This window comes from Cupressus sempervirens, chromosome 11 (genome assembly GCF_028749045.1).
Source record: "Cupressus sempervirens isolate cs-2001-9-10 chromosome 11, ASM2874904v1, whole genome shotgun sequence".
Lineage (NCBI taxonomy): Eukaryota > Viridiplantae > Streptophyta > Pinopsida > Cupressales > Cupressaceae > Cupressus > Cupressus sempervirens.
This window is the reverse complement of record NC_143128.1, coordinates 740,035,825-740,107,913: the sequence shown is the minus strand read 5'-3', so window position 1 is coordinate 740,107,913 and position 72,089 is coordinate 740,035,825. Positions and strand designations below refer to the sequence as shown.

Below are 72,089 nucleotides of genomic sequence, written 5' to 3'. Positions count from 1 at the left end.
GTCTAAGGTAGGTGAATATCCTTACGATTTTAGCATGGTCAACTAGGCACTTTAGTAAGTCACACATGTATAAACGAATTGAGAGGGCATTATGGATCTTATTAAAAATCAATTCTAATAAGCCACCCTTTTATCCTCGGTATGTTATTCAAGCTTCAAAAGAATATAAAGCTTCTCTGAAGATAGTCACCATATGTTTTATCCCTAGTATAGGCATAAGGCTACTTGAGCTTCATCTCCAAGAGTCATTAACCCCATAGAAAATGGGCTTCTATTTTTCAGACTTTGAAGGTTCAATGATGTGTAATTTTGTCGATCAACTCTTGTATCAATGCACCTCTTAGATTGAGAGGGACACAATGTACTAAAACCATAAAACATCAAGCTTGGGATCCTCCCTGTGGACCTATTGAATAACATATTGATGCCAAAATGACCATAGGGATAGTGTGTGCATGAATTGTCTTTATTATGAATTGATCTTATGAAAAATATCTATTGAACATCACGATATTGGTTCTATTGAAATATTTTTTTCCAAAAGAGATTAGTTGCTTGTCTCTCTTGAAGTTGCTTTTTCCTTTGAGGGATTATTTTTTCTCTTGACCTATATTATAAACTTTTTTGCATGTTAAAGAAAATTAGGGTATACTTATCATAGTTAGTACCAGAATCTAGAAGTTGTTTTCCAAAAATAATCAAGTTGTGTCTTCATGATTGATCAAAAGAAACCAAATTTCAAGAAAATCAAACTTAAGCCATCACTACCCTACAAAGGAAGAGAGAAAAGCATAACTGAAAATATTAGAACATGGAAACAAACTTATGAAAGAGCTCCAAATAAAGAAATAGGGCATTGAGGTGGCCTTACAAATAGAGTGGGACTATAGAGTCCAAAACATGACCCTTAGACATAGAGTCAATCACAGGTTTATCAACTACACGAGCTACAACCACTACAATTAGATTCACTTTCTTCCTCACACACTTTTTACTTGTCTCATCATAGAGTCAATTAGGAGTTATCATATAGATCATCATCCTTTTAGAATTTTTAAGATATCTCATCCTGAGGGCATATTTTAGGAATCCTTAGTCAAATCCTCATCCAATCAAAACCTGAATCAATCCTCCATCATATCCTATCATTAGTATCATTATCCTAGAAGTCAACTATCCCACATCGTACATCCACTATATTTATGTGATTGTCTCTTGTACTATGCATCTATCTAGAGTAGTTTATCCCATCATTTGTATCCCTCATCACCTTCTTCTATAGGTCAGGCTCCACATTTGATTATCTCACATCTTCCAAAATTTCATTAGTCTACCCCAAGTTGACACATCTACCATCATCTTGAAGCTTTCACATAGAACAAATCTCATCCATCCTTGATACCAAGATAATCATTTTGGTCCTATAGGCATCATGTCCTTAGAACTAATCTTCCACTATCATCCTTTACATCATCCTTGCATCCTATCTATTTTTGCATTAGTCACCATCTTCATATTCTTACACCAAAGGTCTTACATCACCCCCATTATCCCTAGAAAGTCTTCAAATTCACCTTATAGTTTTCATCCACCATCATATCATTTGCATCCCATACCTAGGTATACTATCATTTCGTGTCACCAACCACACGTCTCAACATAAACAAAAGGAAGAAAATAGACTGGATCCAAATCTAAGTAGTAGTTCATCTAGTTCACGTCTTGGCCCTAAGAATACTATGGTCATGCATGACTCGACCCCTCAAAATCCAAGAATAATTATTGACAACATCAAAAGTTCAAGGCCACAACATTTGTCAATGTCATCATTGATAGAAACAAAGACATCATCATCTTATAGCTTACAAGGTAGGTACTTATAGTAACTTGTGTGTATACCATTTGTTATAATGTTCTTATTTGAAGAGAAGATCACAACTTTTAGTTTAGATTGTGTTCTTATGATCATTAATGATTAATAAACATTTAAGTAAATATCCAATATATTAAGTGATGTGAGGTTGACCCTATAATCTTCAATATAATCATATTTTCAACTTTAAGCTTAGTAATAAACTTTACATAACCTTAAACATAATCCTAACCAACCCATATTTTTATCTTTAACAAAAATATAAAATGTTCCATATTATAGTTTCCTAAATATATATTTAATCTCTATATTGCTTGTGACTACTACATGGTTACATATTAAAATATTAATAGTAGCTAAATATTTTGTGAAGTATGTATCATGAAATTAATATTCATATTAAAAGAATAGTATTATTATATAATACATGTATGTTAATTCAGGCATTCAAAACTAATGTAAAATATGATCATTTTAATTATTATTAGTTTTTTTTTAGCTATTTTAACATTAAAAGTTTATTATTTAATATTAAATGTATTACATCTAAAATAAATAGCTAAATTATTATAAAAAATCGTGATTGCAATTTGTCATCATTAATTTCTTATTAGTTTTTAATGAATTCTTACTCTATTAATGAATCACTATTTGTTGGATTTTTAAAACCACTCGTAAGTCTCTCAATTCAATAATGTTCCTACTATAATTCTATATCTAATAATAATTTTAATCATTATTTTATTTTCAACTTTAAACTAAATCTAAACTTATCCATAATTACAACCCTTAAAATAAATTTAACCTTTACCAAAACCATATTTCTATCTCTAACCATATTCTAAAATTTTAATAGAATGTTATGCTAAAGTTATATTTCATTGTCGGATGGACACTCCTACTACCTTTGCATCTATTAAATATTAATATTTAATACTAGATACATATTTTATCAAATGTAGATATTAAAAAACTAATATATAAAATGTCATATAATTTGTTGTTAAAATAAACATAACCTTAACCATTACCATAACCATAACCAATTTTTTATTTTTGTCATATATATATATATATAATTACAAAACAATAGTTTTAATTAAAAAAAGTTTGAGATCCTTGGAGCACAAGGATAAAACATGCACTTTTTTTTTCTTAATATAAGTTACTTAACAACAACATAAAGTAACCAAGTGCAAGAATGAAACATCTATTTAACATAATAAAATAGGGAACATGCCTAAACTCACATGTCCATCTACAACAGTGGAAGTCTTACAAACACTTCCAAAGATCCCCAAGCACTAAATCATAACTAAGAATCAAAGATCACATGAATCATGAGAATACACAAGGGAGATCCAGATAACATCCACAAATCTCAAGAGAGAATATTGAACTAACAATCCCAAACAAGATGCTCTTTTTAAGCCCAAAGTAAAAGTTCCAAGTATGGTTAAACATACAAGTCCATTTCCAACTAACCATAACATAATCAAGAATAGTAAGATAAAGGTTACAACCACTCATATATAATTTAACTCATATAATATTGTGATATTTATTATAAAATATTTTGACATAAATATTATAAATTACTTAAAATAAAATATTTAGTATAAATGTAATGTTTAGATTTTTGAAATAGTTAATTTTTATTTATTCATCTATTTTATGTTAATAACAGAGAAAGCAAAAAAAAGAGAGAAATACACAATACAAAGATACCTCATGAGGCGAGGCCTCACACCTAACCTATCAACGTACCACCAAAGTTCACATAATATCAATTACTACAGAGTTTTAAATACATCACAAGAATAGAAGATACAATAGATGAAGGCAAAGCTAGTGCATCAGGTGTGAGTATGATTGAGCCCACATGGTCCACCCTTTCAGGCCTTCCATCCAAACAATACCAGTTTTGTCCTGAATCTGATCAAGCCTAAGGATCTTATCAAAAGCCTTCTTATTCTTTTTTATCTCCTGGTTAAGCTTCTTGACCACAGCTTCAAAGGCATCAAGGTTGTCAATGGTTCTAATTTTTATTTATTAGAATAATTACTTTCATTTATAACTAGCATCTTTGAAGTGTGTGAGGATTATGCCAATAGTATTATGTGTGTGTGTGTGTGTGTGTGTGTGTGTGTGTGTGTGTGTGTGTGTGTGTGTGTGTGTGTGTGTGTGTGTGTGTGTGTGTGTGTGTGTGTGTGTGTTGGTGATATGAAAAGTTTGATCATAATTCTAGTCTTTCAAAGACATGTAAATTTCAGATAGATTCACTCCAACCTTGAATTCTCCATCATTGAATGTTCATTGCATGGAGTATAAGTGACCACAACCAACCTTTCAATGCTTCATTTGGTTATCACACTGTCATTATTGTTTATATTTAATGAGAAAATATTTATTTTTTATTTAAAATAATAATAAATTATAATATTATAAATAGTGTGATTTTTTTGCATAGATATATGTTTTAATATTAAAAAAAAATTTAAAATATGTACTAGAGTTAATTAGTTAGATAATTTTTAGGTAAATATCTAGTTAGGTAAATTTATTTTATTTTTTAATACTACAATTTTAAAAAAATAACAAAATTCAGATTTAAAAAAGTGACTACAAAAATGACAATTCTAGAGTTTATGGAAATAACCATTTCATTACTAAAGATATACAAAGTCTATAAAACCTATACTTTTGTCTACAATTATACCAAAAATGTTGACGACACATTTTGAGCTCTCTTTTCTTCCCTTCCAAATGAGATATATAGTTAGATATTCATTTCTTGGCTTCCAAATGAAATTCTAACATAGATATTCATTTTTTTAGTCCATCAATTACTTCAGCCTTCAGATGGGGTCCTTCACTCTTGCACTTACTTCATACCAAATTATTTGTTGCATGCACTCTTTTCTTACTTTCCGGACTCTAAATAACATTACATAAATATATGAGCCTCACAATCAAATTAATATATTCTTATTTAGACATATATGAGGCTCACAATCAAATTAGTATATTCTAATTTAGACATCTATTCCATAGCATTTTACATATATTTTTATAGAATTCAAAATAATTCCCTAAAATTTATAATAGTCCTCCAATAGAATAGAATAATACAATGGTACACTCTTGTGGAGGAATCTTAAAAGTGAAGTTTTTAAAAGTATTTGGTGAATTATTATCTTGGAACAAATAAAATTGATATAATGTGAAATCAAATTATCAACATATGTATAAAGGTTAATAAATTTGGTTGGACTTTTTGGGGTTAATCCAACTTCTAAGAGGGCAAAGGCATTATGGACACTTCTAGAGGATGGTTGGATTAAAATTAACTTTGATGAGGCAGCTGAGGGAAACCCAAGTGTTTCAGGGTGTGGGTGTATGGCAAGAGACCATAAGGGCAACATACTTGCATTTGCAACCAAACGCTTGTAGGATGGAACAAATAATATTGCAAAATGTTTGGCAGTTAGGGAGGCTCTAGGCTTAGGAGCAAAATTTGGCTGAAAATGAATACATCTAGAAGGTGACTCAAAGTTCATCATAAATGGCATTGAGAGAGGAAAGATGGAGACATGACGCCTAGATCAAAGTATATAGAAAATCAAGGAATTGTTTTTGGATTTCAATGATTTTAAGGTTTCACATTCATTTTGGGAAGAGAACATAGTGGCAGATTTGCTAGCCAATTTAGGTGTCAATTCAGCATTAGGTCCACAATATGAAATCTTTGACTTTTGTCATCTTTGATTTGAATAAAGAGAGCACTATTGTTAGGCCTTTAGACACATAATTCACTCATGATAATTAAAATTGGAAGTTTTAAGGGACAGGCATTATGAGTCTGACTTCTAGTGATATTAATCATTCCACAGTAAGAAGAGACTTCCATGCTACTGATGTATCCCTCGTGCGTGTCAAATGGAGTGGTGGCTCGCTTTGGTACTTCATTCCAAAGAGTTTCGAGGTAGGTATATTCAGGTTGAAGGTAGGGAAATTTCATTTATTTTTTCACTAAGATAAAAATGGAGACGAACTTCACTCTTGGCTCAGACTCTCAAATTCAAACCTACAAAGGCCAAATTTCCATGTGGCATCTTAAACATATTTTTGTTTTGACGACCCGGTCTTTCTGAAGGGCATTCAATAGATGCTAGGGCTAGAATATTTGGAGGCATTCCAAAAGAGGAGATCAAATTTGTATGTGGCATCATTGTTTGTTGTGCTCGCATTGATGGTGCAAGAATTGAAAGAAGAGTTCTATCGGGCGGTGGCTGCATGTGTGGAAAGGCAATGACTTCTAGGGGTGGAGGACATAATTGAGAGTTGTTCTGGGTGTTGGAATTGAGATGGGTACTAAGCCTTGGAGGCTAATTGGTGGAGGGGACTCTTCTATTCAGCCATTAGTGGTGTGGCTTTTCTCAAATCCACAAGGCATTCATATCCCCACAGCAAAACAAGGGTGGAAATTGATAGTGGAATTCCTGACTAAGAAAATTTGGGTGCCGAAGGAGCAGGAACGAGGCTTTATGAAGGCCACACTGAGGAAGAGCATGCTTGCTCCTGGACAACAAATTTGCCACTAGATTGTGAAGAAACGTCACCTTAAGGAGGGTGTAGCCACATCACAAGGAGTTTGGGTTGATGCCTCTTTGATAGTCGAAGAGGGTGAGGGAAGTGGTAACTATCATCAAGGGAGAGAGGGGATTTTAGTGATGGATGACCATGCAACTCCAACTTTCACTCGTGAGGAAGCAGCATGATGGTTCGAGGAATAGAAAAAGCAAATAGCGGAGATGGCGGTGGCTCTTTTTTTTTTTGGTTGACTGGTTTAGTGGTTGGGCTGGGTGGTTTTGTCTTTGTCAGAGTTTTCATATTTTGAAATTTTGTTTTTCGAATGGCATATGTATGGGAAGGGAAAGGGTAGTATAGGTTGAAAGGCTTCTAGCCATACCATGACAATGTCTCTCTCTTATCAATATAATACAAATATTACCTATCAAAAACAAAGGTTAATAAATTTGGTATTATTTTCTTATCTATTTCATTTGATTACTAGTCCAAATATTTTTAAGTATTTTTGATGGACTAATATGTTTCCTTCTGTAATATGTACATGTAATTAGCCGATAGGCTTTTAATGTGGGATTGCCCTTATACTTTCTGCTCGCAAAAAGTGTCTCACAACATGAAACTATTTTTAAAGTCACAAAACAACCTTAGAAACTTGTAAAACCATTTTGTGATGGTCAAAAAAAATTTTCACGTTAAGAAAACGATGTCCAACATTATATATTTTTTATTTTATTTGAAAAACTCTTATCTATTTTTTAATGAGTAAAATAATTATTTATAATTATCTTTTTTATTAATCAATTTGAACATTAAAATAAACAAATACATTGTATAAAATAATAGTAGAATGAATAAGGTATGGAAGTCCAAGCCAAAAAATTGCTATATACGAAAATGAAGCCTGTGGGAATATCAGGCACGAAATGGAGGAAACAAAATCAAAGACTACAACCCAGAGGTTTAGCACAATGTAATAACTCTGGGAAATCAGATGACAGATTTATGGTCTCGATGACCAACAGGTTTGTGGCCCTAGAAGAACATGCAGGAAGAAACCCAATGCATTCATATGTAAATCGACAGCAAGGATCTCTGAACTATCCAACAACCCCCACTAAAGCCTCAGGTAGCTGTGAAAACCTAGCCCATCTCCCTTTCTCTACTGTGGAACAACTAGACAACCAAATCAAAATTTTCAATCTAACAAGATATGCCCAAACCACATTTTCAATGTCATCATCCCAATCGAAGAATATATCCCATTTGAATGTGGTCTCATTGGTGGAGCCTCTCTATAAGCCCAATTCCCCTCCATCATACATTCCTCCACATCGCACGATAACTAAAACCACTACGCAAGCTAACCCTAAGGTATCTTCAGGATCACACCCTATTAAACCCCAAGATAGGTCCATTAGTATTGCCATGAAAGCCATCAACGAAACTTGTTGTGATTGCCTTAAGAAAGGGGTTTTTTCCATCTGGAACGGTCCTATTAAAGATATCCCTATGTTAATAGACTGGTTAAAGGATAACTGTCAGGAACAGGTAAGTATCTTCCATCATTCGGATAATATTTTGTTTTTAAAATGTGAGGAAGAATTTATTAAAGAAGAGTTAATCTCTATTTGTGAATGTTTCTTTAAAGGTCTGTTAGAAGTTGTAATCTTTCCTTGGTGTATTTATAAACCAAGGTTAGACCTCCTTTATTTATTGTTATAATATATTAGGATATAAGCCAAGGTATCCTAATATATTTCTTTTTTGTCCTTTTTCCACTACATCTTATTTTGTCATCTAGTGGAATATGTGAGGACAAATATATATTGTAATTTCTAATTTTAGATTATTCCTCCTTAAGAGGAATCTCACACTTGGCCTCACACACTTATGAATGGTGGCATTCATAGACATGGGAGTTACATTCTAACTCCTTTCTCTCATCTCTATGTAAGAGATGACCCTCTTCTCTCATTTAACAATGAGGTTTCTTCCTCTTCTCAATTATTGTATGAGCATTGCTCTCTATCTCTCTCTCTCTCTCTCTTCCTTCTTAGGCTTTTCATGCCTCATTCATAATGTCACAAGGGGTTTTCTTTGCTTTCCCCTTTCCAAATATCTTGTCTCATGGTGTTGGAGCTTGAAGCTTTCTCTCTCCTATTTTATGGTAATATATTTTCATGCATTTACTCACTTAGATTCTTTCCTAGTATTGCTTATTTACAGATTTCTTTTTCCATTTCTAACATGGTATCAGAGCAGTTTAATCTTTGTTTTGAGTGTTTGCATGAAGGTACGATTCGAAGGAGACTCTTGAGAGAGATTTCGCTTATTTCTTTTTTCTTCTTAAGTTGGAAGAAATTGAATATTTTTTTTGAGTTTGCTTGGTTTACCGCCAAACTTGTTTAACTTCTGTTTGCTCTAATTTGTGCAGGTTACTTCTTATTTTCTATTAGTTTTCATCTAACCCCCTTTGGAAGGCTTGCTGCCAAAGGGTTTTCCTTATTAACAACTCTGTGCTCTTTTAATATCTGTCTTGCCTATCCTCCCTAGCAGAAGCATCATACTGGTTTCCTGCATAAGTTTGGCTCGCACTTGGATTTTTTTATTTTTTTGGCCTTAAGTTTTTGTGTCTCTGTAGCCGTCGGCTCCAAAAATTGGAATAGGCAATGCCTCTGTGCTTGCTTCTTTAGGAATTCCAACATCAAGGTTTGCATCTTGATACAATAGTGAGGCTCTCATTTGCTCCTCCTGGGGAGCAGGTGGTATTGCACCCCTGAATGGAGCCTGCCCGGAAGCAAATTCTTGAGGTGCAAATGTTATGTAGCTTATCCGATGGGCATAGCTGATAATCTCAGACACTTTCAATCACCAAGACCCACCAAGACCCATAGAGACTCTAATTACCAAATTCTATCGGCTCTTTCAACGGCTCCACAAAAATTTCATCAACATTGCATCCTAATATATTTCTGTTGTCTCTTGGTCATGGGTTCTCCTGGTTTCGTTCACAGAGAACTTTACCTCTGTACCTTTTCCATTTCTTTTCCGAGCTCTTTAAATCCCCCTATATTCAAAATGATTATTAGTCCTTTCGAAATCCATATGGTAATGTAAAAATTACTTTAAAAAAATTTGGAGCTTCAATTTGATTTGTTGGACTTTGTCCAAAACAAACCCACACAATACCTTCACATCTTTAAGAGACACAAATCACTGTACAATTAGCTTATACTCATCCATTAATCATCAAATACAGATGATGTTCTAGAAGAAAGGTGGCCAGAATAATCAACAGATTATTTTTACCTCCTGTAGACATAGCCTGTCCGTAGTATGGAAGATATGCCAGTCGTGTTCTTTCAGAATGAACAGTAGATTGGATGTGAAAACCACCTTTCAGAGTCGTAAGAATTGAGAATGATTTTGTTTGAAATGAATAATAAATGCTAAAGAATTCATTATCTCCTATCCAATCTAGAAATTGTGAATTGTGAAAATTGAACATGCACAGTAAACGACCAAAGTCATGGATACAGATTTGATGTATACGAAACAACTAGTTGCCTTTCTGTGACATTGCCATCAACTCTAGTCCTGTAATGTCTCCCGCATTTGTCTCCCCATCTTGGACATATTCAGGTGGATGGAATTCATTTTGGCTATCTAGTTCTGAGTTCAAAGATTGCTGATAAAGTCGCAAAGCAACCGTCAAAATGAAAGCCCCCAATACACGAGATGCAACTGACGATAAGTTCCAGGCAAGAGCAGCCAGAGTAGCCAGCACTCCTTATGAGGATAAAACAACAGATCCAATGTTGCTTCCACTTTGTTCTCCTACAATTATATTAGTGCCATGTCCTGTTGAGCTTGTCAGTGCCAATGTTCGAAATTATAACTGGACTCCTAGTTGGTATAGCTTCATTTTTTTTTTTTCCCTCAATCTGCAGTTGCTGGTCTTTTATTTTTCAGGTTCTTTTTTTAGATAATTGCTTATTATGGTGAGAATTTTAAAAGCAGAATCAGACTGATTGCTGCTTTCTCACCTTTTGTCAGTCTGCTATAACATATCTCTACTATTCCTAGTAACGTTTTCTTGTCTTTTCATGCAAGATTCTTTTCCTTTTTTTAGCTCTTGACAAAAGCATCATTTACTTTTATTATTGCCTCTTGTAAACCTATTTTTGGCAGGTAATCTTTCATTTTCAGACAAGTGCAATATTCTATTTTAAATCTCTCTTACTCATTACAAGCTTTTATTCAAACTTTTTTTAGAAAAGTTTCTTAACTCTTTTTAGTATATTCTTATCTGCCAGATCTGACCTCTATCATTAATTACTAAGTTTTTAGTTATATCTTTCTTAATGTTTTATTTCAAAAAAAATTCTTTTTGAATCACTTCCAATCTTGAAGGCATAGTATGAGAAAAATGGGGAGATCTTTTCTTGCCCCATGACTTTATGTTCTTATTACTTTGAGGTTATATTTTTTGAACCAAGGTAAATATTGTGACTTTCCAAAATATTAAGTATGGAAGGGTGATTATTTTCTTTAACCAATCTATTTTCCTATATTTATTTGAGTATATATGGGGGCCCACATATATGCCCAGATAAATATATAATTTATGACTATAATGATTTAGAAATTAATATATACCTTTGCAAAATGAATTAAGTACTCATGTTTACCCTTAATGGAGTTTTATACCTGATATCTATATTTAATTGATCTTCCTTAAATATTTACTTAATTGGATTATGAGTAATCTTACACATTTGCCTTCATTTTGATATTTTGATGTGCCCATAGGTGCACTTTTATGCTTTTATAGCATTGTTCTATGCCCATGTTGGCACTTTCTAGTTTTATACCAATGATATACATGATTTATATGATTTTTTTTTTAGTTGCATAGGGAGCCAATTTTTTCAAGGATAACTATGTAGGTCCCCTCAGTATAACTGATACATAGTTTCCTTATCTGGCCCATGGAGTATCCCTCCATCCTATATTGGTATGCACTCATTTTATATGGAGTTTCCCTCCATTTGATCCTATCTGTTCCATTTTGATAGGATAATATTTTTATGGAGTTTTCCTCCATGTTGTTCCATTTTTGTTCCTCCATGAAGAGGATGTTATTATTGGAGTTTTCCCTCCAAATTCAGATGAGTTAATACAATTTGAAGGCAATATGTTGTTATATCCTCATAATCCATTCTTTTGATTATCCTAACAAATCATGATAATTCTACTTTGATCAGCATGTCTCTCCTTTATGTTATTTTCATATATTAATGTGATAATGATCTGCATACATTATTGCTTAGATCATGAGCCATGCATGTTATGGATTGATCACCCATTAGCTTGCAGTGGGATGATTCATTAAGTGGACTGTCTATATCCACATGATTGATGCAATGTTGATGCACGTTTCATTAGTTGGCCTTGTCTGTGGTTATTTGTGCATTAGTATCATATACTTTTCCTGAGAGCATTGATCAAGCTTTTTACTCAATTTGTCCTTGTTGACAATTTTTTGAGCATATACTTTATCTCGATATCAGGTTATCTCCATTGTTTTGTGGTAACATGTTTTACTCATTGTTTCTCTATGAGAGTCTTATTATCCTTATTCAAAAGGAATTCGAATTTGCATATATGATGGCATTCTACTTGTGGATATTTGTCTTGTTGTTCTTTTTTTCAGGTGATCCATCAAGGAACCTTCTTGGTTTTTCACATATGAAGAGGTGTCTATGCTTTCACATTCAAAGGACTCATGTACTTCTCTTGGATCTACAAATGTTCCATATGGCTTGAAGACAATCAAATTATTTCATATTGAAGATTAAGTTGCAGATTTTTGTAAAAATTATGGGTTTAATACCCTTTAATGTAATTTCCCCAAGTAAAGATTAAAGGGGGGTGTTAGAAGTTGTAATCTTTCCTTGGTGTATTTATAAACCAAGGTTAGACCTCCTTTATTTATTGTTATAATATACTAGGATATAAGCCAAGGTATCCTAATATATTTCTTTTTTGTCCTTTTTCCACTACATCTTATTTTGTCATCTAGTGGAATATGTGAGGACAAATATATATTGTAATTTCTAATTTTAGATTATTCCTCCTTAAGAGGAATCTCACACTTGGCCTCACACACTTATGAATGGTGGCGTTCATAGACATGGGAGTTACATTCTAACTCCTCTCTCTCATCTCTATTTAAGAGATGACCCTCTTCTCTCATTTAACAATGAGGTTTCTTCCTCTTCTCAATTATTGTATGAGCATTGCTCTCTATCTCTCTCTCTCTCTCTCTTCCTTCTTAGGCTTTTCATGCCTCATTCATAATGTCACAAGGGGTTTTCTTTGCTTTCCCCTTTCCAAATATCTTGTCTCATGGTGTTGGAGCTTGAAGCTTTCTCTCTCCTATTTTATGGTAATATCTTTTCATGCATTTACTCACTTAGATTCTTTCCTGGTATTGCTTATTTATAGATTTCTTTTTCCATTTCTAACAAGGTCATTATGTTAAATTTATAGAATGGTTTCATAACTTTAACATAGAAATGGTTGATTGTATGATTCCCTTATGGTTTACCTTGACTTCTCTTCCCTCAGAACTGTGCAATGTAGATATTATTTATTCCTTAGGTTCTATAATTGGGGAAGTAATTGCAATAGATGCATCCTTTTTCTACTGTAATAGTATCAAAATTCTTATTAATGTCAACATTAAACATCCATCAGTAATCCAAAAGAAAATTGAAACTAGTCAAGCCTCTTATGATATTAAATTCCAACTCTATAAAGGGAAAATCATTGATATCTTGAGATTTGATGAATTACATCAAATTAGACCCAAGATCCTTCCCCTTACTATGAATTTTAAAAGAAAATTTCTAAAATTGAGCTCTGTGTTAAACCAAAGGAAGCAAGAACAGGGTAGAGAGTACTGCCATCCAAAGTAGCAAAATGGGCAAGATAGCCAGAATAATCCAAGGATATCCTTAAATAGCATCATAGTGGTTAAGGCAAAATATTTTGCAGATGCACCAATGTTAGACCCCATGGAGAAATCAAAAGGAGGGAAGGCTGGGAGCTTCTCAAAAAAAGTAAAAAAACATAAGAAGAAAGGAACATACATTTCCAAAAAGAACACTAACAGAAGTAGAAATGTTTTGAGTAAAGCACAACAGAAAAATACCAAGGAAAACAATACTAAGATTAGAGAGGAATTTTCTCCTAAACACTTCAAAGATACTAGCATTGTTGAAAACCAAGGAATTTTCCTAGATATTGCTTCATCAGTCATGGGAAATGAGAAGATTAGGACCAACAAAGAGGCAGGGGATGATCTGGACTAGCTCAACACAAATTTTGACCCACCTATGAGACACACAGTGCAGGGCGAACAGGAAGAACCCACAAGCAATGATAAGGAAGACACAGTTACAGCTACTCCTATGTTGGAGTTTGCAAATATATTAGAAGCAAAAAATGCTCTGCTACTTTTGACACCAAAGATGGGAAGGAAGAACATTTCATTCTCTTCAAAGGAGCAAGTTCGAGACAGATCACACACTTAGAGAGAGACTGAAATAGAGCATCTTAGTCACAACATTAAAGGAAATAGAGAATGCTTCATCCCCCTTTACTCTAGAAAAGGATCAAAAAGAACCCTATACATCACATCAAATAGGACAATTAAAGGACAACCAATTAACTCTGTCTCTGGCTCTAGATATCTTGAAGAAACTGCCCGGAGTGCTCAATATATGTGGGCAGAATCCCATTACAATTAATAGCTCACTTCATACTCCTTACGACATGACCCAACAGATGCATGAAGGAGAGACTCAAGCAGAGGATTCTCTAATAATGGTATTCCAAGAATTTTTAAATGAAGAAGGACTCTCAGATCCTTCAAACACTATAATAAATATGACAGAGGAAGAAGAAGTAAAGATTGACTAGCTTGCCAAAGAGATGGCCCAATTTTTTTGTCCAGACAATCTTGATAAGACATTGGAAATACAGAAGAAGGAACTTGTTTTGAGGGTCCTTAAATTGGGTGACGAGAATTATTCTTGTGAAAATCTTAGAAGAGACATATTGAACATCCAAATGGAAGAAAAGGCAGCAGTATCTTTCAAACAATCGGAAATAGCTAAGCAGATTATTGAAGAAAGCAACTTAAAGGATCAAGAACATTTATCAGAAAAGAAGATTGACATAGTTCAGACTGCAGAGGGCAATATCAAACTACTTGGAATCTGCATGACACAAGTAGGGCCCAAGGTTCCATGCTACGGTAAGCCAAAAGGCAAAAGAGGAAGAAAGTCATTAAAGGAACTTAGAGAATTAGAGAGCCTCAGCAAGGACCAATAGAAGATTGACCAACTATTCCACAATGGGAAGGGGAAATACCTTCCCGCTCAGGTATGAAGCTTACTTCTTGGAATGCTAGGGGTCTTAATGCCCCTAGCAAAAAGAGGTTATTAAAACATAACCTCAAAGCGTTCAATTCTGATATTATTTTTATTCAGGAATCCAAATTAAATTTTGTAGAAATAGATAAATTTAGCAAAATGCTCGGAGTATGGTGCTCTGTGTTTCAAGAGTCTATAGGGGCCTCAGGGGGTTTGGGCATTCTTTGGGATCCTAGGAAGGTTAACATTAATATTCTTAAATGTGAAAAAAATTGGATAAGTGGGAAGGTACATAGTTTAAAATCGGATCTTAATTTTATTGTCATAAATGTGTATGGACCAATCAACAACTCAGATAACTCGTAGTATGGAAAGAAATTGGGCATTTCTTGGAAAATATAGATAATGAACTTTGTATTTTAGGGGGTGACTTTAATACAATCTTAGATATTAATGAGAAAATAAGAGGTTCCTAGGTGCTTTCACAAGCATCTAGAGACTTTAAAGATTGGTGTGCCCTACATAACTGATGGGGACATGACCCAAGCACAAAATGGACACAATAGGAAAGGGAAAATTGTATTAACTGTGTAAATATGCTATTACATTCAGTACAGAGAAAATAGAGTTCAAAACATGCCCTAAGGGCTTACAACAGTATACGTCTAGAGATAATTTCTCCTTTTATACCTCCTCTCAAACTCCACTATGAACTGCCTTTTACAATGCTAGAAATGTTCTTAAATAGATCTCGGAGGGTTAAGGATTAGGAATACATTCTAGAAAGTGCTAGTTGGCATCCACCGACCAAATAGAAGGCTCTAGAAGTCGCATTAGAAGTCGGCACAAAATTAGAAGAATCTAGAAACGGTAACCAAACTTTCGAGAGGCATAACTTTTGAACCGTAGCTCCGATTGACAAACCGTTTACATTTTCGAAAAGCTCTCGAAGCACTCTATAGCCCTATGGACTCTGGCTGAGTCATTTTTGTATGCCACTTTAGGAATAGGGAAAAAAATTGGCTGCCTAACTTCATTAGACACTATTTGTACTTCAAACGATTCTTTTCTTAGGGTTTTCTTGGAACTCAAAGCCATTTATGTAAACTAGGGTTTTTTTACATAGAAATACGAAATTGCGTAGCTCGGCACAAATGAAAATACCTCAAGATCGATGAAAACGTGTTGTAGGAGGTTACAATCTGCTTGGAATACTGGATTCTCTGTTGTGAAGTTGCTTTGTGCTCCTTATCTCCTTTGCTTCTTGATCGCGATGGGGAAAAATGATTGAAATAGTGATAATATAACCTATTTCCATCGCATTAAATGCTCAACTACAAACTCGGCTTATGAAGAATTTTTAACATTACTCGGCTTGCACTACATTTTTATTTTACTCAGCTTCCATAGGAGTTTCTTAACTCGACATCAGTCATCAACTTGGTCTCTATTAGGAACTCAGCTTCCACTAGGATTTTACTCGACATCCAGAGACAGCTCAACATCATCGTTTAAAATTTTGTCTTGGCATCTTGTTTCATGCAGATTTATACTTTGCATTGCTTCTTCATGATTTAGGGCTAATGTATGATACTTCCTTGTATGTATCAACCCCATAGACTCATCTTGAGATTAATTGGATGAGAAATGATCACTTGACCTTGTGGGTGAAGTGACCCTTTCATTGGACGTACTTGATTCATTCTTTTTCTGCCATGACTTCTTCATGTTTTTTATGATGTATTCCTCATCAATCTTTTCTTTTCCCTTGTTTGATTCAATTTTTGGTGCTTTTGACCTTGTAGGATAGTTTCTGCTGATGTGACTAGTTTTTAGGCAACTGAAACATGTGGTTTGGCTTAGCCACCTACTATAATTCCCTCTAAAATGTGTTCTTATGCAATTCTGGGTTATATGTCCATATTCCTAACAATAATGACAGCTATACCTGGTGTTGTAATCCCAATGATACTGACTTTCATTTCCTTTTGTTTTTGTTTGTTGATTTGATGTCCACATAGGCTTTGATCTGCATTCAAATGCTTTGTGTCCAAACTTCTTACAATTATGACAATGTCCATCAAATCTTTGTGTCCTTATAACTCTGGATCTGCAATCTTGTGTCTTATTTCCTTGCATGTTGCACTTGTGATAGTAACTTTTGTTTGTGTTTTTCTGATTGATTCTTCTACTCCTACAAACATTAGCAGTATGCCCCCTTTTATTACAGTAATGACAAGTAGGTTTAGAATTCTTACCTTTGTCACTTCTTTGTTCAACGCTCTTTGATGATTCTCCAATTTCAGTGTTGTTGTGTCCAAGTCCTAATGTATCATGGGCTGATCTTGGAAATTTCATCAATTGTTCAAAGTACTTGATGGCTTCACTTGATTTGTTGAGATTCTCTGCTGTCTCTTTTTCTCTGTTCAATTTATTTTGCAATTGTTCATTCTGCATCTTCAAAGTAGAGATCTCAATATTTTTCATATTGAGTTCATGATGAAGATTCATCATTTGGGCGAGTGTATCCATCTGCATGTTTAAGATCCTTGTTAATTCAGTACATTTTTCTTCAAGTCTGTTTGCAAGATTTCTTTTGTCATCTTCCATCATGACTTTATCCTCAACTGCTCTTTTCTTTTGTTCATTGACTTCACATAACATTATAGCTTGAGATTCATGTTCCATCTTGAGAGATCTTATCTCATCTATTTGAACTTTGTTTTTCTCCATCAGTTCTACTATTGCTACATCAAACTCTTTAGTATCTCCATTGGTACACAATTTTGTGGTATCAATCTCCTTATAGTTTATATCATTTTCAGCTATAGCTATATCCTTCCTTCTCTTTAAGGATTTTTTTTAATTCCTCCCTTGCTTCCTCTACTTTGTGTAGAGCCAATTGCACATCAATCACTTGATTGTCAATAATCTTCCCAAGTTTGAAGACTTCCATCTTTAGATCTTTTTCTCCAAGTTGTTAGACTTCTTGTGAGAACCTAGATGCTCTCATACCAATTGTTGGAATATTTAAATAGGAATAATACTTTTCAGAGGGGGGGGGGGGGGGGGGGGTGAATCAGAAGTACTGTACTTTGACCATTAAAACTTTTTCTTAACTGAAAGAAAATTGTATGCATATAAACATATCAAATAGTTATGAAAAACACATAAACATCACCACATAACACTTGAGATTTTGGTAACCCAGAAACCCTCCAGGAATAAGAAGGTAAAACTGGGGTGGGGATGATACCCACAAAAATTACTGCAACAATAAGGTTTAACCACTTCTGATGGTATGCCCTGTTAAAAGCTTTACATTGTATCAGTAGTGACCTGGTTAAAGGATTTCAAACACTTTACAAGAAGTGTTACCTTGCTAAAGGATTTTGTCACCTATTTATAGGATTTACAAAATACATAATAAGCTAACCTATTACCGTAGGATTTTCTTTCTAATACAATTGCTGGAGAGTATTAGGTATAATAAACCTGATAACGTTCAATCCTTCGATTGCTGAATACAAGCACTTGATCTACTTTTTCTAATCTTGATCCTCTATGATCTGATACTCTTCACTCTGAGAATTAGTTTTCCTTGCACACCCTCGTCCATCCACCATAGGGTTCAATGTGATTTTGTCTTCCTTATAAAGACATTCAAAGACTTAGGGTTAGGTATGGATCTATGATCCATATTGAATCTCTATTTCCCGCTTATTCTTTGCACATTTACAATTGGCTGCATGCCTTCTCCATTTTTCTTATTGGTTGCATGTTGATTGCATGGAAAATACAAAAGATTTGATCTTATCTTTTAATCCTTCGAGATTCATTATATGTCGGCCATAAAAATGATTTACATTTGAATTTGTAATGTTACAAACTCATATGTGCATTCTATGTTGCTCGGCACTTACTAATCTCTGATGCTCAGCACTTATATTAAACTGGCTTACTCGGCACTTGTTGTATTTCTATATTTCTCGGCATCGTCTATGACTCGGCACTCAAATGTCACTCGACACTTGTATCATGCTCGACACCTGATCTTCACTCGGCACTTGAAGACTGTTTGGCACCTGAAGATCACTCGGCATCTGAAGGCTTCCCTGACTCGGCTCATGTTGTGGCTCGGCATACATGGTGTACTCGGCTCCAATGTAAAAAGTGATTAAGTATGTTGGCACTCAAGTGTCAAAAACCATTTTGAGACTAACATCACTATCACCAAAAACCTACCTAATATTACTCATCAGCAATTCGTCGATGACACCATTCTTCCAGGAAAGAGTGAGATCTCTGAAGCTTGCTCCCTCAAGAGCATCTTAAATACATATATGGAGGCTTCAGGACAGAAGGTTAATGCTCTCAAATCAGAGATTTTCTTCATTAACACCCCGTCAGAGATGGAGTCACAAATATGTAGGATTATGGGCTTCAAGAAAGGATTCTTCCCTTGTAAATATCTGGGTATAACCTTGGAGAAGGGCCCAAAATTAGGCAAGGTGTGGGACAATACCCTTGAAAAATTGGACTCTAAATTATGGTCTTGGAAGGACAGATGGCTCACCAAGGTTGGCAAATGCACTAAGATCCATGCAGTTCTTTCAGCCATTCCGATTTATCCTCTCTCATGTCTTCCTCTCTCCAAACAGAATCTCAAAAAAATTGATTCCAAGATAAGGAATTTTCTTTGGAACGATCGCAACAAAGACAATAAGATAGCTCTCATTAAGTAGGAAAATATATGCAAACCTAAAGCCCTTGGGGGCTTAGGGATTAAAAACTTACAATGGCAAAATGAAGCCTTAGGGGCAAAACTCATTTGGCGGCTATACCACGAATATAACCATAAGTGGGCCAAAATCCTCTATAATAAATACATTATCGTCGAAGATCCACTTTCCATTTTTCGTATTAAATCTCTTCCTAAAGGATCAGAATGTTGGAATTTTATGGTTAAGTGTCACCCTTTGGTCAACAAATTTCTAACTTGGGATGTTGGATCTGGGGATGAAGCACTGTTTTGGGAAGATTCATGGGAAGGCAAACCCCCACTATCTTCACACATAGTTCATATTACCCTTAGATCTAAACTAACTAATCTTTGGGGTAATAAAGTAAAGGACTATTGTGTCAGGACAGACTCTAAAGGTTCTCCAACTTGGCAGTGGAAATTCCTTAGAAGCTTAGATTTTGATGAAGCAGCGATTACCTAGCTTGAGAACAATTTGGAACGTAGAAAACCTTTGCAACCAAATAAAAGAGACACACTCATTTGGGCTGCAGCTAATAATGGTAAATACAATGTTAAAGATGGCTATAAGGCCATTTTAGCAACAAATAGACCGACAGTTGTGGATATCCCTCTAAAGTTGTGTTGGGATCCTTCCTGTCTCCCGAAAGCTGGATTCTTTTTATGGCTTTCCATTCAAAATAGGATTCTTACTATGGACAGATTGAATAGTGTTGGCTTTCAAGGCCCCTAAAAATGTGTCCTTTGCCAACACAGCAATGAGAATGTGGAACATCTTCTATTTCTTTGCCCATACTCCCAAAAATGTTAGGAAAGGCTCAGACAGATGTTAGGTTGGTCCTCCCCCTTTCCTAAATCCTTAGTTGATTTACTCTGGGGATGGCCATCAAGCATGGGCAAAAGCGTCTATAGCAAGCTTTGGAACATCTCCCCTTCTATCTTGATGTGGGAAATTTGGAAGGAAAGAAATCATCGCATCTTTCGCAATATGGAACTCAAACCTGAGAATCTTATATCCAAAATAGAAGTCTGTATAGTAGAAACCATCAATTCATATTTAAAGAAGGTGAATCTAGAAGAAGGACCATTTTCCATGTGGGATGGCCTCATGAAGAAACTCTGGACTAACTTGATCAATCCCCCTCTATACTATACTAAGGTTAATAAAGAGGCAAGGAAAAATTGCAAATGGGAGCCACCTTCCCCGGGATGGGTCAAACTGAACTTTGATGGGGTTGCTCAGGGTAACCTGGGTACAGCTGGTATTGGTTGCATCATTCATAATGAGAATGGTGATTGGATCGCCAAAAAAGCCTCGTCTATTCAGCCCACTTCTAACAATCTAACGGAACTCGAGGCCCTCCATCAAGGCATCAAGCTTTGTCATAAGCTCAACTTATCTAAAGTTTATATCAAAGGTGACTCTCAAATTATTGTTAATGTTGTTAGGAAACGGTCCACTCCAAATTGGGTCCTCCACTCCCATCTTGAAGTGATCTTGTCTTTTATAGATAAACTTGATGATTATAGGATTAGCCATATTTTCAGAGAAGGCAATCAACTTGCTGATCAATTAGCCAATTCAGGAGCAGACGGTATTAATTCCTTGCTTATAAATGAGAGCTTTTCCCTTATTCATTAAATTCTACTTCCTTAATGTGATCTTTTTATTTTAGTTCCTGCAACTTGTTTTTCGAATACATGTACAATGAAAATTAATCCATTTAAATTTAAATTATTTTTAAAAAATTTATTTATTCGACTTCTATGTTTAGCTAAGATGACCCATCTTCTCTAGCTTTTTAGTGTCCTTACATCATTTTCGATCTAGTTATAAATATGACCTCATCTCCGTTCATCATTAACTATTAATTGTTTATGGCTAAGGTACTACACTCTTCATTCTGATGGCAGCGTCTTATGTGAAATCACCAGGAATATCTAGTAATCATCATCCATCATGGTCTCTCACGAGTGCAGGCATTTTGCACTTATTTATCACAATTTTCCTGCATTCATGTATTTACCTTTTAAGCTCTCTTGCCTTTCTCCACCAGTTCCTCTGTGTCATTCCAGGGGATGCAGTTTTGGGTGTATCCATCTTCTATTACCCTTAGTTATGGAATCCAACATATCCCTCTTTCATGCTTCTGAAAATCGCACTATGGCCTTTTGTGGAATGGTGAAACCGAAAAGATGGAATCGGATTCTACTCCCGGTGGACGACATGTCGAGGTTTGCAATAAATAAATCCTTGGGTGAAGGGATTTTTGACTATCGTTTCACTTGGAGAACCAATAGTGATATTATAGGGTCATTAATAGGTTGTCTGGTTAGAGCCAAAATTCAAGCTGACGACATAGTTAGGCTATGTCGTGACCTGTTTGTCCCTGCTTGGAGAAAGGGGCTCGAACAAGCAATCTACAACATAAATTCCAAATTTTGGATTCCATTCCTAGAAAAGTATATGAACCTTCCTGTTGACCATCCGAATTTAGTTACAGCCCCCCGCCGTCAGTCTTTGGTTATTCGTGAGAACTTGACCTTTTATCGTGAATGGACGAAGATGGAGGCTAGCCTAAAATTTATTCTCCATTGGAGGGGCATCATTCTGGAAGATAATGTGGAATGGCTTGTCAATTATCTACATCTTTTTAACGCCCATATTCAGGCTGGGGTGACTTTTGAGAATCTAGGCGAGTTGGACTTTTTTACTCCTAATGCAGAGAAAATAAGCAAAAGGAAGCGCGTAGCTGAGTTCCCCCCGAATTTCTAGGTAGAGCATTCCAGTGACACCATGGACGTGATCAGGGTTCTGTGGAAGGAAGGCAAAGGTATGGCTAAAATGTAACTATCTATTAGGTATAGAAGTATTATATAAGATCTCTGTTGCATAGATTAAGCAATTTTGTTAAGTACGCCTAAGTTTCATCGACTCTAGTGCTATAGCTTGTTATGTTTATATAGTAAGTCGAGCAATCTGCTCTTTAATTGTGTATTCGAACTTTTTGGGTCAGAAATATCATGTGGCTAATGGTAAGGTAGTTTCACACTTATCCATATGTATATTTGAACTTTCGAATTATATATATATATATATATATATATATATATATATATATACCATATGACTACTATTAAGTAAAACTTCGATCTTAAGCTTGCTTGATGTGGATCATTTCTGCTTCTAGGCTGGATGATTGTTTGATAGAAACATGTGTAGGTTGTGATTTAAATTATGCCTTCATTTAAATAGGTATCACTCTGGTTTGGGAAGATATCTTAATTATGTCTTTAATATGGTGTCTTATGCGCCCTATGAACAATCGTTTGTCTTCAGCTTATTGCAACCATGTTTAGATTTATTAATTTAATGGTGTACCTGCCAATTCTTTAGATCATAGATTGTAATAATGACATGAAGGATTCTGATTAGTTGTTGAAGTAATATATAGGCTGTTGGATCCTTAGTGAGAATTTGATAGAGGGCCACACCACCCTTACTCACTCACAATCAAGAAAGCAACAATATGGAGACCAAAAAAATGCTTCACAAGAAATTTTATTATACTTTAAGATCCTTACAACACCCACAAGATGATATCAAGCTTCTCCTTGAGCTTCCACTCCTCGAGCTTCTCCTTGAACTTCTACTCCTCAAGGTTCCCCCTTGAGCTTCTACTCCTCAAGCTTCCCTCTTGAGCTTGATTAGAAATGCTCATATGCCTTGCTTAAATAGGCACTTACCACCCCTTGCATGACTTATCCACAACCTTCTAGAATTCCTCCACAACCTTCTACATCTTCCACAACCTTCTACAACTTTCAAAACTTTCTACAATATTCATAACTTTCTAGAATTCTTCCCACACACCTCGATAAATGGAATGACAACTTTTTATTTTTTTATTTTTTTCCTATTATGCCACTTATGCACCTCGAAAATAGAAATCCTCTTTTTCTTTCTTTTCTCCTTTTTCCCCTTTTTTATTTTTTTTATTATTTTTCCTTTAATTTTCGTCACTTTCTCTCTCCTCCACAATTTTTTTTTTTTTTTTTAAATTTTTTTTTTTAATTTTTTTTTTTTCCCCAATAATTTTCCCATGCAAGATGCTCCTGCATCAGAATTCTTGAATTGGATGTTAGTTAGTGGATAAACAAGGTATCAAATTCAGTTACAACATATTGATTTTCTATTGATATGGTCTCTTTGTGATTTTATGATATCCAAAAGGCTTGAATTTTTGATATTTGGAACAATGCATATAATTGACGGCAAATTTACCTTTTAAATACTGTATGCATTGTTTATAACATCTGCTCTAACTCTTCTTGGAATGATACAACTAGTTAGGGTCTCATTCTGTGAAAAGAGGGATTTGGAAGGGATTCATGGCCATTCATCTAGCAGAAACCCTTCCTGGGGTGACTTTTTGAGGTTCTATAAGGATTAATCTTCTTTGGACCATGCTCTCTTTTAGTGATCTACTTTGGTCTATCAAATAGTTGATTAAATAGGATCTCTTCATGCTCTGTTTTGATTTCTTGTTTTATTTTGGATTGATCTATTCAAAATGGATCTATTAATAGTTTAGCTTATAGATCTATTAATAGTTTAGCTTTAGTTTGATTTTTCAAGGTAATCCTCTCATGGTCTCATTTAGTGTCCTCTAACCTTTCATGTTTGATTGTTCGTTTGACCCCCTTTGGAAGGATGTTCCCTTTCTCTCCCCTTTTGTTGATATATTATTAGTTTTACTAACGTTTTAACATTCTTAGCTGGCTGGTTGTTTTCAAACTTCAGATGCACTCACTGATGGATATTTGGTACTATACCTCGAAAAGCAGTTTTGAGTTTCAAATGAAAATGATGTATTTAGGGGCATTACCATATTTTGACGATATTTTGTATTAATTATTTTTTTGGTTTTAGTTCACTGGGGTATGCCCCTTTCATTTTGTAATAAGAAAGGACATTTGTCCCGGGCAACACTGGAGGTTTTCTTCTCCGTTCTTTCCTACCAGTGCCCGTTTGAACGAAGAATGCTACTGTAAATTATTCTTTTCATATAATAAAATTATTATGGCCTAGGCCATTTACCAATAAAAATAGTAGAATGAATAAAATTAATTGTATAAAACTTGAGAATTATATTTTTAGGTAAAAAAGATATGTATTTTTTTTTATAAATTATAGTAGAATAAATTTATTTCTTCTTTAATTTAATTGTTCTTTTAGCAATAAAATTAATAATTTATTTTTATTAATTAAAATAGTTAATACATTTTTTTATTAATTAAAAACAAATAATATTCTTGAGTAAATAAAATAATATATATATGTGTGCAATATTAACATTTAAAGAAAACAAATTTTATTAATATCTTCAAAACTTTAAATAGTAAATTTAAGATTATTTTTTATATTAAGAATTAAATAAATATTTTTTCTAAATTTTTATTCCTATTAAAAATAACTATCATCTATTTAATTTAATTAAATAAACTTAGTTTATTAAAGACAAGATTACTTTTTTATCAAAAATTAAATGACAAAAAAATCTATATTTTTATTATCATTAAAAACAAATATTGTGTATTTAATTAATTAAAAAACTCCTTAAAATTTTCATTAATAGAAAATGTGTGTTGATGTTTTTAGTTTTTTTATTAATAATTTTGAAAATTAAAATAAATACCAATATTATATAAAATAATAATAGAATAGATCAAATGATTGTATAAAATTTAAAACATGTTTTTTTTCGATAAAAAGATGTGTTAATTAAATAAAGTATTAAAATTGTAAATAATTATAATTGCAAAAAGAAATTTCATTCTAATTAAAATAATATTTTTGAATGAATAAAATGTAAATGCAATGATAATATCTTCATATTTATAAAAATATATTTTAATAGTATTTTAAAAACTTTATACTAAATTTAAAATTACTTTGTATGTAAACAATTAAATAAATAATTTCTCAATATTTTATTTTCATAAAAAAAATTATTATCATCTATTTAATTAATTTAAACAAACTTAAATTTAAGATTTTTTTTATTAAAATTTAATAGATATTTTCTCAATATAGATTTTTTTAATCTATTTTTTAATAAATAAAATAATCAAAATAAACTATCCTTTTATTAAATAAAAATATTAAAATTAAAATAAACAATAATAAGATATCTAAATTTCTAAAATACTAAATAAAATATATTTGTATTAATTGAAAAGAAAAAAAATTAATTTTAGAAATATTTTTTTCAAAATCAATCATTTAAATAATCAATATAAATTATCTATTTTATTAAATAAAAATATAAAAATTAGAATAAATAATATAATACTCATAAATCTCCAAAATAATAAATAAAACAAAATCATCGATTTTTTATTATTTTAATTTTTTCAAAAAATTGTGCATAAATCTTGTCACATGTTTAACTTTTGTTTATAGATATAGGGTCAAAGTATTTCAAATAATTACAAATTTGAGAAGACTCGCATACTGAAAGGTATTTGATATATTTGTAGAAATGAAGTTCAAATTGGATTTTTAATTGTCAATATTTTGGTAGTTGTCTATTTTATATAGTGTTAAGTATCAATTGTTCATTCAATATGTTGATTACTACTAAAATGGAATAATTATTGGAAGCACTGATATCCAAGACTTGTGAGTTTATGTTTCAAGGCCCATTGAATAGAACTAAGATATTTTGTTAGAGACAACTTGTCACCTAAAAATATATACCTATGTTTTACATTGTAATTATTTTTTGGTTTACTATGTGGTATGAATTTAAGTTCAAATTAGTCCTCTGAAGAATCTTGCAATTGTTTTGAATTCAATTTTAGTAAGTAATTATTACATGGATGACTATTTTTTTGGGTGTACTAACATTTACTTTCCTTGCTTTTCGAACCTTTTGATCCAGATTTAATGGATTTGTATACATAGTGTTTCATTAGCATCTCTATGGTTTATATCAAAGGTAGATTGTGATAAACACTTTGTTTATTTGAGCTAACTTCAATAAGAATTATTTTCCTGCAAATGAGAGCCTTTAAGCAGTGTTACTCTAATTTTCTCTTCTTATTACATCTATAGTTTGCAATTATGTAGAGAGATTCTAGCAATTGGTCATCAAAATGTTTTTCAAACCTCCTTTGGGATGAAGGGGAGACCTATGTCTAAGATTGGATAGCAACATGTGAGAAGGGTTCACTCAACAATTCTCAAAATATTAAACCATCAAGTGGGCAACTGAAAAACATGAAAGGACACTTGGGGTTATGCTCTTAAAAAAAAAAGACACGCTAATAGTTTGTCACATCCAATCGTTAGGTTTCTTATGAACAAAGTAAAGGGGGTTGAAGCTTTAAACGTTAAGTCACTCTTGCCTCAATATAGCCATGACAAACAACAAGGGAGACAAGAAGACTTTGTCTTAAAGGCATCATTCAATGTCACAATGAAGGAGAATGGACTTGATGCTCCCCCTATACATTTGAGAAGCAAGATAGTGCATGGTGGTTTACCGTGAAATTTTCACCAGTCGAGCAGGTTGAGATATCTTTCACTTTCTTGTTTCTTGAGTTATTTGGTCCATCTACTACGACAAGAATTTGTGGCAGAGTAACCTATCTATTGGGCACCTTTGTTTTGCATGTCATCACTACAAAAGCCAAGAAAGCTCTTTGATTGGGACAAATGATGCAGGTGGTAGTAATTTCCTGGATAATCAGCTCAATTTTACACAGTTGGACATATAGGTAGTTAAGTTAAAACATGTACAAAATTATCTATCACCTATTTTGTTGCACCTTTTATGACACAAGTGCTAGTTATTATCTATTTTGATATGTTCATGGCCTTTCTTTGTGATACTCTGAATCACAACCATGGTTTCTATCCTAATTAGAATTAAAAACATTAATAGTTTTCCTTCACTAAAACTAGTGATCTAAAAGCCCATATCACAGTAGTTTTCATAGATTGAATCTTTTAAATGAAGATTAAACTCCAGTTATGCAAACTCAGATATTGAGTCCTAATCTTATTGATTCCAATTTTGTATCATACGATTCGTATACCAAGAATCAAAACATATGCATAACATGGAAACCATAACAGACAAACTCACATTTAAAAAAATGAGCAAGTCTCTCCAAAGAATCAATTAAGTGGTTGTTAAGCACTTACGAAGCTTGCATACCATTTAATCTTAATTAACAGCCAAAGAAATAAATTTTACACAAAAGATGACTGTGTTCCACACAAGGAACTAAAACCCATTTAAGAGAGAATAAAATTGAGCTCATGGTTAAAACTTTCTCGAAGAATTTTGATAACATAGTTGGCTCCAAACACATTTTGTACGACCGTGAACTTCATGTCAAAGATTATCTGGAGGAAAATGAGGAGCCTAAATACATCCTTCTGAACATTTCTTGTGCGCGTTGCAGTATACAAACGGTGGAGGATACAATCACTCTTTTTCCCATTGCTGACGTTACTAAAAATTCTAACCCAAGGAGTTCATTTGTAATTATTTATTGTGGAAATTTTGATCAAGCAACGAATGTCTTTTTATTCATATTAAGCATAAATAACCACGAGCAAAAAGAAATACCTGCATGTTTAATGGTAAATTATATTTGGAGTGTTCAACAAAAAAAAATCACAAAACAACACTACATTGTCAAATCCTCCCTTTGCAACTGTAAAATATTGAATGATTAGAGCCATATGAAACATCTCAAATTTGATATAAATTCTAAAGAGAAAGACAGTAGAGAAGAAACATGTGGGTGAAAGGTAGTAAAGGAAGATTACATTTCACTACAAAAATATTTAATTAAAAATCATAAAATGAAATATAATTTAATATTATTAAATTAATAAAATAGTGCATAAATTTTATACAATATTTGAAGAGTGTCTCCCAGATATCTTAAATTCTAAATTGTAATATTAAAAATCGAAAAACAATCATCAGAAGATACTTTTCCTAGCCATAGCTTGATATATATCAATTGAAGAAAGAATTCAAAAACTTGATTGTGTTCCAATAGTTGTTATAGCAGTTATTGACTTACATTTGTTGATTTAATGTCTAATATTTTTGACAATAGAGTACCAATAGTTGCAACTTAAAAATTGTTATTGGGAATATGTCTCTTATATCTAAACGAACGCCAATCATGTAATAGCGCATCAGATGTGAAGTATGAGTCTCCCTTTTACACAACCATTAGCCTCTTTAGGATTGTTTTGGACACCTTGTCAAAAAGAAATGACAGTATATTTGATAATATCGTCTCCGAACCTTAATTATAAGTAAGAGACTTGCCAAATAAACTACTGTTGAAATATTCATTTAAGATTTTAAGAAACACAAAGTTAAAATGCTCAAATATTAATACATGAAATGCACATTGTAGGTCGAAAGTACTCATGATTTTCCCCGTCAAAACTTTTTTAGGAATAACACAAAACAAAATACATCAACATATAATATGCTCTAGATGACAATAACGGTCTGCTGCCCTATTAAACTGTTTGTGGGAAAAGAAGTCAAGGCACACTTCACATACATTAATCCTCTCCAGCAACAAGTTCCTGATTTTCCAAATGCAGAAGCCCTGTTTGTCAGTGCAAAAGTTCAGTGGTGTTCTGGAGAAGATGATTATCATGACTTTTTCTTCACATAGAATACAGTATACGGCATAATTAGGCCAAAGACAGAACCATTGACACTGAAGTTTTTGTAAGGACAAGAACAATGGCTCAAAAGTAACGTTATACAATAAACTAAGCAAATGAGATGATGCAATAATTGACCATTATTACTTCTCACAAACCATGACTCAAAAATACTTCACCTAGCTGCTAACAATTTTAAATGGCGCCATCAATGTAGGGAAATGTCTCCATACTCGCACACATTAGGAGATAGCTGCTGGAAACTGCAAGCAACACATTTTAAGATAAGACTACTCAAAAAAGAAATAAGCAAGAATTTATGTTCATTTTATTTAAGACCGTCAGACAGCATCGCTCATAGATGTTACATACTTTGCTTTCAACAAGGGAAAGTATCAATCCAATAACACAAACTTCTATACATACACATTATTGTCACGATTCTAGACAATGACGTGATGCAGGATACAAAACATCCTTCTGATACAGGATGCAAGAAGCCAATCTGCCATCAGAATAGGTACATTTAATTCAGGACTTTCAGCAATTTGCTGAAAGTATAACATGAGTACAGATTTGACATCATTTGCAGCCTAGAATTATCTCCTGATATGGATCTACTATACTTTTCCTCACCCTTCACCGCAACAAAGCTCTGAGTCGAGAAAATATCCCTCTCTAGTTGAACAATAAACATGTTCCTCCAACCAATTCTGTTGAAGTTCTGGACACAGATCTACTGTAGTGTTCCTCACCTTTCATTTAATTTCAGACTCCAAGTGAACCAAATCACCGTCTAGCTTAATGAATCAAAATATAATTTCCATCAGGGCTTGAGCAAAACAAATTCTTCCGAACTGCTCTATTGAAACTGTGCCAATATATCCTCTCTACTGCTCATCACCTTTCATTGCTTTCAAGCTCTGAGTTAACCAAATAGCTGTCTCTCTTGACGAAACAATATCCTTTCCAAAAGGCTTGAGCACAACAGCAAGTTCTTCCAACCTATTCTGCTGAAGGAGCTGTGCTGACAGTTCTAACAGACCTTCAAGAGCATCTGCCCTTTGACGATAAGATCGTACATCAAGTCTCTTTAATTGAGACTCATCATCTCTGCGGGGAGCATTCTGTGAATGCTGTGAAAGGGAATGATTGGACACATTATTAACAGGATGAATATTCTTTCCTTCCATGGCATCCCTTCTCATATCTTGAAATGAACTGGGCACATCCATCTCTACAGACTCTACTGTCTTTTGTTCTCCACCAATCCTATAGGTGCTGTGCCTGATTACATGTATCACATCATTGAAGGATGGCTGTACATTTACAGGCAACTTCTCACTAATCTGAATGGTTCCTTTCTCCTGGGTTTTGTATTCATCATCATTTTCTTGGTATGATGATCTTGCCAATTTATCATGACTCATAGAAGTTGAGGATGTACCACAGTCAGAATATTGTCTGCTAAAACATGATGAGCATGACTCGTTGTCTCTTTCACTAGCAGCTTGAGAAAATCTGGGAAATTCTATGTGATTATCCAGCTTTGACCCAGGAACTTCCTTGACTGGAAATTCTTCATGATCCAGTGGTCTGGATCCACAAGACGATGATGTAGAGAGTTTGAATTCCGGCATTATATCCAACCTTGGAGCATTTACAGATACATCAGGTGACTGGGCATCTCCCACAACAGGCATTCGATCTTGCTTATGGGATGATATATATGATGTTTCTGTATCTGGTGTTACACAAGCACCATTGCTTGCACACATTTTCTGTTCCGTTTGAAGACCCATGGCATTAGACAGCACCCATATATCAGGATATACTTTTCCATTATCATTACTACAAACTGCAGGAAATTTTTCATTTTGAGATTCAAAAACATGTAGATCAGATAGTTGGCCATGTTTGGTAGACACAGTGCCTGCTATCTCCTGTGTATCATGAATTTCACTACCCTTTTGAACATTTAAAGGCAGCAGAGATTGCAATGGAAGAGTTGTAATGTCAGAAGACCTTAGACTTTGTTTCTGGATACCTTCGTCAAGGATATCAGAACATGCTTTCACATTCCCAGTTGAAGGAACCACAGAAGCTTTTGAGTTATGTAGCTCATTCACAGATTGATTCGTTTCTTGTTCTTTCATAGTAGATGTAGTCCCAGGTATCTCATTCTGTAAATAAAAATTTCCTAGAGAATCCTTAACAGTAGAAGAAGGGCAAAATTGGGATGAAAGATCTGTAATTTCAAAAGGGCTTGAACTATCTTTATGCATGTCCTTTGATATGTATCCTTGAGTATAATGAGTAACAACTGAATCTGTACATGTATCAAGAGGACATTGTCCGTATGACTCCCAAGTTTCAGGTTGTGGTTTACTCCCTTCCCTCACTGGTATAGGTGGATCTTTATTGTGTTCTGTGTCAGAGACTGTTTGTGCTGTTGCATGATTTCCCATGGAAGAAAATCGTTTCAGAATATTCTTCGATGCCGGAGCGATGTCATTTATCTCCATTTGTGCTAGAACATCTTCGGACGTCATTACTGAACCAGGAACTGCTTTGGTACTTTCAGAGTCCAAAGTACCCCAATATTGCCTAGCAATTTGCATTTGACGAGATTGACCATTGAGTTTTTCCTGATCTTCAATAGGTTTTACTGTTGTAGGCTCTGAAACAAATTGAAGCTTTCCAATAGCAAGTTCAGAAAATGGAGAACATGATATTTCCTGACTTTCAGAACTGACATTTTCTTTTTCTGTTGCAGTGAAGACATCGTTATATGATAGCTTTTGTACATCAGGTTGGTTATTTTCACTACAAACAGGAGAGTATGATTCTACAGTTTCCGTCTGAGTTTGTACACAACAACTCAATGCAGAAGTTGCAGGGATAGCAGAACTGCCTGAACTGATAGACACTGCCTGAGATTCAAAAGGATGCAAAGATATTTCATTTCTTGTTTTCCAAGAGACATCTGTAGAAGTCATTTGATGTGAATCAGGCATATCATGGGGAATAATTTTGGTAGATGCAATGTAAGGCTCCCCCAATGGTTTCTGATCTACAGAAAGATGTATATCAGTGCCTGTTCTTCTGGACTCAAAGGTCTCCTTGGGTAATGACCTTTGAACTGAAATAGCCTGAGATTTTGCCATTTGATAATCATTCGTTTCACAGGCAACTGCAGTATTAACAAGAGGATCAATGCGTCTTGGCATCATTCTCTGAGACTCAAGTGAACGAAAGTTTTCTGCTGGATCTTGTTGCATAGTCCTGTCTACATATGGCACCTCTTGAACATCTGACAATTCTTCAGAATCTAAACTTGGAGATTGCGGAGGTGATTCCGTCCATACCATTTGAGCTTTAGGATATGGAACATGAACTCTAGCTTCAGTACAGACTCCATCTTTGTTAGATGCTTTAATTTCATTCACAGGACGTGATCTACGACCATTCAGTGGGGATGAGCTCCTTACAGGACCCAATGGTTTTGAGGGAATTGACAGTGGTAACCTTCGATGAGCTGTAGATGAGGATGGCAAGCGCTGCTTTGTGTTTCCAGAACCATGTCTATCTTGTGCAGTTGGCTCCAAAGGCACTGTGATTTCATGTTTAAATTTACTCCTTGGGGATGATTCGATGTTGGGTGACTGCATCAAAAGTTGAAAAGGAGGTATAATTTAAAATATATGTATAAATTGAGTTCTAGACAAAAATATTGCATTTTTTAGGCCTTTCATCTAGAAACAATAATTGCATACTAACAGCTCACCAAATGCTTTGGAGATAGTGTTGGCTGGGTCTTTTTAGTGGAATCTGCATTTAATTTTGATGGAGTCCCAATCTTGTCTACATTGTCCCTCGGGATATTGGTGGGTACAGCTCGGCTCATGCGATTGCTTCTCAGAGGAGAGGAGTTTACAGGAATTTTTGCATCATCTTTAAGATTAAATAATGGGCGTTTCTCTGGTTTTGGTTGTTTATCATCAAACTTATGTCCATTTTCTCTATGTGGCAGCTGAAACAGTTTAGTCTCATCTTCTTCCTTCAATGTTTGGTTTTCTGAAGTGATAAATGCCCATGATTGATCCTCAGCCTCCTTGCAATCACTCACATTATCACTGTGATTGGTATTTCCATTACTTCCTTCACAGTCATCAGAAATGACTGCACTGCTTTTCCCATTTGAACTGAAGCTTTCCCTGTTACCAGTGGCATGGATATGTGGACTTTCCTCGATGCTTTCCCGAACACGATGTGCCTTCCAAATTGGTTTATTGGGAGAAGTACAAGCCATAAATCCAGATTCAGCACGGCATTGAGCAACACAATTCTGAAGGTGAGGATGCCTCAAGATTTCAGCTGCCTACATGAACTACCAAGATCAGTTTGAAATTACAACAATAGAATGCTAGCATTTTAAGTCTAATGCATTTCCCTGGAAGTAAGGGATTACCGTGGGTCTATGTTCTGGATTTTTTCTGAGCATACTTTTGATAAGACCTTTTCTGCAAACATTACAAATCCAACATCAAAGGCTATTATAATTATCACTCCCCAGAATTGAGAAACTCAGAAAATTTATTCTTTGATCTTTTTTCTACACCTAAAACAGTTGTTCCGCTAGTCAGTACCCCTTCAACTATCTAACCTTTTAGAACGAAATTTCAACTCTCATGCTGTTCAATATAAACTCTAGTACTTATTCCACTTGTGGAATTTGAAATTATATCTTTGACATGCAAGCACATTTCTAACATATCTGCAAATACAAACAAGTTTACTAATATGTTTGTGGGGTTACAAATTCGACTCAACCTTACAAATTTGGGCTTAAACTATTAGTAAAATTTCATCAACGAATACTTTTTTTCATTTTTTGGGAATTTTGTCCAAACACTGATAAAACAGCAAATTATACAAGACTTAATGCTGACTGGTTGCACCCAATATACAGATTCGACTTCTTAACACTCCTGTTGTTAAGAGACTTTTCCCCTAAAGAGAAAAGAAAGTTATTTTTCCATGACAAAAACCTTTGAAATGACCCTTTGGCTGAAATGAGGATTAGTAAATAATATTCGTAAAAATTCTTTTAAATGGAAGGAATGATTGTGTTCATTGAAAAATATAAATGGACACCTTTTTGAAAGGGTGGGATGGTTTAGAAACCACCCCTCAAAAGGAAATATAAAGCATTTTGTGAGACTTGGAAAGGGCATAAATATGACTCAAGGAAGAAGGCGGTTTTCATCGGTTAAAGAGGCACACTAGTGAATCCAACTTGGGATAGAAAATACACTCCAGACTGGCCCTGGCCTGGGCTTGTTAAGCAATTGCTTTGTTGTGCATGTTTTACATGTTGTGTTCTGAATGAGAACTGTTTCCTGCTAGAGTATGCTATGCCCTTAACTACGAGCGACATGACCATTAAAATATTCCTAGAGCGAGTTGGCATTTCCAAATGCTCTGATTCAAATGAAGTATTGAACTTTTTTTAATAGATATTCACAATTATAAATAAATGGGATGGAGTAAATTTAGTTTAATTCTCAGAACTTATTTGTTTCCTTTTGTAATATTCATATTGTTCGATATATACTTTAAGGGTGTTGATATTAATGTACTAGAATCTTAAACTAGTTAATCTTGAGAAAACTTTAAGTCTTTAAACTTAGATAATGACAATAATAAGTTCACTGCCATACAGAATTAACTCCGATATATTAAATTTATCTAATTTTATAGAGAAAAGAAGAATTACACTATTGATACTCAACAACAACCAAATCTGACACCTAGCTAATGCTCATGATAATTTGCTCCTCTGCACCACAAACTGCCAATGTTACACCTGAGATTTTCACCCCAAGTGCCAAAGCTGTTGTAAGCATCGAAGTGACTTTTAGTCTTAATTTTCCAAAAAAATCTCCTTTTCCTCCCCAGCATTTCCTCTACTCCCAAGTAAAATACCAAGATCTTAGGTAGTTTCAATCAGTTAACTATTCAGCCCTCTCCTTGATTGATGGCAATCCTAATCAATTAACTAACCATACATCGACCTTTGTTCCAAATCTAACTTAAAAAACCCAACCACAGTTCAATTGGAAGACAGAAAGAAGCATTTGTTGTCTGATTAAAAACTAAACCACCTTAATTCAATCATAAACGTTCCTAACTAAATACTCAATCCTAACTGACTGCTGACAGGGGCATTACAAATCTGTTTTTCTTGGAATTGCTTGCCCACGGGCAATGTACTGCCCACATGATAAAAAATGTCTAGCCCCTCCCAAGTAGCATCCTCAATGGGTAGATTATTCCAATAGACCAAGTAATTTGGGACAATGTTGTCCCTCAATTTCTTCTCCTATATGTCAACAATAGTCCCTAGAACCAAAATCAGTTTTCCCTCATCATCCAAATGTGGCAAATCAGTTGATTGTGCAATATGCTGACCAAGTGCCTTTTTAAGGAATGCTCCGGGTTAAAGAGGTTAGACGGCTAGCGGGCGGAGGATCTCACCCGGGGGGACCTAGTCCCACCCTTGCTCACACAGGTTGCTGGACAGTGGACAAGGTTGAGGGGATACATCCTCATAAAAAAAGAGTGCCTTTTTAAGGTACAATACATGGAAAACATTGTGAATATCCCTTAGAACTCCAACTCATAGTCCAGTTGAGCAATTCTCCACAACTTTGTATGGTCCATAGAAGCATGGTAAAAGAGTTTCAAACCCACTTTTCTTAAAAAGAGTTTGCCTATAAGTCTGCAACCATAGAAAGATCATATCTCCAACCACAAGAGATATCTTGGTGCAAAATTGAAGTTCGTAAAATTTCTATTGATATTGGACCCACATCAAATGATATTTAAGTGACTTGAAAATGTCTTGACTATGCTCCACCAAATCACTACCAATGGGTATCCTATTGTTAGTGAACATGACTGGAGGTAAGTGCATCATATCTAATATAGCGCCACAAAGGGTGCCATGCTAATATTCTCCAAGATGCAACTACTTAATTGTCTAAATTGTCCTTTGGGATAGTGGTGGCTTCTGCTAGGTTTATATGATTGCTTCTCAGTGGAGGGGAGTTTCCTAGGACTTTTGCATCATCTTATAAATTAAATAATGGATATTTCTCTGGTTTCTGGCATGTTCCCAAACTAAAACAGATCATACACCACAATATTAATGCTTGGGTGACTTCACAAATCACTAATATTATTTAAAAACAAACAAATTGTACATGAGTGCCCAAGTTAAAGAATTAGAAAAGAAGTTAAAGCCTCAATTATTAAATAACAAGGCAGAGATTAAAGCAGTAACTAGAGGCATTTTTTACAGTTGTGGAGTCTGATGAGCCTCCAAATGGGAGATTAAGGTTATATGGTACCTAATTAGACTCGGATGTTAATTTTTTCCCCACTTTTTTTAGTGCAGTTTCCCCCCATTTTTTCGATGGGAGGTTTGGGAGTGGCACATCCAAGATGGGGTCAAGAAGCAGTGACCCTTGCCGGATCTTCACGATATAGGGTGGGGTTGACAGGCAGGGCCCCCCGAGGCCAAAAATGACTTTTATTATTCTACAAAGGCGCCAGGAGTTGTTTTCCCTATTGGAGAACATATTCTAACCCTATTCTTGCAACCGATATAAATCTTGTTAAATGGCTTAGGGTTAGGGCTTTTCACATGAGAATTTGGTAGCTTCTTGCAGCGATATTGAATTGCAAGGGATTGCAAGTTGTAATCAAGTTGATGTACTAGATAATGTTCTTAATCAGAGATGTGACTATCCATCCTCTTTGAGGGCTACAAAGGAAGAACTACATTTGGAGAAATAGCATTAAAGAGAGCAGATCAGATAGAAACATCTGAAATCAATAATCAGCAAAGTGGTAATCAATTAAGGAGATAAAACAGGAGAAAGGAATTCAGAGCAGATTATCTCTATTATAATAACCTGCATTGTTATTTGGCAATTTGGATGATATAGTAAAAATTTTCATAATATATTTAAAAATTAATACACATTCTGTATAGGCAAAAATATGAAATGCTATTCCTTATTTTACTCATTTGCCCACAAACAATCATATGGAGCTGAGTAAAGAAAATACAGGGAGGGAGGGAGAGCACATTCAAAATTCCCTTCTAAGTAGACCACCCCATGATGGAGGATGACGTCCTGCCACATGTGGACCAAAGTGGGGCAATGTATCCTGCCCTTGGGTGTGGATAAGAGGAATATTCTGGGCGCCCTATTCCAGTTTCCACTTTCACCTTTACAAAGGTTGATTGTTGGAATTGAATTAAGAGTAGTCACAATCATATGCAGGTGAATAATGTGACCCGAATTGGGAGGGCAGAGACAAGCTCCCCCACTAGGTAGAACACTTCGTGATGGACTGATGGCATCCTGCCACATGTGGGCCAATGGAGGTGTTGTATACACCCTTGGGCTTAGTGTGAGGGATGCTTTGAGCACCCTATTGTGCTTCCCTCATTCTACCCCTATTATTGTTGAATTCTAAAATGAACTAAAGATATTACGTGATTCATCTAAATGGATTAACATGATTCTTAATATATATGCACTTCTGTGTTATTTGATCCCCAACCCTTCTAGAAATATTTCGTCTTATGATTTATATTTAATATTGTCTAACATGATTGGAGGACCTAAACCAAGATTTATTTTGCTTGAAACATTTTAATTGGTAGAGTTATAATTCTAACTATACTAAACTTCTTGCTTTCATTGAATTTGGGATTTTAGAGCAAGATTTAGGGCAATTCAGAAAGGGGACATTCTAAAATGAACTAAAGATATCACATGATTCATCTAAATGGATTAAGATGATTCTTAATATATATGCATTTATGTGTTATTTGATCCCCAACCCTTCTAGAAATATTTGGTGTTATGAATTATATTTAATATTGTCTAACATGATTGGAGGACCTAAACCAAGATTTATTTTGCTTGAAACATTTTAATTGGTAAAGTTATAATTCTGACTATACTAAACTTCTTGCTTTCATTGAATTTGGGATTCTAGAGCAAGATTTAGGGCAATTCCGAAAGGGGACATTACAGATTTGGTTGTTTCCCATCAAACTTAAATATCCTCCAAGAAGGAACCACTTAATCCACGTCATTCATATTCCTCAAGTACAGTTTGACCTAATAATTTCCCATCTTTGTTTGTGAACCAGTCTACAGGTGATAGCTGGTATTAGGAATGAGATTGGTGCCAATCAAACAAAATAACTCCTACCAAAAAGAGGGAAGAAATATCCTTACCTTATTGTTGACAATAGTCCTAGGGAAACCATGTAAGCATAAAAATTAGGTGAATTTTTAGGGGTTACTGGAATACAAGTTAGGAAACTAACAGAGACAACCAAAGAATAAGTGGCAACTAGAAAATTCAAACTAGGAGGAACCCTTGCCACAATGCAATAATCATTACCCTGGTGATAATGAAGCACATGCAAAAGCATAGCTTTCAGCGCCACCTTATCAGTGTGAACAAAAGGAAGGCTAGAAGAAATACAATTTCTATGAAAAATCTTCCAGGTCATGTTACCTTCCAAATTCCTTATAATACCTTTCCTTCCTACTAAACATCAAGAGGACCAAGTCCACCAAAATCCCCAAGTCAGCAAAATTCCCAAGCAACCTTATGCAGATGTTTTCCTTGCTCCAAGTGAGCCTCTAGAGAAACACCAAGAATTTTTGTCTAGTTTTGTAAGAAATCTTAAATGTGGCTAAGCAAGAATAGCGCACATGGGCTTTACAAAGAAGAATAAAACAAATTCCAAAAAATTTTGAAAATTGTCAGAAAAGGAAAGTGACTTGGCAAAATACTAGGTTATCTTCGTTTCCACTTCATCAATAATAAATTGTCAAAGAGGACCAGATGAAGCTGGAAAGAAAATGAGGATGCCCAAAAAAATGGAATAGATCTCCAAGACCAATTTATTAACAACAAAAATACCTAAGCTAGTCTTGTACAAGAAGGATTCCATCTAGCACTTGATTTTATTCCATTAAATTTTGGAGCCTAAAGCCAAATCAAACATATTCAAGTGTTGGAGGCTTGCTTGCCACTGGCCTTATGGAATAGATCTCCAAGACCAATTTATTAACAACAAAAATACCTAAGCTAGTCTTGTACAAGAAGGATTCCATCTAGCACTTGATTTTATTCCATTAAATTTTGGAGCCTAAAGCCAAATCAAACATATTCAAGCGTTGGAGGCTTGCTTGCCACTGGCCTTATGTTCAATAAGGGTAAGAAAAGAGTCATTCGCAAAATGGGCATTCTCCAAACATTGACGAGAATCTATTGGAAGGGAAATTCCATAGTCATGATTTTGGCAAATGGCATTCACAAAAAGATAAGTAAACCCCTCACTACACAAGACGTAAAGTGCAGGTACAATTCAAATTGTGTCATTCATGGCTGGTACCCATAAGCATCAGCAAAAGCATTTGAACAAAATTAGGGCCAGATCCAAGCCCCTTGAGCATGATGAGGATAAAGGCCCATACAATCCTAAAATAAGCCTCTTCAAAATCAATTTTAATGAGAATGGCATGTTGGTTAGAGCAACAAGCCCATTCCTTACCTTCTCAAACAGCAATAATCTGTCAGGAATATAGTTGCTTTTAATGAAACCTATTTCCTCAGATAAAATCATAAGAATAGGGATGGGTCTGCAATTACAGATCAACTTAGGATACCAACTTTGGGCACAAATTTGTTGATTATAGACTAGGATTTTGTTTGTGAAGGCTTATAGATAGGCATGATAGAGATCATTAATGATAATGTTCCATAGGCAGAGCACTATGCATCAATTCACCATTGTGCCTCCCCATCCCCTTTCACCTCCATCTACAGCTAGAAAATCAAATCATAAGGTATCGAGCTCCACCATTTCACTCCACTATTGCAAGGTGTGTGTCACTCTAATTAAGAAACTAAATGGGACCACCTGCTCCTTACAAAATTTAAGCAGCTGCATTGGACCATGCTATTAGACTCTAGTAATATATAATAGGATACAGCCTTTTCATTGTTAACATTTTTTTTCCTAGAAGGGATTGAGCACCCACTCTTGTGTGCCAAGAGCAAATTGTATTACTACAAAGATTGAGAGAAGACAACGCTGGAAGACCGTATATATTCCATAGAGCATTGCTGATTGCTCAATTGATAATTATCCAATGAGTGTCGCTGTCACAATGTAAATAGTGTTTTATAGGCTAATGCATGATCACATTCTCAAACTGGTGGATTATTGCATGGATAGGAATCCATGTACTTATCTTTATGAATTTGTAATGAACTTTTCAAATTTTCAATGAAAAGGGAACCGGAAAAGCTATGGGGTTTTTAACCAAGCATATTCTTAAGTGGAAGCAATAAACCTACAGTTTAGCTGCTGATAGTGCAGCAAGATTAGGAATCAAGCACATTTCATCAGCTGTGATATTGGATTAACTGATCAAGTAATATTATTCCTTCAGGTAATTTTATACACAAACTTGAAGAGTTTGACCTACCAACCCATGTTTGCTTATGGCTGGCTTAAAAAGTTTCACTTGTGTGATACAAACTGTTTGTTATCATGGTCCTCAGAAAAAAACCCATGAGCGGTATGATTTACATGAAAGGAAAAGTTTGATATCTGAGCCACTCAAAAGGATTAAAAGAAAACATTTAGACAAATTATATCAACATCCATAGTGTTGCTAAGATGATAAAAAGTGTCTGCATAACATGGAGCAGATTCCTATTCCATCTTAAGCACCATTATCAAAAAGAGTTTAATTTTCAATATCAGCATCATATACAAGTTGGAAAATTTTACAAATCATGTGTATTCCCAAGAACATATGTTTGTAAGAATAGCAACTGTAAATATTGTGAATTTATAAAACGTCCAGGCCAAAGAATATTGAAATAAGAATGTGAAATCTCAATTTTTTAGAGCAATTATATGAAGAAAACATCAATGCACCTGATCACTATAAAAACAATATTCTAAGGTACCAAATAACATAAAATTATAGAAGAATAAATTAAATTGATGTAGACAAGTATCATAAAACATAACTTTGGACCATAATCTGAAACAATTAATAGATTTTGTATTTGAGTTGATGCCCATTTTTGTTTTATATGTCATGTTTTTCTACCCACAAGAGTTTTCTGTGAGAAGTTTGGTGTTTTTGGCTTGATGGTTGCTCTTAATGTGTTTTATTATTATATGGTTCCATGCATTTATAAGTTTGAAGTTTTGAAATAGTCAACCCCTCCCCTCTCTCAATACTTCTTACATGCTCTTCATTGAGGTCACGACTCCCCGTTTGCATGATGAGATAATCTGTGTTCTTGATTGAAATTTGTGTTGTGGTCTTGATTTTGATTGTTGTGTGTAAGCCTACTAGTCTTGCGTATGATTGCATTATTGTTTGGTCCATGTGTCTACCTCCATGAGCACAGTGGACAATCACCATGGGGTGGGCCTAAGGGTACCACGTGGTCAAGTGGTGTTGCATGTCAACGTTGAGGGCTGGTGTACAGGTTTTTGAGTGGTCCCAGATCATACTCCGCCTTCTTTGTGTTCTTATGATGTTTCATTGATGTATTCATGCTCTTGTATTGTACGTGTATCATCATGTAATACAGCCAACAATTTAATCTTTATTATAACCTTGAATCTTTGTCAATAGAACCTCCTCATGATGTATTATGAAGCGTTTATGATAGAGTAGACTAAGTTTTGCATATGATTTAAATTTGATTCAATTTTGTGAGATCAAACCCTAAAAAATTGGGCAAGGAAGCTGGATTAGCATTTTTGCCTATACTTTAGCACTTGCACCTAGCAAATGGTCATCCATCTCTCTAGACCAAGTCGACAAGGTGAAAAACATGTTTTGGCACCAGTGCTTGACTTTTAGCACCTCACTCCTATGTGTTAATGTCTCTGCTAAGAGAGGCGAAACACTATGGTTGAATGCCTAGGTTTGGTAATAGGTCCTTTGACACGACGTTTTGCGACTCTAACTTTGTCTTGAACTTCTCAACATATTGATTAATATACTTTTGAGCATCATGTGGACACAAACATTATGTTGTGACCTTTCCACACATCGCCCCATGGAAAATAGTGATCCACTCTTTTCATAAATAAGCCAAATCTTTTTGCATTTAGTGTCTCTTGAACCTTGAAATACATTGGTGATTTTAAAGGTGGAATTGACTAAAAAAAAAATTATTATTTTTTAACTTCAAGAGACCTATCGGTGATGTTTTTAAGTGTTTCTAACAATTTAATATTTTTAGTAATTCCTATTTTTAATAACCTATTTTTGGAAACAGGTGAATGTTAACTATAAATGAAATAGGTATCCAAATCCAAGTCCAATGAGATGAACAAGTAGATGATGGAATTTCGATTGTCTGAAAATCCTCCTTCAAGATCCAAGTGTGCCAAGAAATTCTATATGGGTGCAGTTCTTTAGAAGAGGAGGGATTCTTCCCAAATTCCAAATTTCTTCTCCACAAATAAAGTACGCCAAGAGAGCTTTCATGAGTGCCAATCCCAAGGGGAGGAGGATTCCTATTGAACTTCAAAATTGCCCAAGACTTCTTACTAAAGGATCATGTAAGTCCCCCTTTATTAGCATACATCAAACTCAACCAGCTCATACCCCACATAAAGTTGCATGTTCGTAGGAACCTTGGAGTCACTTCTATGATCTTAGCATTTGAGGGGTCTTTGCTCAACAGAGGATAGAATGTCCTTGGTCACTTTATTTTGTATCAATGTGGTCATAAAACACCCATCAACACGTTGCTTATTATCGTTATGAATCTATTAAGTACCTCTTGGTTGTATGTTCACAATGTTATGTAATGTATGTTCGAATGTATTGTTTCAAAAAAAAAAATGTTTCCTCTTCTATGGCTTATGTTTTGCCCATTGTTTCCAAGGGTTCCTTGGCGAAGCATTACATTTAGAAGATAAACTTAAAAACCTAAAGATGAGGAAATGATGTAATTTTTGCAACAAAAACAGTAAAAAAACCTAATCAACTGACACATTTTTTAATTATTTACAACTAATGAACCAAAACTGATTTAAAAACATTCCAAGATACCAAGAGATTTTTCCTCCTCATTGTTGATGGTTTACAATTTATAATAAAAGGAAGAAGTATTTTGTAAGCTTATTGTTTTAATCTTCTGATTTTATATGTGGCTAAATAGAACCCATTCTTTCTTAAATCACATTGCATACAGTTCCTATATCTTGAGACTATCATCAATTCTTTTTTTTTAAGGATATAGATGAATATTATTTCCTAAGAGCAGCTTAGATACCTCCCTTCAGTTTAATGCTCTTTTAAAAGATAGACATCTGCAAAGTAACCAAACCAAAGGTCTTACTAGTTTACCCATGTATAGCCTTTTTTTGAAATAATCTCTATGTTACATCCCAAATTTTGCCCTGAAATTTTAAACTGATGATAGCCGTTGAAACAATTTATTTTTTATCATGTGAAACAAGTTAGTTAAATTTTAGCTGTTGTATCGATTTATTTCTTTTTCCTAATCATGTGAAAATGAGTTAGTTAATTATAGCCGTTGTATCGATTTACTTCTTCCTGATCATGTGAAAATGAGTTAGTTAATTATAGCCATTGTATCGATCATGAGAAAGTGAGTTAGTTAATTATAGCCGTTGTATCAATTTACTTCTTCCTAATCATGTGAAAATGAGTTAGTTAATTATAGCCGCTGTATCGATCCTGAGAAAGTTAGTTAATTATAGTCATTATATCAATTTAATTCTTTCCGATCATGTGAAATGAGTTAGTTGAAGTACATGTATGATGATGAGATATTTTCATGAACATGTGAAGAAAGTCATTCTGACGATTATGAAAATCGAAATGGTCACTAGGTGATTTTGAATTAACGATTTATAAATCTTGAATTGATGTCTTGGCGAGAATGTTGTTTTGATTGATTACAGGAAGAAGACTGAAGAGAGAGGGAAAGCATTGCTAAACGGGATCATCAGAAGGGGATGGTCGAATAGCCCAGTCATCAGAACCAACAAGTTTGTCCTAAAAGCTATTTTGGCAAGATTACTAGGACTTGACAACATATTACATGATGGAACTGCATGAGCTATAAAAGGAACATTAAAATAAATAATATTAAATAAACATAAATTCTTACCTTTAAAAGAATTATCAAATATTATTATTACTTAATTATTATTAAACATTCTCTAATATGAACACATGTAAATAAAAATAAGGTGACACCAATACATTATAAATCATAATCTAATGATGCCAACTTATTAATACGTACACATGAATGTAGAAAAGAATATAATAATAATAAAATAACAATAACCCTCCAACTTCCGATTTTTCTTCTTTTCTTCCCTCTTTCCTCCTTTTTTTTAAAATCGATTTGAAGGATATTCAAATGGGTTCTTGTAACTGTAGGGAGCCAAATAGTCAAGCTCATCTTTTTATTAGAGTCTCATACTCGAGAATAATTCGTTCTTTCTTTTCTCCATATTATTCCTTGCTAGAGATAGTTCTCAAATTACTGACTCTGGAAATCGATATTTTTCTCTGCTCACAAATCCGTCACCAACATATCTCCTCAATCTCTGCCGCGGGTCACAGGACAGAAGGTTTAGACAAATACCCAGCAACAGAGCTAGCAGTTTGCAATAGAAGAGTCACGTAAGACCTCTAATAAATCATGTTTTTCCTTGCATTTAAAAAGCTGAGTCTGTAGCTTAAGTACAGAATACCATTATCATTATGCCGTGTTGCAATTCATGTTTTATCTTGCATTTAAATTGCTGAGTCTGTAGCATAAATACAGAATACCATTATCATAATGCTGTGTTGCAATTCATGCGTTACCTTGTATTTAAATCGCTGAGTCTGTAGCATAAGTAAAGAATACCACTCCCATTATGCGATGTTGAAATTCATATTTTCCTTAATTCCTTTTTCAGTCATGCTTCCCATGTCAATAACTCATTCATTCCGTAACACTGCTATATGTGTATGATTCGAATTCAAGAAGACAAATAACAGAATTAAAATATGGAGATTGCATTGTAGTAATGTTTTTATTTCTAGCCATGAATGTATACCAATCCTATATCTCAATTCAGGATATAAATGCATCCTCTTTGTAAGATGGTATTATGAACACCGAGGAATTCACCAAGTAATCAAAGGTGAAGAAGGTGTAAATCAATGTCAAGAATATAAACTTGCATGCACCTAGGAATCACCGGCTTGGTAGCCTGAAAATGGTGAGGAGGTGTAGACAATCTGCACAAGAATGAAAGACATCAGATATAATAATAAGAAGTTTAAAAAATACAAGTTTATAAGTTGTCAAGTCGAGTGGTGGAGATCGGGTTTGTAGACCCAAATTGAAAACCCTTGGCCAAGGTGGAATTTAGGCAAATGTGCCGAACATGTGATCTTTGTTGAATATCCATATGCTTCAATTATTTTGGAGAATAACTGCTGGGACTTCAACCCACCAGGTTGCTCTGATAGCTGGATTTATGAACATCCCAATCCCGACCTCGAGGTAGGGAGGGCCGTTCTATTTATTTAGAATGTGTGGAGATTAGTAATGGTCCGCGGTTGGGAGGTTAAGCCTATGTCAATGCTTCTCCTCTCACCAATGCCAAGGCTTGAACAACAAGTTAAAGAAATTTCTTCAATTATACTGTATGTTCTTAAAACCTCTAAATGAATAGATAGTTACTTCGTTTCAAGATAAAAGTCATTTATTTCAGTTTAAGAATAGTTGTTACTTTATTTCGTGTTGAATATTTGAAAGTAGTTAATTATTAGCAATACATAAATATCTCATTTTGTTTTTCCGGAAATATCAGCTGAAAATGTAGTTTATATTGAAAAGGGATTTCTTCAGTTATTTTCTGTTAGTAGAAATCATTGTCATGTGAATCAAAATCAGTTAATTATTAAAGTAGTTGATTCGTATTTGATTGGAAAAACTCGTATGTTACACTCTATCAACCACCAATGAAAATAGTATATCATAAAATAATCCCCTCCGTTTTCTACTCTTCAAATTGAACCACTAATTTGGTAGTCATGAATGGTATTTATAGGGCATTAGACTAGTTTTTTTGGATTGCACCAGCCAAGTCCATTTCACTTAGGTCAATGCTAGATTCGAGCACTTCCATGATAGTTAGAAACATCCAAACTACTTGACTCCAACAGTTTTAGTCCTGAGAATTTTGTTTCCCTCTTGATCATTTTCATGTGCTCTCATCAACTCGGTTGAAAGTTTCATAGTTCCATAGAGTTTCCTAACAAGGGGAACACAAGGACACATCATTTTGGGGATGGGAAACCAAGGGCCATTGTTCCCCAAGGATGTCCACCAAATAAAATCCCACATCCATGGTAGGGGTATGTTTCTGAGACTTGTGGACTTGGGCAAAATTCCCCCCCACAACACGACCACTTCTTTGTTCAAGATGTGCTGATTTCTTGGCAGCTCAAATAATGTGCAGGTTCAGTTTTGGCAAGGTTTTATGTGACATCTAGCATTCCGTGCACTTGGAAACCTCTTCTTGGATCATCTGTGGACCTATCCTTGTCCTGTGGAAGTTAATTTGCTTATTTTAGGGGTTGCTGAATCCTCCTTTGGGGCAGAACCTATATTTTGATTTGCCTGACAAGCCGACTTCTGGTCTTGCTGGCTATAAAAGTAGAGATCTAGGATTAGGAAAAGTAGAATTAAGTTAGATAGAAGCAAAATCCAAAAGATTGGCTCTGTGAACCCGAGCGCTTAAGCTCACTGATTGTAACTTTAATTTATATGGCTGCAACCAGGTAGGCCTTATGCCTGACATGCTGAATGAATATTACCTGTCTTTCCTGTATTAATTCCTCTATGATTTCTAGTGGTTTCTCCTCTGTGGTGGCTTCCATGTGTAACTCTAAGTGAGGGTAGCTAGGAGGTGCATCTTTTGGCCCTCCTGCCTTGTGTCAACAAATATATTTTGAATATATGTTCCTTTATTTGAAAAAAAATCATAAGACCCCTAACTTCCTTCAATTTTGGAACTTAAACTTTTAAGCTGGGCTGCATTAGAAATTCATAAGACCACCGGGTTTAAAATATTCCACATAAAATCTCTACAACACCCATTAAAAAAATTTAGGACTTCCCCCTCCATTGGACCCCACCCTAAATGGCAATCCTTGTGATTCCCTTTTTCCTTACACCTCCTTCCTTCTATAAAAAATAGGGGTTTACAAACACACTTGTCATATTCATTTTATATCTAATCAGAAATGTATATATAAAAGACAATTGATTGACAAATAATGTATAGACGATATTAATACCACATGAGCAATTGTTAGACTACTAGATGTTACTAATAGTAGTTCTGAAACACCTAGGGGTCTGTTGCTTTCCTATGCCTGATCTAGATATTATCTTATTGTTTAATTCTATTAATTGCATATGGTCTGATGATAATAATTGGTATCATATTCCCAATTTATGAGACTACTTCTTCGTGTTGATTGGTGTGCTTGATTCTTCCTTGATGATTCCTTAAGATGTATTATTTTATGATTCTAATGATTATATTTGCTGATGCAAGAGACTTCTGAATGAATTAATTGTTGGATGATTTTCTCATGCCTTATACTCTATCCAGCCCCTTAATGAGTACAGATTGCTGATTGAGTACTGATTATATAACCCTTGATTCACAGCACAATGTATCCCTTCATTGCTTGCAAAAATTCCTCCTTTATACTTTGCTTGTGGAAGGGTCACAGCCTTTCATGAGGATTGAGGCGCCACTCTTTGCATTGTTGCCTCTGAGAATAAAATATTACCCCCCAAGTTGATCTTTCCTTGGATGTCCTCCTCAAATGAAACCGTCTCCCCTTTCTATCTACTAATGTGGGAGAGTCACACCTCTTCATTATGTCTGCCCCTTTGCAATGGTCACAAACTTTGACAATTACCTTCAAGAGAGTTATAACTCTTCAACATTTCTGCCATTTGCAAGAGTCACAAACCTTCATAACTGTCCCTCTTTGAAAGGGTCACAACCCTTCATAACCACAACCCTTTGGAAGAGTTACAACTCCTCTTCATTGCTGCCCTTTGAAAGAGTCACTTCCCTTCTTCTTCCATTAATCCTTCTTTAATTCTTATACTCTCCTCTTTCTTCCTCCTCTGTATCACCTTTCAAATGAACTCTCCGCCCTTTTATATCATATGTTGAGGGAGTCACAACTCTTCATTATGTATCTCTTGACCTTTCATTAACTTAGTTTGTAATTGTATTATATTATTGTTTATCAATTTTTTATTTTTTTATTATTTTAATTTTCTTATTATTTATTATTAAATCGGAAATCCTATTTCAGAGAGAGGGCATTACATCATTATGGAAACATTTGATGCTAATAGAGAGTCAAAGACCATTCATCAAGACCCCCTTATCCCATACCAATCATCAAGGAGATTCTTTGGTAAGTTCTTAGATTTAAGTTTATTGCTGTCAACTAAACTGATTCTATCTCACTAAAGTATGCTGCCAGTGATATGCAGGTAATTATATGTCCCAGTTCTTCTCCAGCGTCATTCACCTAATATAGTCACCAGTAGACCTTGATTTGCATTCACTTTCTACTGTCCAATAGTGAGATCTTTAAAAGAATTTCCCAATAAAATAACAAATTTAAAACATTAACATTGATGCATTCCAAGATACACCAGTATCCAGCCTTCGATATCTCATTACAGGTCTAAATTAAAATTAACTTCAATAGTAGAGATATGAAAACTGGGCCTGATTAAATGGGATGGGGAGAAGAAGAAGAAAAAGAATTGAGGCAGAAAGCAAGAGTCTTGGAGATAAGACACACTTACAAGGAGGAAGAGTAAATGGTTGGTAAGGGGCCAATAGCTGAACGATTTATCTTGCTTATCAATCCAGCCATATCCTGGAACATTCAGATAAAAATTAGTTTTAGCGGAATCTGCAAGTTGTATTTTCATTATCCAGAAAATGCACTACCACAAGCTATAGTTTGGATGCAAAAAGAAAGCAAAGAAAGAGTTTAAATATCATTCATATCTAGTAATCAGTAGAATCAGTCACTCTGTCTAACCTTACACATGAACTCAAAACCTATTCCAGTGACAACGAACAAAAAACAAATATCAAAAATCCATTTCAGTGACAATAAACAAGAAGTAATTATCTTATAGGTTACATAAACATAACCTGTCATATTATAAACCATATAATGCATTTCCAGATCTGATTGAATACCAACAAATTATGATAGCTTTACATGTTTCTAAAAGACTAAAAGTATTTTAACAGGCCTGAAGATTGAATTTAAATTTAAAAAATATTTACATCAAGCTTTGAGCTCCAACATTTGCCAATACCATAAGATACAGTTCAATCATTTGATGTTTTTAATTTTATAAGATTTGATTAGTGGATTTGTTTCAGTCATCCATGATGATGTTCATGAGGAGTTATTTAAACTAATTACAGTCTATTTCCTCATGTATGTTCATGAAAAGAATTTCAACAAAATATTGCAAAGATAGTGCAGCTGAAATGAGGTATAAAACAAATGAAAATGTAAATATGGGCACCAAATGAAGGTGAAGTTCTGGAGAGGCAGCAAATAAGACAAGACATGAATCAAGATTACTTCAAACAATCAACAAGGCAATGATAGTACAGAAGCAAGGCAAAGGCGCAAGAGGCAAGCAGATCTGTAGCAAAAAATCGGGCTCAATAGAGACCAAGCAAATGAACAGAATTTTTGGCACTTCATGGTCTAAGACAGAAGAATCGTGTAAGTACAAGAATATGCAATGTAAAAAGCAGAAGTGGTCGAGATGAAAAAACAAAACCATAGGTTGCAGGAAGCAGCAAGAGACAGGTATGTGTCATCCAAAACATCCGTAACAATGTAACATAAAGACTTTTAATGCTCATAACCAAAGTCCTTGCTAAAAAACCAAAACCTTATTTAAAAAATGTATGGACACTTGTTAAGCGATAACTAGATCAATGTTAACAAATATAATGTACTTAAGAAAGTCCAATGCAAAAACTGTCGTCCTAGTAACTGCTAAAAAAGGCAAGCAATGCCTGCAAGAAGTAGATCAATGCCTAAAAATAAGGACCTTGTTCAACAATAACCTTCTACCATAACAAGAGATGCATTTTATTTGTAGAACAGTTTACAAATTATGTTATAATAAAATATACGGAGAGAGGAAATCTCAATTTGTTCCACCAAGTAGTATAGTAAACCATAAAATTTCGGCAAGCTTTCCTTATAGCTCACTCATGACAGAGAAGGATATATAACAGAATTATACTATTACACAAGGTTAAAAATAGCAGTCGTCAATTACTAATACTATGTTGCTACAAAGAGAATCTTACGAATGCTTTAAATGCAGGTCGATGAGCAGCCATTTCATATATGCAGCAACCTGCTCAAGAATGGTCGAGATCACATTTCATTAAATTGCCCACTACTTAATAATAAATAGGCAGAATAAGAAAGCTTAAAAAATGCAAACGCTAAGTTAATATGTATCACCTAGAGACCAAATATCAGATTTAAAACCATAAGGAATATCGGCAAGAAGTTCTGGGCACATGTAGTTTGGAGTACCCACCACCTGCAGAACTCAGAGATTCGTCAGAAACCTGGAAAAATTTTATGTCTGTTTTTTTATTTCTAAAATCTACAAATTAATTGATCTCCACAATCTGATCTATAAGAGCACAAACTCATTGGCATGGTCTAGATTATAATAAGAAAAGTGGCCAGTTACTTCCAAAATACTGACTAAACATCTCATCAAAACTATTATATACATCATTTGCACTTCACCAATTTTAAAGAAACAACATTTTCAAGTTTTTAACTTTTTACATTGTAACCCTACTAGTTACAATAATTCGTGATGTTAATTGACATGAATGGTCCCACTTTACCTCTCTGCTACTCGCTTTTTTAGCAAACAATTGTTTCATTCTCTCAGTTAGATGCACCAATCAAGAACATTAACATCTATGTCTTTACATCGTATGTATGAACTATACAAGGAATCTTAGCTTCAAACAAGTTGCTGGAGAAAAAATTCCTCACTGTACATTATCAACACCAATGTTCTTAATCCTTTGGTCAACCATTAACTACTTAATATGGCACTTTACATACATGGCTAGCACTAAAACCATATTTAGACTAGGGAAAAAGAAAAAGCTATTATAGTTAATCAAGTCATTAAACCTTAGCATATGATCTTAGTAACGGCAAATCATTGCATATAAAGAGTGGATCATTTGTTTCACATAACATACGTTTTGATTTGTCTCCTGTCTAGGAGGAACAATCAATGTTATTTAGTATCTCTATCTCCATGCTATCTACATGGACAATTAGAAGCAGGTTTAGCTAGACCATGCTTCATTCATCCTTTCGCGGCATAAATGTATCTAATGTTCTCAATCTTGCCCTCACAGCTTCATTTCTAGGCCAATGATGTAATCAGTTTGAAGGAGTGATACATATGAATCACGTGGTACATTGCAATAAATGCTAAGATACATAAACAAATAAGTGAGCCAAATTTATCATGATATTTTCTATGGCATCGAGCAGTGCTTACCGCGGAATGAAGGCAAGATTGATTGATAAAAATGGGAATGAAATGAGAGAGGATCCAGGCTATATATGTAGGATGTAAGCAAGGAAACAGAAGGGGCATGAGAAACTTAGAAGACAAACAAAAATGTATGATCTTTGGTGGAACTACTGCTCAGGATTAATGGAAAATGACATGCATAGGTTATCTTGCAAGTACAATTAATGCTTCACAAGTGAGAGAGAAGTAATAAACCTTTTGCAGCAAACAAGCATAAAGAACAGCTTAAAAGATGGGAGATAGTTCCAAAGCTAGTTACAGAACAGATCTAAGGGGATAATGGCATACTCAAGCAGAAAAGATGCATATTACAGAGGATGAATGCTTGATATTGGATAGAGAAGAAGGAAGGTTAAGAGAGGCAGTCTATGAGGAATTGGTCATTAGCATTGTCTGCTAAATGGGAGGAAAGGAATTGTGTACCAGAAAATTTTTGGGAGCATTTCCCAAAAATCCTCTCACAGGCCACCACAAGACATCCTTGCGAACAAAGATTAAAAAGTTCATTTCATGAATCAGTAATTATTTAACTTTATAGCTGCAGCAGTTAACTTTGATTAATGAAATGCATAGACATCATTGTGAACATATATTGGAAAGTTCATTTCATGAGTCAGTAATCATTTAACTCTATAGCAACAGTAGTTGCTTTTGATTTATGATATGCATCCTTGCAGTCTTTTGCAAGTCTTTGGCTTTGTTAAGAGTCATCTGATTTTGATTTATGATATACATCCTTGCAGTCTTTTGGAAGTCTTTGGCTTTGTTAAGAACCATCTCTCAAGCACTGACCACTCTCAGTATTTATTGCTAGAAACTAAAAATCTTAATTGCATGTTGTGTGATATTTTTGACATTACAATATGTGTCAGGCCTGTTCCTACATACAAATTCTATGCTTACTAAATAGCAGTGCTTAGACCAGCCTTCCATAATATCTATTTTTACATCTAAAACCATTCTTTTAGTCTGCAATCAGACTGAGAATAGAATTATACAGAAACCAAACCATATAATTAGTCATTTGCTTCTATGTAGAACATACAAACAGGAAAAAAAAATTAATAAAACTTGTACGACATACAAACTGAATGAATGGACATGGAACTTAGGTTAAAAACTTGTATTGCAAAACTTACAGAGGAAGTTAGGTCATCTGCCTTGAGAGTTTTTGCCAATCCAAAATCACCTGCATAGGCTTTTCAAATTATAAAAAAATTGTTGTCTCTGGAAACTCAGAAAAGTATGGATATGTATCCCTATAAATGGTAACAGAATCAGAAGACTGTTTGACTCTGTGCTTAAGCTTTTCGATTCTAAAAATAAAAAATGTACTTTATGAATTGCAGCTGTGACTTGTGTAGCTGTCGTACAATGGTAAAAGGATTTTGCTTTCTCGGAAAAAGAAAAACCATTGTATTTAGCCACTACATAATGCAAATAAAAGTAGAGCAATTATTATCATGAACTCCACTTACCAAGTCGCACTTCTTGATCCTTGGTTAGGAATATGTTAGAACACTGTATCAAAAAATGCATCAGAATCAAATTCATAAAAAGATGAGTTTACAATGTGCCATAAATAAGCAAAGGCAGCCACAGTTTCCAAAGATTGATGGTTATAAGAGCATCTATGGCAGAAATACCTCTTGGGAATCAGTACAAAACATTATAACAACCACACACCTTCAAATCTCTGTGAAGAACGTAGTTTGAGTGCAGATAATCAACAGCCAATAACAATTGCGTAAACCATTTCAGTAGTTTCTGAAGAAAAGAAGCAGAATAATTCAGTACAATATTGGCAAGGTGCAGAAATTTCTAATAGCATTTCTTTCAAAGAAGTATACCTCCTCGGGAAAAGTTGTTCCATTAGCTTTCTTAATCATCTCTGCCCTGCAATCACAAGTAAATTTTAATAACACATCAGGTGTGTCGGGTGAACCCGGGGCTAAAAATGAAAAATGAATGGACTGGCAATTTAAACTAGCATATTCACTTACATGTCTCCACCTTCGCAATATCCTGTTACAATGCAAACATAACATCCCTGAAATGCACATAAAACACTATTACACAGTAGTCTTGAGTTCATTATCGGAATGCACAATGTTTTTGTGAATGAAGAAACAGTCCACAAGGTAGTAAAAGAATATAGTAAACAGACTAGTATATACATGGTGACAAACACAAATGCAATAGCTGCAAAATATTAAAATCATTTCCAAGCAATGCAACATTTAGTACATGAAATTCTTCTTGGAACACATTAAAGATCATACACTTCATAAAGAGCAAATTTAGGATTAGCAAAGACATCTGGAAAGTGCCATCACCCAAATATCTTAGGAAATGATTTTTGAGATAACAATCCTATTTGAGAAACATTACTCATCCACATCTTAATGCCGGTTTAGGTGCAGAGCCTATTTCCACGGATGTTATATTGCAACCTTTAGCAATTTTAAACTGATAATCCTGGTTGGACGGAGCATACCTTTTCCACCCAAGCTTCCTTGTACTCCACAACGTAAGGATGTCGAATACGCGCAATTAGAGCCATCTGCAAGCATTGTGTTCTATTATCATCGTAGGAAAAGCATCTCAAACTACACTTTTAATATGATCATTTGCATATTGAAAATGGAAGAAAGCTTGCGAATCAAAACAACATTGTAGCTAATCTAAGGGACAGCTTTACTAGAAAACTAATTTCTCAAGTAGACAATTAAAATAGTAAAATGCCTTACGCAGGTCAACAAACATTTCAATCTCTCAGCATACAACAAATTACACCTACAGTAATAGGCTAGTACATTGAAAACTTGGATCAAGACGCATACCAGAATGCTAATTAACAAAATTACATTGATTTTGAAGTCAGACCTTAAATGTCTTAAACTGAGACCTAGATAATTCTTTCTAAAACTTAAAATCTCCTGTGGAAACAATTTTATAAACCAGTAAAAGCATTTTGACGGGACCTGCAGACCACTTTGGCCTACAGTACATCAAAAGCGGGTGAAAAAGGGTAGCGCCAAGGTTAACGGAGTTGTAGCACCATGGTATGAAATCAAAATATAAATGAGCACAACTTAAGAAAAGCAGCCGCTCCAAAAAGAACAGGAAAAAGATCCACGCCGAGCATCAACGAACGGTATTCGGGAATGCTCAAAAATAAAATGTAAAACGAAAAGTGCAAATATATACCTCTTGATGTGCAGAGCGTCGACATCTATCAGTTTGTCGCGCTAGGCGGATCTTTTTCAATACATACCTGCATTAAAAAATAAATAAACCTTCTGTCCTTAAATTTCAGTTTTACTTCCAAATCGCCAACTGATTTAGAAGGTGAAGCCTACGCTGCTCAAAATCGTATAAATGTCTATTTCCACAAATGCGTGAAGTAATTTCGCTCAGAAACAGCCTAAGACAATTTCTACAATATAATTCAAGACAACGAGATACCAGACCAAAAGAAATGACGCTCGAATTCAAAAGCCTAAAGGCCAAAACGTCTCACTTCTTCTTTTCCGTCTTGTGATGGACAAGAATCGCAGCTCCGAAAGCTCCCCGGCCAATCTGCTCCATTATTTCGTACTGGTCCATCCTCGACTCCATTGTCTCCGATCTAAATTACTCCGCTCCAAGCTAAAAGCGCTCTTATCCGCAAAAATTAACACTGGATCTCATTTCACTGCATCTCTAAGAAGCGCCATGTATTCCGCAACCAAACAAACAGGTCCTCCATTGATTTTAAAAGCAGCGGCGACATCAGCGCGCTCGATCACCGGCCGAGTCGCCGCAATGCAGACCAAACGAGCAGACAGATGTTAAAGCAAAACAAAAAATCATTTAAACCCCAGCATCATTTTGCTCCCTACTCGAGCACGGGACCTCCGGCATCATTCTTCCCGTCCGACAAAATCGAACACTCCCTCTCCTGCAAACAAATGATCACCAAACAACATTAATTGCATCCATTCTGCGTGAGAACGGTGGATGTGGACTAAGCTTACACATGAGCTCCATATGCATTGCAATAAAAACTCGACTAGGACTATATAAAAAACTTCAAAATCTGAGTGTACCTGCTCTAATGGCAGCTATAAGATTATCCTGAACGAGAAGCAGAAAGTGAGAAGTCCGGCAGATGGGGAACAATTACGTCTGAGTTAACAATGGCGGGCCCATCGATCGATCCCTCATGTTTCACTATCATGTGCCTCGCTGCACATTTCCAGAGAATTCAACACCCTTATTTTATCTCTTCTGTTATGTAACAATACGGAAAATTTACGTATCAAAGGAGGACAGCAATATTTTGTTATCTGATAAGCGGCCGGTTTTATGGAGAGCTTCTATCTTTGACGAAGAAACGGTTAATTTCAATAAGAAAATATTTTTCCAGAAGAAATAATAAAAAGATACGGCTGAGATTTGCTCTTGGAAAAGTCCAAATTCGATCAGGGCTTTGGGTGGGCATTAATTGGGAACAAAATCTTATAAATGTATTTTTCTTTTGAGTTAATAGGTTGACCTAAGTATATATTCGATATTAGAAAAGAAAAATTTGTTCGTATTCTTTTTATGAAGATTCATTTCTTTATCCAGTTTTATTTTTTGTTTTTAATTGTTTTGTTACTGTATTATATTGTATTGTTTATTGGGAAATGACATTTTCCTATTTTTCATGATACATGAGTTGGTTTTGGTATAGGAAATTGGTTTTTAAATTGATTGTTTAGTTAGAAATGGGAAATTGGATTTTTTAATTGATTATCGAGGTGGAATGCTAGAGTTTGAGGTTGGCCACTTAGTTCCCTCTAGCTTTTTTGTTTTATATATTTTTCCTCCACTTAATGGTTTGGGTAAGGATATTAAAAAAATTCGAATTGAGGACAAAAAGATATTAAATTTCTTATATAAAATTTATCAAATAATATGAAAATTAAGATCATTGGTACGAAAAGGATATTTTATCTAGACAATAATATTCAAGAAGTTATTCTTCGTTTGAGTTTTTTTCTTTCGTCTTATATCATTGAATTTAGACATAATGTAACCTTCATTGACTCATGCTTCATGAGAACATGTCATTTATGAGAATGAATGATCTGTGTAACACGCATTGCATCTAGTTGATGCTCATTGAGGTGAGGCATTGGATCTTCTAAGGTGGTCACCTAGCTTAGTACTACTCCAACTTAGGCATGCTTAACCATGGAGTTTCCTCAAAACCTTCACCAAGTATTGTGCCTTATGAACCACTCATTGAAGAGCCTCTTTAGCTCATGAATTGATAAGTATGACATATTTTCTACAATAAGTCAAATTATGATATTGCTATCAAGATTCAACTATGTAGCTTTCGATTCAAACTCATTAACCCTTGTTCCATGTGTAGTGCTTAACAAGAAATGATATGTCATGAGAATGAACACTCCACTTGGCACTCATTGCATCTAGGTGATGTTCATGGAGGCAAAGCATTGGGCCTTCTAAGGAGATCACTCTTCTCAATACTACAACTTAGGCATGCTTGACCATGAACTTTCCATTAAGGTTATGCCCACTTAGCTTGTTATCCCATTTGCAAAACCTTCAGCAAGTGTTGTGCCTTTTGAACTATGCATTATAGAGCCCTTTTAGCTCATCAATTGACAAGTAGGGTATCTTTTCCACAAGAAGTCATACTATGATATTACTATTAAGATTCAATTGTGTAGAGCTTTTAAGTCAAACTCATTAACTCATGTTTCATGAGTAATGGTTTGCAACCAAAGAATGATTATCTCTGTTGAAGATAAGATGAATGCAACCAATAGTGTCGTACGAATTTAGAATGTGTGCTAAGTGATCGTCCCATGTAGAAATATATGGAATATAATGTGAATCGTGTTGCATTAAATCACAAGAAGCCAAAATTATGGCAACATAAGCATCTTCAATTGTAACAATAAAAGAAGGAGATGGAATATCAACACGTGCCTCTAGAACCTTAAAGGATGGACTCCAAGATTCAAATGACCACATCAAAACTCATCAAAAGTGTCCACACTATATGTTATGGTGTTACAATAATCAAAAGAAAAATAGCAACAAAATGTGAGAAGGTGCAGATTCAAGAATGGCAATAAACCTCCCTAATTGTAAATATAGCTATGTTATGTCAAATCCCAAATAGTGACAAAGTCTATTACAAACTCAACATTATTGTCTACTCCATCATATGAAATTTTATAGATAAAAAGGATATTGGTTGATAATTGAGGTCCACAGAGAGTATCATTGAATGATTTGATATTCATGTTGATAGATCCCTTCCCATAACCATGCATATATGTGTTATTCTTTATTACGGAAAAAATAGGTTTTAAAAGAACCTAAAACCCTTTTCACAAATGATTCTTACCTAAAACTAGATATATCCAATATCATTGATGGGTATTTGGGGGTTCATCCTCTTAAGGTGAGAAGGGAGGAAGTGAAGTCAAAAGGCCTAGAAGAGGGGTGAGTTCAGATAAACTTTGATGGAGTTGCTTAAGGCAACCTGGTTCCATCTAGAGTTAGATGTGTGACCAGGAACTTGGAAGGACATGTTGTTTTGATGGAACTCAAGAAGCTAGTAGATAGAATCAACAATGAGGCTAAGGTGTAGGCATCATTAGTTGGGGTTGAATTGGCATTAAATTATAGGTAGCAAATATATATTTGGAGGGTGATTTGCAAATCATTGTGAATTTCATCACCTTTAGGATATCATATACTTGGTGGCTACAAAAAAATATTTCAGTCATCAAAAGGAAACTATTATCCTTCCAAATTTTCAAAGTTACCCATATGTATCAAGAAGGAAAACAAATTGGCAGACTTCTTTTCTAAAGTAGTTGTTGAAATGACAATAGTAGCATAAGTGGAAAGAATGTCATCATGGAAATAAAGAAAGTGATTGAAGGCATAAGGCTGATATGACAAGTTGAGCTAGCAAAGATTTTGTAGGATGGGAAAGGATGACACTACATTCAAATCATGGAAGGTGGGGAAATGGGAGTTCATTTTGGCCAACCTAAGATATGCCTACATTAAATGCAAGAACTAACAACCTCTATACATTCCCTCTTATGTAACCGCATGTGTACATTCTCATTGTATTTTTTTGAATGACAATAGAAAAGGTGGTGTGAGAAAAGAGGTGATTAAAAAATCTGGGAGCAAATTTTAGTTTTGACATTGACAAACAACGACATTCAAGGGGAAAGCAATAAAGGAGAGGTTAACGCATTTGTTTACATTCATGTATCCTTTCCTTTTTAATATCATTTGTGCCATGTTTGAAGTGGATTATGCAATTTTCGCCTTCAAATGGCACACAAATACTGATATTAAAATGTTATTCTATGTACGGGGACTACACTTTGCATTGAAGGTTGAGGTTAAGCGATTTGTTGAACATTGTGTGAAGCAAAAATGGAGGGCAGGATTGGAGGAAATTCTAGAATATGTGGTTCTTGGAATAAGATTCACTATGGCACGAGGTGACTGGGTAGGGTTTACCTAGAGTCCCATTAATGGTGCAACCCTTCTGTTTCAATCGATCCTTGGGGGACAGCTTGAAGAGAAAATAAGAAGCTTGTAAAGCTTGGGCTTTGTTAGTAGATTTCATGCATAACTAGGAATTGCAGTTGGCAACCAACATTTTGCATCTCTAGATGAATCTTCACATATTCAAGATGAAGTTGACTGGTTCTTGGGAAGACATGGGGGAATGGAGGAGGGAGGAGAGGAGAAATGCATAGGAACATGGTTGAGGATGTGGCCAATATGCCCACAAATAGAGTTATGGTGGTGGGTTACGAGGAAGATGGAATTGTTGAATGAATAGTAGAGGAATACAAGGTATTCATGAAGCAATGTAGTAAATTTGAGGCATGCCTCATGAAAATAATAGAAGTAGCAAAGGATGCTCCTCGTCTCATGGAGCTCCCACATTTGGGGCTCATGGTGGCTTGCGTTCTTTGGGAGAGTTATCTAAGTATGGTGGCACCATCAAAAATGGTGGTTGTTGACACAAAAGCTTACACCCAAGCCTAAGGGAATACTTCTCAAGCAGCCTTGTGTAACATGGAAACAACCTCCAAGTTGTGGGACTTGAATTCTGAGGTTGAGTCTCCATAGAAGATTGACTTCCTTTGCTATCCGAGTGCACCTAACTACTCTTGGAGAGGAAAAGGGCGAAGAAATGCATGAAAGTGAATCTACCTATTCTAACCTAAGGGGTGATGCACCAAAATAGAGTGTTCAATCCTACCTCTTCCCATACATGCATAGTTAACTATCATGACACCAAAATATACAGATTCAGACTTGCCTAACTTATCAATCACATGTAGATTAGACAACCAAACAAATGATACAAGGAAGGAGATTCACTTTATATCATTCATAGGCAAAAAGAGATATAGTTATGCAAATGACAAATAACCACAATACATTGAAGAGAGGCAAATGAGTCTTACACAGTACATCGATGACTAAAACAAATAAGGAAACTCAGGTGCGGAAACAACTTCCTATACTAATCTCTTAAGGAAAGTATTGTGCAAATTCTTTTTAAATCATTACAATTTCAGATTCACTTTCGATAGAACAACAATATTGCAATCAACCATGAATACAAAAAATAGATAGAGAAATAATAACATGTAAACACAAAGATATGTCAGTCGGGAAAAACCTTTCGGTAAGACAACCCCACCCCTCCAAAACCTACACAATGTATTATCTTCAACTCAAAGGTTACAACACACTTACAGTGCAAGCTCTTTCAGGACATGGAAGACTTATCTAGTAGCAACCAAAAATACACTGCTCACACTCCTTTAACTATCTACAGCCCTCAAAATGCTTATATAATGTGCTTTCCATTATTAGGGAATCTTCCAAAGATAGCTCTTACGTGTTATAGGAATTCGTCATAATCGTTTCAATTATAATTTCCTTACACACAATTAAATATTCAAAAGATAGGTCTTACGCGTCATAGGAATCCGTCATAGTTCATGACGTCAACACATGCAAGTGGAGTGACACATCAACATGCCAACTAGACATGTACACTCACACTTAATTACATTATTTGCAAAAAATACATTTACAAAACAAATAATAAGAATATGAATTATCCAAGGTTGAGACACCTTATTCCTAACAAGAATATCATGAAGTTAAGAGGCAAAGGGAATTTACAATGTGCATGCCAAAACATGCCAAGGGATCAGAGAAGGATCAACCCTAAGAAGAATTATAAAATCTTCATTTATAGTTCAAGCATAACATAGATAGCTTCTACCCCAAGGTAAAGCACAACTACCACTATTAAGATTGCAGAGAGCAATCATGCAGATCAAGAAGATCTAATCCTGGTACATCCTTAGAGGCAAGAAAATCATTAAACCCTCGACTTGAAGAAACCTTGAAGGTGACATAAATGGTGCCATTAAATATTCTGACCAAGTAGATGGATAACCAGGCGATGGAAGGAATGCCTTTGTGTTGTTTCTAGCCCTACATTCATTCAAAAATGGTTGGAATCAATCAAGAAGATTAGATTGCATAGGAAACCATCCTTCCCCCCATTCCTAACTCAAGAAATCAGCAAAAATCAGTAGTCAAATAGGTCAACCACCCAAAAAGAGCCACGTGGACCAATGGTCTTATTTATTTTCACCACCTCTCAAGGTCTTAAAGTGTTTGACTGCCATGTTAAGTTTACTAACCACTTGCCCCGTGAAACCGCAAATTTAACTATGACCACCACCGTAAATGTTATCATTGCTTACCACCCAGGCCCACAAGGACACGTGTCCTCATGTCACTTCCTTGCATTGTTTAAAGATCAAGCAATTCTATAATACGGGAAAGCGACAATCATCGATCACCAAATGATCAACGATCATGAGAGACTGTAAAATTATTGCGCTTCCCTTTAACATTTTTGGGCCCACTAAACATTCAACATCCACCTCAGCAGACACGTAATCTATCGCTGGATCAACATGAAGCTCAACTGGCATGGAATCCACCTGGCAAAATGTCTGGCACCCTTCGAAACAACTGACCCCACATAGCCACGTGTTGAAGCCTCACTTCCCCGCATGTCTAAAGTTCTTTCATCTTCAAAATGCAAAAAAGTTGACAACCATCAATCTTCCTGCATCTGACAGTAGGAACACGAACTGGCCCACCAACCACACAATTAACACCTTGACCAATCAAAACCCGTCATCCTGCCACACTGCTTTGACACATTCACGCTGATCTAACAAGTTCTTTTGCGACCCACAAGGAGGAATGATGTCACAAAGTCCATGTGTCGAGACCTTGCTTCCTCGCATTCCTTAAAGTTATTGTAGTTCCATAAAGTGAGGAAACAACATCCTTTGATCTTCTTGCATTTGATTGTCCAAAAATATGTAGTCTACTTTATCCTCCATGTCAGTACCTTAGCCAATCAAGACTCGCCTGTATGTCAACTCGACCTGACAACTTTCCTTCTTGTTTGCGGCCCACAAGAAAATAGGACCCACATGTCCATGTGTCAACTTGTCGCTTCCCCACATTGTTAAACTATTGTGCATCTTTCCAAAGCAAGAAAGTGACAATCGTGGATCTGGAAAGATCCGACGACAAATAAAATACACTAAAGAACTTGGCCCACAATACCAAAAGTGAATCAGGAACTGCCAGTTGTGCTCCTGTCTAACAACCCCACTAGCTGCAAAGAAGGAAGGCCCACGCATTAATATGTTGCTTCCCCACATTCTCTAAAGACCTTGCATCTTCAGAAAGCAGGAATGCGACAATCATTGATTTGGGAAAATCTAACGGTGGGGAAAATTTCGGTGGCCACGAAATAAACTTTAGGAAATTATGGAAATACATAAGGTTTATTTTGTTATTTCATATTTTCGTTGAATATTTGAATATTTAAATATGGAATGTGACCGTTGGGTGGGCTTAGGCATTTAAATTCAATTTTTTGGCGGGAAGGCATTTTGGTCAACATTTCTGGTAACTCAAAGGGGATGCAAGCCTACTATGCATAAGACTAGTGACCTAAAGCATCAATTGGGCTACAAAGTCATAAAAACTAGGATCTTGTGCATTATGAAACCCTAACCTTACCTCTACAAAAACAAAACTCTGAAAATCCTGCCTCTGACTTCTCTACAACCTGAAAACTTCAAAACCTGGCTATCTCATAGAGAGAAAACCTGTGCTTGTGCACTTCTTGGAAAAGAAGAAAAATTTGATAACAAAACTGCTCTACTATGTATGTGATTTACATATATGCAAGGTTAAACAAACCCATTGACTAGTTTCTTGAAGTAGTTTCCCTTCCTTGCCAGTTGTTTTTTCCTTCCATACATAAGGGCAGTCAAGTGAATCAACAAGTATGACAAGCATACTGCTGCATGGAACACCTTCCTTCCAATGTTGAAAACAATGAAACTTTCCAGCACTGGAACCTTGTCGATCTGAGCAAGCCATGCTTGCTCCTCCTTGTAAAACTCTCCCTCATACTCAAGAGTAAAGCATGACTGAGAGCAATTTGCATTGTTGCAAAGCTAGATGCCTGATGGGGCATCCTCTTGATGGTTTAGGGTCAAAGAAATCATCTTTGACCAATTGACTGTGCTCTGCAATAGTGGCCCCTTGCTAGTTTGGAAGTGGCACCTCCTCTTCTTGTGAAGGATTAATCTTCACATCTTGTTCATGTTGCTCATGAACCACTTTATTGGGAGCTACTGGTATGATATGATTCCCCAATTGTTGTTGTTGTAGAACATACTCTCCATATATAGGAGATGATGATTCAACATCTATGGAAGAGCAGATAGCATCAAACTCATCCAAAAGGTCATCCTCATCACCAATCTCCTCCATCGTAGTTGTAATGACATTGCTCTTCCTTAAGGATAGAGTTGTCCTTGGAACTCTCTTCCCCATCCTCCACATCATGGAAGATTGTCTACTACAAAAAATGGCTCTCTCCTTGCTCAAATTTAAATAGATCCTCATTTTCTTCTAAAGGCTCAAATGCCATGATCAATTCCTCAAGAGAAGGAAAAACATTGTTGTCTTCTTCTTCCTCAACAAAGGAGGGAAGCTCTTCAAATAAGAGGATGTGATCCTCTTCCTTCTCCTCAATAGCTACCTCCTTTCTCTCCTTAGTGGGCGGGGGGGTGGGAATAGTAATTATTTCTATTAAATGGATTCATGATTAAAGCTTCATAAAAACTTCAAACTCATAGAAAGCTTGAAAATCACCAAGATCAAGGATGATCTTTACATACCAGCACTGTGTTTGTTTGGAACCAAAAGATGTGTACTAGAGTCACCACCTCTAAAGGCTACTAACACTTAGAAAAACACCCAATTTCTTAATGGATTTAGATCAACTAGCAAACCAATGGACTTATGTAGTTGAATCTTCTTGTCCCACCGAGTGTGCCAAAAACCATTGACACAAAAGCTTGCACCCAAGCCTAAGGGAATACTTCTTAGGTAGCCTTGTGTAATATGAAAACAACCTCCAAACTATGGGACTTGAACTATGAGGTTGAGTCTCTGGAGAAGGTTGGCTTCCTTTTCTATTAGGGTGCACCTAACTACTCTTGGAGAGGAAAAGGGATAAGGAATGCACGAAAATGAATCTACCTATTCTAACCTAAGGGATGATGCACCAAAATAGAGTGTTCAATCCTACCACTTCCCATACATGCACAATTAATTATCATGACACCAAAATATACAGATTCAAACTTGCTTAACCAATCAATCACATGCAGATCAGACAACCAAACAAATGACACAAGGAAGGATATTCACTTTATATCATTCATAGGCCAAAAGAGATATAGTTATGCAAATGATAGATAACCACAATACATTGAAGACAGGCAAATGAGTCTTACATAGTACATCAATGGCTGAAAGAGATAAGGCAGAATATCATGAAGTTAAGAGGCAAAGGGAATTTACAATGTGCATGCCAAAACATGCCAAGGGACCAGAGAAGGATTGACCCTAAGAAGAATTACAAAATCTGCTTTATAGTTTAGGCATAACTTAGATAACTTCTACCCCAAGGCAAAGCACAACTACCACCGTTAAGATTGCAGAGAGGAATCATGGAGATCAAGAAGATATGATCCTGGTACATCCTTAGAGGCAAGGAAACCATCAAAGTCCTAATTGGAAGAAACCTTGAAGGTGACATAAATGATGGAATTAAACATTGTGATCAAGTAGATGGATAAACATGCGGTGGAAGGAATGCCTTTGTGTTGTTTCTAGCCCTACATTCATTCAAGAGTGGTTGGAATTGATCAAGAAGATCATATTACTTAGGAAACCACCCTTCCTCCCATTCCTAGCTCAACAAATCAGTAGAAGTCAGCAGTCAAATAGGTCAACCGCCCAGAAAGAGCCAAATGGACAAATGGTCTTATCTCTTTTTGGCACCTCTCAAGGTCTTCAAGTGTTTGACCACCATGTTAGCTTTACTAACCACTTGCCTCGTAAAATTATGAATTTAACCGCGACCACCACTGTAAATGTTATCGCTACTTACCACTCGGGCCCACAAGGACACATGTCCTCACCTCGCTTCCCTGCATTGTTTAAAGATCAAGCAATTCTATAATGCGGGAAAGCTATGATTGTTGATCACCAAACAATCAACGATCATGAGAGACTGTAAAATTACTACGCTTCCCTTTAACATTTTCAGGCCCATTGGAGATTCAACATCCACCTCAACAGACATGTAATCTGTCGATGAATCAACATGAAGCAACTGGTATGGAATCCACCTGGCAAACTATCTGGTACCCTTCAAAACAATTGACCCCACATAGGCGCATGTTGAAGCCTCACTTCCCTGCATTGTCTAAAGTTCATTCATCTTCAAAATGCAAAAAAGTGACAACCATCGATCTTCCTACATTCGATGGTAGGAACATGAACTGGCCCACTAACCACATAGTCAACACCCTGACCAATCAAAACCCATCATCCTACCACACTAGTTTGACAAGCTCTTTTGCGACCGACAAGGGGGAATGACATCATGAAGTCCACATGTTGAGACCTCGCTTCCCCACATTCCTTAAAGTTCTTATAGTTCCATAAAGTGGGGAAGCGACATCTGTTGATCTCCTTGCATCTGACGATCCAAAAATATGCAGTCCACTTTATCCTCCATGTCAGTACCTTAGCCAATCAGGACTCGCCTATATGCCAACTCCACCTAATAGCTTTCGTGCTTATCGGTGAGCCATAAGAAAATAGGACCCACATGTCTACGTGTCAACTTGTCACTTTCCCACATTGTTAAACAATTGTGCATCTTTCAAAAGTGGGAAAGCAACAACCATTGATCTAGAAAGATCTGACGACAGACAAAATACACTAAAGAACTTGGCCCATAATACCAAAAGTGAATCAGGAACTGCTAGTTGTGCCCCTGTCTGACAACCCCACTAGCCATAAAAAAGGAAGGCTCACCATGTACATGCATCAATATGTTGCTTCCTCGCATTCTCTAAAGACCTTGCATCTTTAGAAAGCAAGAATGCGACAACTGTTGATCTAGGAAGATCTAATGGTGGGGAAAATTGCAAGGGCCGCAAAATAAACTTTAGGAAAATATGGAAATACATAAGGTTTATTTTGTTATTTTGTATTTCCATTGAATATTTAAATATGAAATATGACCGTTGGGTGGGCTTAGGCATTCAAATTCAATTATTTGGCGTGAAGGCATTTTGGTTAATAGTGGTTTCACACCCTGCCAGTCTCTTATGGTATTTTGGTGTTGTCTATGTATTTTTTTATGGTGCTTTGGGGTAGGTGGTTTAAAGTTGGAAATTATAGTATGGGTTGGTGGTTGTGGTGTAAATATCTTTTGTATATATCGACATATGTTCATATCTTGGATTTTTGAGGTCCTGAATTGGTGGGTTTCTTCTTGGCAGTTCAATGCGTGTACACCATCTGAAAATCTTGTTTTTTGCCATTTCAATGTCTATCACTAATAGTTTCAAGTTGTAGAAATGAGACATTTAATATATATTTTTTGTATGCATGCCCATGTGACCTACATATCATAGGGTATTATGATGATGGGCCTATTTCATTAGGTCTATAGGGTGATGGGTTATGACAATTACAAACTATTTGATGGAGTTTTTTTGAACTTTCCTATCAAATATTATTATAATAAAATATATAGTTTATCAAGCAAAATAAATTAGTTATGTCCATATAAGCTCCAAAGATAAAACTAACACAAAACATGCTACAAGAGAGAACACAGGAAAAGTGACAACCAAACACCAACAAGAGACAAAAAAAAAAAACTAGAAAACTTAGAGACCAAAGAAGAGGAATAGTGACACTAGCTAAGCCATGTTTTTAGGGTCTTTGTGACCTTGTCTTCTAGTTGGCTTATGTTTAAAGTCACTTTCATCATAACTTGCAAGTCAATAGAGAAGTTATAGGTCTTTTTCTTAAGATTTTCCCTAGTTTTCTTATTGAACCCAAACTCCCTTGGCCTTTTTCATTTTTAGCATCCATGTCCATGACCATCTTCTCTTGTTGCACTTTGTCCAAATTATCCACCATGATCTTCATTATTTTAGTGCTATTTTGTATGAATCTATGGCTATGATTCATGATGATCTAAAGGGAGCCTTCAATGTTCTTGGAATTGGTGCAGAAGCACCTAAGGGATACACGCACCAGAAGGATAAGGGTCTCAAAATGATCATATTTTACTCATATTTATGTATTTGAATAATTAGAAGTCACATTAATTCCACGTGAAATGTATTTTCTACAAGTTGCACAAATTTCTAAACTTGTCATGAATAGTTCTCGTTGGTCAAAATATTGTAAAAATGTGCATGAAAGGGTAATCATGATGTGAGAAGTCATAAAATATCCATTTAGGTATGTTTGGATTGTTTATTCGAGATGTTGGATGGTTGTAGTGAGTCGTGAACCTCACTAACATTAGATAAGACACAAGACTTATAATTTCTAAATGAACGAGCTACAAGATGCATTACACTAGAAGATGTAATTCAGTTTCAATGGGGATTATTCACATTGTAAGATTTTGGTATAGCTCTGATACCATGTAAGAATTTTCCTAAGGGAAAAATTCACCCAGGACCTAAGAACTCAAACACAAGCACAACTATAGACCAGAAAATGGATATGATTAATTAATCAGAGTATGTCCTAATACATTGCTCTACTTAGTATGTGATATGCAAACACACTAGGAGTGCCTGTATATAAAGGCCTCTCAGGAAGCACCTCGAATGTCTCTAGAAAGAACTAGGAGATATGATAAGCATCATGACAACTAAGCACATGCATTATCCATCATTTTAGATGAGTGGATACGATTGAGAAGCTTTTAGACACCATGTACTTAATTAGTGTGCTAACTCCTGTGTTGTAGACACCATGTGCATAAAAGAGGTGTGAACTCCTGTGTTGTCAACATGACAACTCACAAGAGTACACAAACTCCTAAGTGTCTCACAAAATAAAATAATAAAATATGCATTAATCTAAGTAAACTTAAGTAAGTGTAAATAGTAAATAATTATTTACACCAACACCCCCCCTTAAGTGCAACTTAGGGGAATGCCCTTAAGCTTACAAAAACTAGGATGAAATGCATAATGGGTCCCGACTACTAGGCCATGTTAGGTACCCATGTACATAATGAAGATGCAAATCTCTCATAAAGTGGAGAAAGAGGGAAAACCTCATGGGAAAAACCCTCCCCCAAAAAGAGAGATGTAAAGGGATGCATGGATGGATGGAGTAATCAAGACCCCCCCATTAAAACATACATCCAGTATATACAAGAGAAAAATGGAGAAGGACAAAACCCCCTAAGAGGAAAAAGTCCCCCACAAAAAGGAGAAGAAGGAGATGAGGTAGTTCCCCTCCCCTAAAGGTAGTGTGCCGACCAGTGAGAAATGCTCCAATGTAGAAGCTGATCCATGACCACTGGATGATGTTCCTCCCTTTTGGAAGAAGCAAATGTAAGGGTACAAAGAAGATGCATCCCCTATATAGAGAAGGAATCTCTAAGATGAACGGTGTCTCTAAAACCTATTCAAGTGTCCCTATGTTGATGGTGATGATGGCTTCTTCCAAAACTGCTGAGAAGAAGTGCAGATTGAACAAGGAGTGATGTAGAACCTGTTTCAAGGAACCAACAGTCTTCTCAAATGATAAAGAGACCTCCTGCAGATGTTGTACATAAGGATCCACAATCACATTAGCCCATAAAGATTGATCATGTAGAGAATAGACATGAGGGTCAGAGTAAGCCCTCACAACAACTGTAGAAGGATTGTCCTCAACAAAGAGAAGTGGTAGATCATCAAAGAAGTCTTCCGAATCTATTGTGTGTGACTCTACAAACAAACCTGAGATGTCAGACAAGAAATCATCACCTGAGGTTGGAAGACCATGTGTACCTTGTTGTGCTGAAGTACATGAATTTGTCACTACAACAATGAATGAATTATTTGCCTCAAAGGGAAGATGAATATCATCTAGGATGTCTTCCACATCCTTAATGTGAGACTCCACGAACAGGCCTGTAATGACAGGAAGGAAGTCATCGCATGACAGTAAAGTAGGAAGACATAAACAGTCCTGTTGTACTAAATTTGAAGCATCTGTAGCTGGAACAGGATCAGTAGGAGAAATAGGAGCATTTGGAGGTATAATCTCATCTGAAGAGGATGCAACAACAACTAGAGGTAAGATATCTTCTGGGAATGGAGGAATGTTTGGATCTCCATACTTCTCGCAAAGATACATCCAATAATCATGTGGTGGTTATATCTTGGCAACCAGCTTACGTGACGATCAAAAGAAGAGAGACTGGTAAGAATGATACAAATCAGTCTACCAACAGGTTCCTATAATTCGTCAGTGATCAAGTCGTTGGAACATAAATAAGGAAATACTTCCTTATGCTCTCTTCTAAGATGATCAAGAAGTGTATCACTTGATGTGTGATAGTTTTTGTTTGTCAACATGGGTCTAATGCCATATTGACATGTGGAACAATACTCTTCTTCCATGATGGACCAATCAATGAACCCCCAAAGAATCAAAGAACCCCCCTAATGTATGATTTAGGCACTTGATAGCCACTTGCCAATTTAGGGCCTATTTCTGAAAGCAGTATTTCTATCCACATAACCTATAATATGATTGCGGATTTGGAAAGTAGACAAAAATATGCACTTTCAAAAAAAACAGAACCTGTTTTGGAGTCCAGATGAGCCTGTACTAAGCATTTTAAGTGGCAAAAATTGGAATTTGTGAGTTGCAGAAAAATTCAAGAACAAAGATCTCAAACCACCTACACTAATGTGTAGATCACAAAATCCTACCCCAAAACAAAAGAAAACTGCTTGCAAAAAGGAGTCTGTATGAGGGAGATATCGCTGTTTGAAAATCGCTGCTACTGTAAATTTTTTGAATCATCTTCGTGCCTCCTAAAAACAAATGGCTCTAGATTTTGCCTCAGATGTATGATTTGGATGAAACAAAATCTGATCTAGGGGTTTTTGGACCTTCTAAATGTGATGCAAATATCTGATTTGGTATCAGAGCTATGATCTTGCCAGCCTGAGGGTTTGTAGAAGTTTGCATGTTAGTTTTGATAACTACCCAAATCTTGCATGTCAAAATTTATGGTTGCATGCTACTTCTAATCATTTGCATGTTAGTTCTTGGTGAATTTGGTGGTTGCATGTTGCTTCTAATCAGTTGCATGTCAAAATCTATGGTTGTATGCTACTTCTAATCATTTGCATGTTAGTTCTTGGTGAATTTGGTGGTTGCATGTTGCTTCTAATCAGCTACATGTCAAAATCTATGGTTGCATGCTACTTCTAATCAATTGCATGTTAGTTCTTGGTGTTTGAAGAAGTTATAACCTATTGGGGTTACACTCTACTTTATCTAGAATGGACAGGTATAGTACAGAGTCTCAGAGGACACGATCTTGGACAATTGATATCCAGAGTCAGAACAGTAGAAAAGATGGTTATTTAGACATTCGAGATAAACTTAGGAAAATAAGCCATGACATGTCTGAACAGTTGGTTGAGCACCACCGTATGATGAATGACATGTTGTCCGACCCAGCTAAGGTGGATAAGTTGACCAGATTTCTATTTGGATAATTTTCTCATAGGGCAGGTGACACAATTACCAAGAACTTGCATGAGGAGTTTGAGAAACTAGCTTATAGCCAGGCAGAGGTCTTAGATTCTACTCTGCCACAGGATGTAGTGAGAAAGGATATTACGCAGATTGATAGTAATGGTCAACTTGATACTCAAATTGAGACAATTGTATACAGGTCATTAAAGGGTGATATCACAGGTATTCAGGATGGTATAGTTATAACAGGTAGTGACTACAGCGTAGTGGGTTCAGATGATGATTATCAGGATGTTGTTGTGCGTGATGGTGAGATACCTGGTAGAGATGAGCAAACATTGAGCATTCATGACTTTGCTGAGAAAGAGTACCAGGCACAGTTAGATGCTTCGTCACATGAGGTTGAGGCTGGTAGTACTTCACACAATTTGTCCAGCCAGCTGAAAGTGAACAAAGACAGTATTGTGACTTCATTATCTCATCATGACAGGTATGTGGAGTTAGTTTGTATTGGTCATATTACTCAAGTGAGGATTTTGCTTGAGTTACCAG

At 35.4% G+C, this 72,089-nt stretch overlaps 1 protein-coding gene across 2 annotated transcripts; it reads right to left on the bottom strand.

Annotated features, from left to right (window-relative positions):
- Nucleotides 1–29,696: 29,696 nt before the first annotated feature.
- On the bottom strand, nt 29,697–56,574 carry LOC149531757 (uncharacterized). 2 transcript variants are annotated; one of them, XM_089811533.1, is made up of 15 exons: nt 56,345–56,574; nt 55,777–56,196; nt 55,464–55,530; nt 54,751–54,816; nt 54,257–54,303; nt 54,104–54,149; nt 53,940–54,020; nt 53,732–53,774; nt 53,393–53,451; nt 51,140–51,221; nt 50,980–51,029; nt 49,431–49,504; nt 33,862–33,913; nt 33,178–33,771; nt 29,697–33,055 (listed from the first exon to the last, which is right to left on the bottom strand). In XM_089811533.1, the coding sequence occupies exons 2-15, from the start codon at nt 55,872–55,874 to the stop codon at nt 30,281–30,283; spliced, it is 4,134 nt and encodes a 1,377-aa protein (XP_089667659.1). In that variant the 5' UTR covers nt 55,875–56,196; nt 56,345–56,574; the 3' UTR covers nt 29,697–30,280. The 2 variants fall into 2 exon arrangements, with proteins under 2 accessions (XP_089667659.1, XP_089667660.1); XM_089811534.1 differs by having other exon boundaries at nt 53,393–53,442.
- Between the last annotated feature and the right edge of the window lie 15,515 nt (nt 56,575–72,089).

Coding starts and splice junctions, on each gene's coding strand:
- LOC149531757 (XM_089811533.1), bottom strand. CDS start 55,874: ATGGAGTCGAGGATGGACCAGTACGAAATAATGGAGCAGATTGGCCGG. Junction 54,150..54,256: donor TATTGCGAAGGTGGAGACAT/GTAAGTGAATAT, acceptor TTGTGATTGCAG/GGCAGAGATGATTAAGAAAG. Junction 54,021..54,103: donor GAACAACTTTTCCCGAGGAG/GTATACTTCTTT, acceptor TCTTTTCTTCAG/AAACTACTGAAATGGTTTAC.